The sequence below is a fragment of the Quercus robur genome, chromosome 3, assembly GCF_932294415.1.
Source record: "Quercus robur chromosome 3, dhQueRobu3.1, whole genome shotgun sequence".
In the NCBI taxonomy this organism is placed as follows: domain Eukaryota; kingdom Viridiplantae; phylum Streptophyta; class Magnoliopsida; order Fagales; family Fagaceae; genus Quercus; species Quercus robur.
In genome coordinates this window covers 5924719-5996456 of record NC_065536.1, presented here as the reverse complement: position 1 = coordinate 5996456, position 71738 = coordinate 5924719, and the positions used below count along the sequence as shown (strand labels likewise).

The window sequence follows — 71738 nt, the reverse complement described above, 5'->3', positions numbered from 1 at the left end:
ATCTATTCCAAAAAATAGTATATATCTCCATTAATTTGATAATTTCTACATTAATGACATATAAAAAAAAATATATATATATATATATATATATATCAAAATTCCTTTTAGCTATCAACCACGGTCTCTTTCTCTCTCTTTTTATAATTTTTTTTTTTGAATTTTTAAATTTTTATATGTAACGTTATGTTGAATCAACTTTTTTTTTCTATTCATATGATCTTCTTTTAATTCCAATTTTTATGGGATAAAAACAAACACATTGATTAGATATCTTTAATTTCAATTAGATTTAAATGAATTATATTTCAAATGGAACTCCACCAATATATATAACCCTATATATCCTTTTTGGAGTGAAGTTTTTTTCAATATGTGAATGCATAAATCCTATGACAATGCAGGTATGCATTCTTTCTTCTTTTATTATTATTATTTTCATTTTGTTTATTTTCTTTAGTGTTATTATTGGTTTTTTGTCTTCATGTGATTTTAATTAATGAATTCAAAACATGCATTGTCAAGTTTCAAAAGGCTCTTTCTTCATTTTTGTATTTTGTTTTTATTAAATTGATTAGGTTTTTTATATTGGTTGCCTTTTGTTTAAACTAATTTTCTTAGCTTTGATCTAATTTATATGCTTAGGGTTAGGGTCTTAGAATTAATGAATAAATATGGTTAGAATTAATAGATTAATTTTAACAATTTTCTTATTTGATTTTAATGTTACATCAAATTATCAAGACGTTCTACACGTGTATTCTTGAATTATCAACTTTAATTTTAATTTATAATATTATCAAGATTATATTAATTTTAGATTTATCAATTGTTTAGTACTTTTTAAAAATAATTATCAATTTAAAATTCAATTGGGAATTATCAATTTAATTTAGTTTTACGAAGAAATCTTACCCCTTATTTTAGTGAGATAATTATTTACACTTGATAATTTTTTCTTTTATCTTTATTGAATCTATTAAAATATATAATTATTTATACATTTATTTTATAAGTTTTTTCATAAAACCGTGCAACGCACGAGCCTATAACTAGTATATATATAAAACTGAAACCTTTGAAACTCTCACAATTTTCCACGTTAGCACAATATTTAAATAAAATTATCATTTTATTTAAATAAAATTATTTTTGTTTAGTCCAAACTTAACAAGGAGTGAAACTCTATTTCTCTAACAAGTCCAGCTTAAACTCAAACTCATCATTTTTTTTAACAAAATTATTTTTGTTTAATCCAAACCTAATAAGGAGTGAAACTCTATCTCTCTAACAAGTCTAACTTAAACTCAAACTCAAACGTTAATATTATTATTATTATTATTATTATCTCTCTACTTCACTAACGTGATATTTTATGATAGGGTGCCGACTTATAACCATAGATTATTCTTTTGAATGTAACTTAATCTATTTTTTTTCCTAATATTTTTTTATTTTTTAGTCATATATATTTTGTTTTGTTTCAATAATTTCTAAGCCGTGAATAATTTGATTCTTTAATATTTTTTGGTTTTTCAGAAGTTTTAATATCTGAATTTTTAAATTATTTTTTGCAGTATCTTTTTTTTTTTTTTTTGAAAAGGTCTTACAAATTTTTTATAAGTCATTACACATTTAAGCAATGACTTCTTCATCAAATTATAACACAAATTGAAGTCATATAAGAGCAAATCATGTAATAGTGTAGTTTCTTAATCAATTTAAGATTTTATAAAATTATTTTAGTTTACCTCATAAATAGATAGGTTCTCATGTATAACACGGGTTAACAACTAGTTATTATTATTATTAGACTTTTAATAATTTATTTATATTAGACTCTTCACTTTTTGCACAACATTAACTCACTTGTAAAAAAAATTTCAAAAACTTTATTTTTTTGAGAATAAAATTTCAAAAACTAAAATAATACACGTTAGGCAAAAGTAGACATTGGAATCTAATTTAGGTAGTTTTTTTATATTATATGCTCTTGCACAAGGTTAGCTCATTCTTTAGTCTTACCTTCGAACAAATCATTCTCATTCTTCTTTCAAAAAAAAAATCATTCGCTTCTCAAAAAAAAAAAAAAAAAAAATCATTCTAATTCTTTACACTCGTTACTCACTGCTTCGCTCTCCGATCTGCCACTCCACCACCATGATTTCTTCTTACGATTTTTGAAGTTCCGAAGCTAAGCCGAAACCAAACCCGACCCGAGTTGGTAGCTGAGACTCTGTGTCGTCATTGTGAAATGGGTAAATCAATATCCTCTCTTCTTTTTATATGCAATCGTTTGATTATTAGAGTAGTAAGCCTTCCATTTCGTGCTTTTACTTCTCATTATTGTTCTACTATTAGAGAAAATGCGAAAACCCCATATCAGAATCGGAATCAGTTGTTGAATTCTGTGAGAGATCACTGCAAATTTGGAACCTTTAAGAATCTTGATCATGCCTTAGGCCTGTTTGATACAATGCTTCACATGCACCCTTTGCCTTCCATTGTCGATTTTACTCAGTTGTTGGGTGCCATTGCAAGAATGAAGCATTACTCTGTAGTCGTTACTCTAATTCAACGAATGGAATCATTCGGAATCTCTCTTGATGTTTATACTCGCACTGTTTTGATTAATTGCTACTGTCGTTTGAACCGGGTCGATTTTGGATTCTCTGTCTTAGCAACAATTTTGAAACTTGGCTATCAGCCAAACTGTATAATTCTAACCACTCTTGTCAACGGCCTCTGTCTTAAAGGTAATATTTTTGGAGCTGTGAGGTTGGTAGAGGAAATGGTGAAGAAAGGGTATGAGCCTAATGTGATTACTTGTGGAACAATAGTAAACGGTCTGTGTAAGATTGGCCAGACTGGTGTGGCTATTAGGTTGCTCAGGAAGATGGAGAAAGGGCGTTGTGAACCCGATGTGGTACTGTATAGCACGATCATTGACAGTTTATGTAAGGATAGATTTGTAACTGAGGCTTTAAACCTTTTATCTGAAATGATGAGTAAAGGCATTCAACCAAATGTTGTCACTTACAATTGCATAATTCAAGGACTATGCAATTTTGGCCGGGGGAGGGAGGCGGCTACTTTGTTGAACGAGATGGCACAAAGGAAGATCATGCTGGATTTGCGAACCTTTAGCATATTGGTGGACACACTTTGCAAAGAAGGGATGTTGATGGAGGCAAAAGAAGCATTTGAAATGATGATTCAAAGAGGCATTGATCCTGACAAAGTCACTTACACTTCTTTGATTGATGGTTATTGTTTGCAAAACCAAATGGATGGGGCATTTAAGACGTTTAATATGATGGTTGAGAAGGGTTGTTCACCCGATGTGTTTAGCTATACCATATTGATAAATTGATATTGCAAAAATAAAAAAATTGATGAGGCAATGCGTATCTTTCATGAAATGTCCAACAAGGGAGCGATTCCTGATGTTGTGACTTACAACACTCTTATCGATGGGTTTTTCAAAGAGGAGAGATCCCAGGCTGCACTGGAGCTATTCCATAAAATGCAAGCTTGTGGCCAACACCCAAATCCCCTAACCTATGCCATCTTGTTAGATGGATTTTGTAAGAATAGACGAATTACTGAGGCAATGGCATTGTTTCGGGAGATGGAAGAAAAAAAGTTGGACCACAATATTGTGTTTTACAACATCTTGATTGATGGTTTCTGCAATGTTGGGGAACTTACAACTGCAAGAGAAATCTTTAGTGGTCTTTTTGTAAAAGGATTGCAACCTAATGTTCGGACTTATACTATAATGATCAAAGGATTTTGCAAGAATGAACTAGTTGATGAAGCGGGTGAGCTGCTTGAGGAAATGGATAGCAACGGTTGTTCACCCGACCATCGCACATATAACACATTAATCCAAGGGATATTGCAACATGGTGAGACATCAAAGGCAGTGAAATATCTCAAAATGATGGTTGACAAGGGATTTTCGGCAAACGCAACAACTGCTGCCATGTTTATTGACTTGCTGTTGTCTAATCAAGTAGATGAAAATATTCAAGAGCTGCTTCCAAAGTTTGAGTGAAGGTTATTTAGTTTCTCAAGATCAAGAACAACTTTTATATTTTAACCCATCACTAGTCATTTGCTTCCAGTAAAATTTAATACTTTTTATGAGATGGTATTTCTTTCCAATTCTGTGCACTAGATTGTTTGTGCCTTCTACTGTCCGATCTTTTGTTGCAATTTTGTTGTGCACTCATTTTGTTGCATTAAACCCTTTCTCATGGATAGGTGTTTCAATAATGCATTGTTTGTGCCTTATACATTTTAATAATGCATTGTTGGGGAACTGGCTTTGGTGTTATGCCACTGAAACTAATTCTTTATAGAGAAGTGTTGTGGCTATGAAGTATGGGTGTATATTGGGTGATTGGACTTCCTGTGTGCTTAAGGGACCATATGGTGTGTCCCTTTGGAAGTATATTAAAAAAGGGTGGGGAGGCTTGCTCGGTATGTCAAGTTTGGTTTGGGTGATGGTCTCAGAGTTTGTTTCCGGCTTATGGTGTGGAGATCCTGAAGGATGCTTTCCGATGTTGTACCATATAGCCAGAAATAAGGAGGCGTTCATGGCAGAAAATACGAATTGGAATTCTGGGGTTCTTCAATGGGGTATTTTGTTCACTAGATCTGTTAATAATTGGGAGGTTGGGATTTTGCAATCATTTCTTTGTCTTCTGTATTTCTTTAAAGTTACAAGGGCTAAGGAAGACCAGATGTTTGGGACCCCTACTAGGAGTGGTTTATTTGAGGTCAAATCCTTCTATGAAGCTTTTATTACAGGTCACTCCCCTTATTTTTTGTGTAAAACCATTTGGAAGGATAAGATTCCTTCTAAGGTAGCTTTTTTCACATGGCCTGCAGTTCGGGGACAAATTCTTACCATAAAGAATCTTCAGAAGCAGAATAGATGCCTTGTCGATTGGTGTTGAATGTGTAAGCACAGTGGGGAGACCACCGACTGTATGTTGCTGCATTGTGACATTGCGCACGATCTATGGTCTATGGTGTTTTGTTTTTTTAGTGTGAATTGAATTATGCCGAAAAGGGTGGTGGAGTTGATGGGGTGGGGAGCCATGCCTCATTGGGTTATGTTGATCATTTGGAAGGAGAGGAATCTTTGTACTTTTGATTTGATTGAGTGTTTGTCCGCGTAGCTAAAGTTGTATCTTTTACAATCCATGTTTGATTGGTCAGCTGCCTTAACTGGCCACTATTTTTCTACCTTAGATGATTTTTTAGATTTATGTAGTTTTAGTTGAAACTTTTTTGCATCCTTGGTACACTTCCGGTGTACTTGGGGATCACTTTTGTTTAACTTTCAATAATGCATTATTACTTAACATAAAAAAGAAAAAGAAAAAAGAAGAACAGTAAAACAATCTGCAACATAAGCTTTATGTGATGATTCACTTCCCATTCATAACCAGAATTATTTTACTCCACTTTTTATGTTCTAAATTGGTGCTTTCTAAGAGCAGAAAAACAACTTATTCCATAAGCTTCATAGAATAGCTATACATTATCAAGCAACTTCTCATTAGACCACAAAACTAAATGATTAGCAAGGTGACATTCAGACTGGCACATACCAATTTGAAACCTTCATGTGAAATTGAAAAGATCATTTCTTGAATGTTTATGCATTGATACTGCTGCAATGCTACAGAAATTCGTACAATTGCACAAAGAGATCGAAATTTCTGCTTTACCTGAAAATAATAGAAGAAAAAGATAGGGAGGAATGTAAACAGTTCTTTCCTGCATAGGACTAGGAAAAATGACTATAGTTAACTGAATATATAGAATGAGATACCTCGTTAGAGAATGCTATTAAAGAAGCACAATCAGATTTTGGGAATTTCTTTCTGTGATGTCTTGCGAGTAGAGCCATTAACTGCAGATGTACTAATCATTATCATTACAGAGTCTATTTATTCCTTATGGATTAAGGCTCAGCTGAGTTGAGTTTGAGTACAAAAATTGACCTATAACAATTCCAATCCAGCCTTAACCACTGGAGGCAAGGCCCAGGGGGTAGCACAAAGAACACTAAAAATATGCATCATTAAGGACGAGCAGAACTAATAGTGATAGATGGACAACATACCTGACCTCCTCAGTACTATAACCATGAAGATGACCACCATCCTATGGAAAAGATCAAAATGATCAAAGATTAATAAACAGAAGAATAATTTTATTTATGCAATACAAGATACTGAAATGTTTTAGAGATGACAAATTGTCAACTTTTAAAGATCTCAAAGCATATATGATTTCTTCAATAGCCATATAAAGCCTCTCATTTGCATGAATGCAAGACTATCATGGAACACGAAACTAAAGAACGAAAAGGTATACCATGATTATTCGATAAGTCTGCTTATGGTAACCCTTTTTTCCCATGAAAGGCCCAACACTGTGAAGCAAACAGGCAGCTTCAAGGTATTCAAGATCCCTTTCATTCAAGGAGGTAGCAACCTCTTCACATTCTCTCAAGCCTTCAAAAATCACCTGGACAAACATTTAGTTAATATCATTGGATGTCTTTAAGCAGTCCCATATAATAATGTCTATGAAAAACCGTATAAATGTTATGTATCTCATCAGGTTCAACTTCTTGAATTGTAAATCAGATCCTAATGTGCAAAAATAAGTACAAGACACATGGTAATCACCACAATCTCATTAGGTTCAATAAGTACAACAACAAAAAAAACCGAGATTTAGAGCTTTTAGTTAAAAGCTCTTACAATTTCCTGTTCATGCTTTATAAATCCATAACTTTAAAGCACTATTCACTGTAATCTGCCAAAAGCGCAAAATGCTATAGCTCTTTTCAGTTAAGCTTCTCCAACTTAAAAGCCTTACTTCCTACAGCAATACCATAGGTTGGAGATAGCAAAAGGGTTTGTTGGGGTGGAGTTAAGGCCAAGGAGGACAGGTTCTTTGTGGTGGTTGAGTGTGAGGAATTGGCCAGGTGGGTTGGCACGAACTATGAGAAGCTTGAAGGAGTTAGTGCCCATATCTATGGATGCAAAGAGAGAAGAGGGTGGTGGTGAATTTGGAAGAGTGGTGGCCATGTCTTTGTTATGAATCAAACTCATCAAAGTGACGATTGTTGAAGTTCTATAAACTTTATAAAGGAAGAGATTTGCTAGCAAAAGAGTTCAGAAAGATTGCAACTTTGTTGTGAAAATGTTCATCTTTTCTCTTACAAGTTACAACTGAAATAAGACTAAGATCGTGTGGCAAATTATGATTGGAGAAAGATCACTTAGGAGTCAAATATTTTGATCCCAAAAAAACATTTGTCTTTTTTTTTTTTTCAGAGTTGGAAACTAGTGGAATCTATTACTAATGTTTTAGATTTTTGAGGAAACACGATTTCTATCTATTTAAGGAAACATGATTCCTAGTATCAGTCAGTGATGTGATGCAAGCAGCAAAGACACAATGTAAGAAACGAGTTTATACAAACTGTACATACATACATAAAGTGTCGCTGAGGAGGTTTGGGCAGTGAGAGAAGATGGCAATGGGCATCAACCTCTGCGTTTCCTTAGATTTGCAAGCTGTGGAAATTGAATTCGATGCAAAAATTTGGTTGTTGATTCTTAACATGGCAACGCTGCGATTGTGGCGTCAACCAGGTTTTTTTTTCGTATTAATAGGAAAATTATAGAATATACTACGGACCCACTGCTATTCGGAAAATGTAAAATGGAAAATATATTCTATAATTAAGGCTTAAGTAAGGAAGTATTACTTAGTTTATATGGCTCGATCATAAAATGTAGATTTTTCTATTATCACAAGTTTTACTACTTTAAATTTAAAAATTGATATATTATCAATTAATAATTCAAATATTTATTTATGAAATAATTGAAATCCACCAATTACATCTATTGCCAATACTTTTAACAATTTTCTTCTAAAATTTGTATTCTACCCATTAATCATGTTTATTGCTACATTAGTATTTTTTTTAGCAATTTTATTCTAAAATTTGAATCTCCTCTCATGATATCACACATAAATTAACAAAAACATCATTCTATCGTCTTTTCTATGTAGAAAGATTCCATTTACGATTACAATACGAATGATGGTGGAGGAGTTAATGTTAACGGAAAATAGATAATAACGTTAAAAATGTCGGACTTTGGGTATATGGCAGTTGTCATTGACTCTATGTGCAAAGAGGAGCTTCTTTGGGATTTGAATATGATTTTTGCAACGACACAATTTTAGTGGTCTTTTTCATTCAACTATCATTTTCCAGGTTTTCTAAGTAAAAACGCACATGGTTCAAATTTTCCATCTTCATTTAACTGTTACTTTCTAGTGTTTCTAATGAATACGTACAATGTTCAAATTTTTCTTCTCCTAACTATTGAATTATTGAAAAAAAATAATAATAAAAATAAGTTAATTCCATAAAACAGAGGGAAAGTGAATTTCTTTGCGACTAAACATAATCTATATATTTATATATATATAGAGAGAGATGCTACGTCAACAATATTTTTACAACAAATCACAGTTAGTTATTTATTATTGGTTCAAATTTCAAACTAATACTAAGATTACTTTTTTGTCCCAACAATAACAACTAGTAATAACTTGCCACTTAAGATTTGTTGTAAAAATATTATAGGCATATCATTTCTCATATATATATATATATATATAACCAAAATTTTTTACTTTTTATTAACCTCTCCTGAGCTTACCACATCATTATCATTATTATTTTTTTAAAACAAAATTATTTAACTTTTTTTAATTAACAATATCAACTTCAACTCGAGGAGGACTAATCTTTGACATCAACAGGCAAAATCCAAACTTAACAAAGAGTGAAACTCTATCATTCTAACAAATCCAACTTAAACTCAAACTCTCATCTACTTCTCTCGTGTACATTATATGGCTCTATAACGTTTAAAGAATGCACTTCTAGGATTAATGTAGGAGGTGATCAGTGGTGATTATTTATTAGCGCAGCTTTTTTTAGCAGTAGAAGAGAAACAATGGTGAGAGAGGTTTTTGTTTTGTTTTTAGAGATGGAAAGGATTTAATACTTAGTGTTTTATTTATTTATTTATTTTATTATTATTTTTTTTTTTTGTAATTCGCGAGTTGTTAGGCATTACTGCATTAGTTACTTTCCCACTACTACTTTTAGACTTCAATTCAACTATTTTCTCTCCCTTTTTTTAGCAGGTCAAGCATACATCGTTTCATTAGCTTTCAATCTAGCAATTCAATATGGCAAATCAAGCATAGATCGTTTCATTAGCTTGCAACCCAGCAATTCAATATGCAAGGTATTTGATGAGGATAATTTATCTGTTTCATGGGCTGAGAAACTATGGTGGCAATTTGAGAGGTAATTTTTGTTTTTGTTTTTTTGACCCTGTAGATACACAAACATAAAGCTTTGGTTTATTTCTTCATTAGCTTTCAACCCAGCAATTCAATATGCAAGGTATTTGATGAGGATAATTTCTCTGTTTCATGGACTAAAAAACTACGGCAGCAATTTGAGAGGTAATTTTTGTTTTTTTTTTTGACGCAGAAGATACACACTGCATCAACAGTCAATGCAAACATAAAGCTTTATTTCTTTCTCGCACACAAACCTCCCTGCAGCAATGCAATAATTAAACCGCATTAGTATATGTAGGAGTTTTTTATATTAATTTTTGGAGTGCATGTCAAATTTCTGTTTCATCCCATCCCATTAAAATTTATAATTCATGTGAAATGAGTTATTGTACCTTCAAGCAAATTATATACTTTTATACTTTCATTTGAAACATATAGAAATTTAGCATGCTATTCTGACTAATGGCAGTTAGAACTTCTTGATTAAATCATGTATGCATGCACTAATTTGATTTGGATTTTCTTCATTGATAGTGTTTGCAACAATACTTTAAAACAAAAAGTTGGAGTAAATGATATTGTTCAAGTATTTATTTGAGCAAAGTAAATACATATAAATTTCTTTAAATTATCTCATACATAGTACGGGTTAACGACTAGTTTAATAGATATTTACATTATCTTAACACAATTTTATTCCCATGACTCCCCATTCCAATGTTAGTCAAAGACCACATTTGATATTTTTTAATACTAAAATTCACTTTTAATCTTTTGTATCAATATATAAAACCTGCCAATTGATAAAAATAAGAAATGTTAAAATGCTAAAGTTATCATTAATTTTATTATATATAAAATAAAAAATTAAAAAAAAAAAAAAAAAAAAAACCTTACAAATTGATATGGCACATTTTAGTGCATTTTTTTTATTTTAACTTTTATTCATTATTTTGATATGACACATTTTAGTGTCACATCAACAAGATGATAAGTGCATTTTTTTTTTTTAACTTTTATTCATTATTTTGTAAATTAGTGTATAGTAAAATATATAACGTCATTAGCATTACTTGTAAAAATATATATATATATATATATATAATGCATAAACACCCTAAAAGAAATTAGAAAAATTTTATTATCAAATATTTGAAAAGTAGCAAAAGATAAATCATAGAAAATTTAATGAGCCCAACCTCGAAATAGCAAATTACAAATTTTCAATTTTCAATTCATGAAGGATTCGCTCTATCTTTGTCTTGATTTTGGCAATGGCACCATTGCCAAGGTTTATTATCCAAAAATTAAGAACAAATCCTAGAGAAGTGATAATATATATATATATATATATATATATAAATATATATCTATCTATATAGGCTTTTAGGGTTTTCATTTAAAAGGAAAACAAATTTAAAAAGCAAAGTAGTGAGAATGAGACTATGAAAGTCATAGGGACAGGCTAAAAATTTTTACTGATGGATAAGAGATTCAAGCTTCAAAATGCCTTAGAGTTTTGTGAGTGTGAGCATTCTCTTTCATATGAGTAATAGTGTAAAATTGCATTTTAACCAGCACATTAAGTATGCCTTTTCAAGCTTTTTTCTCTCTTTCGTTTGTAGGGTTGCCAACGCCAAGAGCATTCAAATTCTATTTTACACATGGGTGTGATGTGATTTTCATTTAAGTTCTGATTGAAACAAGATCATTTTTATGTTACTTTATTACTGACATAATTTTTTGAACACTATACCATCTCAATAATAATGAAAAGATTATGAAAAACTTTACGTCTTTAAAATAAATGCAATGTAGTTTTTATTTTCTCAATAATTTAACTATAATCATAAGAAGCTAAGAATATATTACATTTAATAGGCATAAAAAATAAAAGTAGTCATATGAATAAATACAGACGGTGTTTTTCTTGTTGCAAGAGAAAGATATAGCGATATCCCGTGCAATGTATTAATACGTTATAAATTTATATAAAAATATTTTGGTATCTTTTTTAACACACACGGAGAGAGATGAAAAGGGTTTTAAAGAAACTTACAGTGATGTATAGCCAAAAGGGTCTAACTCTTGAATACACAGCATAAGTTTTAATATTCACATATATTCTCTAACTAAGTCGTGCATTGTACGAGGCATAGTACTAGTATATCATAAAAATTTATAAGAAAAAGTAATAGTCCATTTGGATTGATGTGGAGGATGGAGGACTAGAGTAGAGTATATAAGAATTGGTCCAAAATTAGTATATTTTTATCCAACTTTGCTCTACTCCCCTCCACTCCCTCCCCCCTCCCCCCTCCCTCCCCCCTTCAATCCAAATAGGCCCTAATTTAACAATTAATGAGAGTGTAGCCACTTTTCACAAAAAGAAAATAGCTACGATTTCTAAAATTCAACTTTTATATTATCATATTAGTATATGATATATATTTTATAATAAAACGTAGTAATTTTTTTTTTTTAAAGACGTCTTTTTAGACGAAGTAGTTCACCATAATAGAAAGTCTGGCTAAGTATTCTATTAATATCTCGAATTGTGCTATGTGGATGGAGGTGTTTTACCACTTTTTCATTCTGTATTTCAAGCTAATATAGCCGGTTCTTTCTAATAAAGTCTTCAGTTTTTTTTTTTCCCAAAAAGTTCACCTTAATAAAAAGTTAGAAACTAGCATGTTTGGTTGTGTTGTTTAAACAACACAACACGTATTTTCACAACATTTTTTTACACATACATATTTTCATAACATTTAAACAACGTTATTAGAACAACATTACCAAACGGACATAAGTCTATAAATACCTTTCGGATGCAGTGGATATGTTTATAGAGGCTAGAAGTTGTTGAGGCAAAAATGCGTGGCCTTTGTAAAATATTTTTGCAAAGAGCGTTATGAACTGTTATATAGAAGCGACAATACTCTGTTTTGTCGCCGTAAGAATTCTCGTAAGTAAATTTCAAGGGACATTTCGTTTTGTTATCTTTATTGTCGCCGTAAAAATATTGCTTTGAACTTTGAAGCATCAAATGACAAGTCTCAGGCTCTCAACTTATTTGGGCTCTCATTCTCACCCACTGCTAAAAGCCCAGCATCACTGTTTATTGGTAATATTGCTTTAATTTTTTTTTAAAATTATTGTCTTTTTTTATTGTCAAGGATTCAATGTTAAAAATTGTTAAAATTATTACCACAAATAACTTTAACAGTGCTCCAAAATATTTAAAATAAATAAATTAAAAGAATATCATGCCAATTCACCTTTATTAAATTTCCTCTAATTATGCGAAAATTATCTCCGGCTTCTTTTGCATACAACATACCCCTCCAAATTATTACTATCACGGTAAAATGTTTGTGTTAATTAGTATTTTTATAATAAAAAAAATATATATATATATATATATATATTTGATTAGAACCAGCTTTTTAAAGTTTTATTTGTTTGTTTAGGTAAAAGTAAAAATGTATTTTTATTCAATTTAATTTTCAAGCAAAAAAAAACCAACTTAACACACTAGAAAAGTACAATCTTCTGAATCTTTGTGTTAAATCAAACATTATAAAAGATGGGGGAAAAACAACCACTAAACATTAAACAAGAGAAGTGTTAGTAACAAACAAAATATTTTTATTTTTATTTTTTGGGTTTGATAAGCAATGACAAAAAATCATGATTTGCAATTAGTAGAACTTCTACACATAATAGGAATATATGAATCTTATCTCATGTTATATAAGGGCATTGGCAAAAGGTGTGTTAATTGCTAAATTTTTAGTATTTGACACACCAAAAATCAACCCTCGTAAGATGTGTCAAATGTTAAAAATATTTGGCATTTGCTATAGTATAGATCTATCAATGGGACGGTTCGGTCATATGCTCTATTTATTTTTTGTGTATTTTTTAATCACCTTTCTCTCTCCTCTAGTAAAATATCTTTGCTTTTCTCTCTCACAACCACTCATCCTCTCACCCTCATACTCTCTCTCTCTCTCACAGCCACTCATCATCTCACCGTCAGACTCATTCTCTCACCCCTTGAATATTGACCGAATGCCTCTAATAAAGCAAGAATAAAATATTAATTAAAAAATAAAAAATATATTTAAATAAAGTGATAAAAAAATAGAATATGTGATATATAATATACTGTAAAGTGATGTGTTAAAAAAAAAAAAAAGTAACTTATTGATGTGACAAAATAGCTTTTTTTTTTCAATACTTGATGTCAAGGGTGGAATTATGAATTTTTGTTTAGGGGCCAAGAACAAACTGTTGTATTAGTTTCTAATTCAAGAAAAACTTAAGAGTATTGCATTCGTACATACATATACACATACATATATATATATATATATATATGTATGCATATATATATCTTTGTACCTTAGTTTTTATATTTTTAAGTCATAAATTTTTAATTCCAAGGTAATATATATATATTTATATATTTATTATATACAAGATTTATATATCTACAAGATTATCTTATTTGAAAACTTTACATCTTTCTAAACTCTACATAATATACACAAATTTTATAATTTGTTATAGACACGTATTACAAATATTCAAGATTGGTTTTTCCAAATGTCAAATACAAAGACAATTTGAGTAGAAGCCAATATGAAATTCAAAATAGTGAATAAAACCTATCAATTGGGTAAAAGAAATTAAAGGAAAGAAAATAAAATCATAAACCATAAGATAAATAAATAGAAATGAAAAATGAGAGGAAGAGTTTTATACCTCTCAAAAAAATCTATGGTGACTAGCCTGTTAATTTGGCTAGAAAACACTGTTACCAATACCATTTTTATTTTGGCCTCTTTTAAAGGGTATCGGTAACCAAAGATAGATATTGAAGAGAGCTTAAGCTAATGAATAGAGATTTTTTGGGTGACTAGTAAGGAAAATGAAGTTGAAAAAAGTGGCAGTGAAGGTGATGAAGTTTATATAGGAATCTATTACTAAAAAAAATAAAACTAACCACCGACTAACTTGTTGGGACTTAGGAGGGGGATGGAGAAAGTTTTACAAAATTTAAGGGGTGTTTGGTAATGTTGTTTAAACAACAGTTTTCAGTGTTTAAACACTCTAACACATATTTCTACAACATTTAAACAACATTACTAGAAATCTCTTACCAAACGCCCACTAGTCTAATTGGGAGGAGGACAAGGACAAATCATAGGTGGAGGGCCCAGTATCATTGGTTTTGGTGGCCTAAGTCTTACAAAACTAAATTTTGTCTCAAATTTTACCTATTAAAAATCATATTTGAGTAATTTTGGGGGTGCCTTGCCCCCACTACGTTGCACTTAGTTCTGCCCCTTGCTTGATGCTAGGGCTCTAACTCTATCTGTCCACTTCTCATGATGTAGTTTTTATTTTAAAAAACGTGTTTAAAAGAAAAGAAATGTTAGCCATTTTTAACTATTGGAGTCTTGTTAAGTGAGTCTTGTACGCACCAAGCATCACACACACATTTATTTAGTTGACCGTGATTGAATTGAAGTTCTTAATCATAAACAAAAGCATTGAAAACTAATTTATTATTATTATTTTTAAATGTTAGGTGAAATTACAAGGGCTAGATAATACTAAAAACCATGGAATTGGTCGAAAGTAAGTCCTACAGTATAATATATACAAACTCATACTATATGACATTGCTCAAACTCTACTAAATCTTATCTCATTTTATATAACTCTGTCTCTATGCCCCTTCATCTTATGAAAAAATTTTTAAAAAGAGAGAGAGAGAGAGAGAGAGAGAGAGAGAGAGAGAGAAAATGTTGGCCATTTCAACTATTGGAGTCTCGTTAAGTGAATCTCACCGAGCATCACATATATACTTTTCTTTTATTTTCTTTTCTTTGAATCACACACACGCATATTTGTGAGTCATTAATTAGTTGACCATGATTAAATTGAAGTTATTAAACACCAACATAAGCATTGAAAACTATTTAAAAATTAAAAAGAAAATGTTAGGGGAAGTTTTACAAGGGCTAGATAAAACTTTCTTTTTTTAATTATCAAAAAAATAAAACAAAATAAAATTTTTTTTTTTAGAAACTTGGCTTGATAAAACTTAAAATCATGGAATTGGTCGTATCAGTTGATGTGACGACAGTCACGACACTATCTTTATTCTTTTGCAGCCCCTTAGTTAAATCGTTTGGAATATATTTTTTATTAGATTTAAGAACTATTATAATATGGAATTAGAAAAAGTTTATAAAAAAAAATAGTAATACTTTGGGTTCTGACTAGACTGTATACTTCTGTTTAGGGAGGTTTGAAAGTTTTCCAATCTCTGGGGAAAAAGTAAAAGCAAAAATAAAAATAATGGAAAAGAGAAGTTGAAGCATTTTCCAGGAAAAACTGGGTTTGTGGAAAAACTGTTCAGTGCTGGAAACTTCAGGGAAGGAACTTGTAATCCCCACCACGCCTAGTGACCATAAGATGATGAGTATTGACTAAAAACACCAAAAATTAAAGAAGCCCGAAAGTTATGACTACTCAACCGGTATGATCTTTTTGATCAGGACCTTTCACCGAAATTTAAAGCACAGCCCAATTCTTCTTTGCTTTCCCATCAAAGAAAATTCATTTCTTTATAGGTTGGAGAGACAAAGATAGTGACAAACTATAGCAACCTGCAAGATCTTGAAGTAAACCTACCATTCAATGGTTATAAACGTGCACATGTTCATTAATGGTTATGTGCACATGTATCATGCATCTACTATAAACTTTTTTTTTATTTGCTCTATATATATATATATATATATAATTTGATAGATAGAATGGGTAGGGGAGAATTGAAATTGAATGTTTTTGTTAGAAACATAAATAAATGCGAGTTGAATTACAAGACTTTTGACTTTATGTACTTTTATTTATATAAAAGACCTAATTGAGACTCGTGTTGGTGATTTCTTTTCTTAGCAACCTTAGTGAAAATAGAAAGAAAATTAACATAAAGATTTATGCTGTTTAACAGTATGCCTATATCCATAGGAATGGGCAGCTGAGAATTCCATCATGAGAGAATGATGAGTTTACAAATTTGGTACATTGAATTTCCCAATATACCCTTACCAACGCCCCATAATATATTATTATTCTGCCATAGCAAAACAAACTTAAATAAAAAAGCCCAAAAATTTTATGACCAATGACCACATAAAAAAATACAACTTTTGCTACAATTTTCCACGCGACAAACTGTGAGTAGTAAAAAAAAAAAAAAAAAAAAAAAAACAAACAAACAAACCAATAAATCCATATTAAAGTGACAGGTAGCCAACTACAATCTGTCACCATAGAATATATTTTTGTTTTTTAGAGAAGAAACTCACATAGAATATGAATGTGTTATAAGTTATGACTTTTAATATGGTATTTAAATTACTCATAAAACACATGTTAACCTATGGGTTCCACTCCTACCCATGGGGCCTCTAAACTAGAGATACATGTTACTTTCTCATTGAAAAGACACTTACCTTTGTGAACTTAAATTCCAATGACATTGCAAAGAATTTCACTTGAAGCTGCGTTTTTTTTTAAGGTTCAATCATACATGCTTTCGAAGTGTTAACTTAGTCTAGACTTTAGAGTGCCCAATTTTCTTGCCGTCAGGCCCGTCACACTCTACAAATAAACGCGTATCTATGTTTTCTTCTATCTAGAATTTATGTCACCATTTACAAGTACGCGTCAGTTCACCGTGTTTTCTTGCTCTCTGCTCTTTGTCTGAAAAATCATACATTAATCTGTAGCATCTTTTAGCATCATGGTTTATACGGTTAATGTACTTTTCAATCATGACGCGGTTGTTTTGTTTTTTTTAGTTAGAATAATACCAAAGTTAGAATAATAACGGTGTGTTTTTTTTTTATAAACAGAATAATACCAAAGTGTTAGAATCTCCAACTTTGTACCTTTTAATAATCAAATTCTTATCTGTTCAAAGCTGATGCTACTGTGTAGACTTGTAGTTTCCTAATAAGAAAATTTGAAACACAACAATTTTCACCATAGTTGAATTGGTAAGTTTTTAACGGTTTTCATCTTGACTCATCCCTAAGAAAATTGGAGGCCACATCGATAATGAGTAATGCTACTATACAAAACAATTTTCACAATAATTGAATTAACAAATTTTTAACGGTAGAGAATCTCTACCGATCACTAACATTATTGCTTTACTTACTATTAAAACAACTTGCAAGTTAAGGGTGTCAAATTTTTATCAAATTTTTTTTATTTTTATAGACTTTCTCCATGAATAATTTAATATAAACCTTTCTTGTTGCTTTAATCTTTTCATGGGATAAAATCGCCTTGACTTTTAGGATTATACCGCGTCATTTACAAAGTTTGAATTTTTTTTATTTTTTTAAATGAAACTTCCTTGTACCTTCCTATGGTTAGACTGGTGTATAAATAGAATAGCTGTTGAAGGATTTTGGGTTACTCTTGGGCTCTTAATTGTTAGGCTTTAAGAGTATGTTCAACTAGTGTTCTGAATAAATACCATAGCACTTTCAGTTTTTCTGCTACTCTTGGGTTTTTGAGTTTTATGGTTTGAGAATATGTCAATCTAGTTATGTTATAAACACCATAGTTCTTTCAGTTTTTGGGTTGCTCTCGGGTTTTTGAGTTTGTGCTTTTAGAAGTTGAGTCTTAATTGTTTGTCTTTGATGGTGGAGAAGAGGCGTCTTAACGGGAAGGGCGGTGATGACTTTGAAAGGTCCAAGCGCAGACAAGCACTTCAGGCTTGGTTGGTTTAGTTTTATTTATTTATTTTATGATGTGGATGTTTTTGCGTTTGTGTTTGTTGCTTTTCTCAATGTTTTATTGGTTTCTGAATGTGGGTTTGTGTGTTCTTTTGTGCAGTGCTTTCAAAAATATCATCACTGAGCTGCTGAATGGAAACTTCTTGGAACCTTTTCTTAGGAATCTGGTAAGTTGATTCTGTGTCATAAACTTGTATATTTGCATAAGTGTTGTTTGTCTATATTTTTCTTAGCTAACCTCTACTTTAGTACTCAAATATGAGATATCAGCTTTAGCTACCATGCCTCGTATAATTTTTTGTTTTCCTTTCCTCTCAATGTTTTGATGGTGTATGGATTCTCGGTATAACTTCTTTGGTTGCATAGCTTTATTGACTGATACAAGACTCTCTTTTTGACTGGAAGTTTGATTTCATAGGCTAGTTGGTGATTGGTCTCGATGATTAATTATCTTGACTATTTGAGAGTCATCTTTCTTTACCATACATGTCATGACTTATGATGGGTTAGCCATGTCTATACAATATCTTAAAAAGGATTAGTAACAGTTGAAACTTGCCAAAATTGTTTATGTAACTTAATCGCTTCAAAGGCACCTGGTGTGAAACTCAACACAAGCTAAAATTCATTCAATTCTCAATTGTGACAAGTACTTTTACTGTATTGCATAGATGCATCCCCAGATTGTAATTGTACATGCAAAATAAGCTATAACTGTGCTAATATCAGCAGGATTAGATAGTTTGGATATGCTTTCATTCACTAAAAATATTCTTCTGGTTGTCAATATGGTGTTGAAATTTTGGAATTGCTGATATTCATTGAGATATTATAGTGCTTTTACTTTCAAATCTCTTGAGTTCCTGATACCCTATATGTGTCAAATAGGTGCGAGAGGAGGTGCAACAAGCCTTTCTACCAGTACTTCAGCCATCTCTAAGGTCAGTTCTTTGACTTGATTGTTTTCTTGAATATTTTATGCCACACACGTGGTCTCTCTGATACCTTTAGCAGGGCAAGTATCAGGTGAAATCAAGATTGATATAAACGATCTTTCTCACTCTGACAAGATGAATATGGTTGAGTACCATCAGTATCTTAAAGGTTTGATGTTCCCTTAACATGAAGTATCAGTATGCTTCATGTTGTCACAGTTTGCGCCCCCTAACATGCAGTATAACCCAAATTTAAACTGCTTTTTCCCACCAGATGACTAGATTTTCACTATTTTTTTTTTCCACACAAACAGTCCAACATTGGGTTTTTGTGTTTTGTTGCAGACCCTCATTTCATCAGGCTGGAACATCTGGAGTGAGGAGTCTGCAGTTGCGCTTTGTCAATAAATTGTCATCAAAAATATTTACAAACAATACTATAAGAGCTGAAGACGGTACACCCATTGAAATTAAACTGTTTGATACTAGCTCCAGGACTACAGTCAAATCTGGTCAGCTTTCTTCAATAAAGATTCGTATTGTTGTACTCAATGGTGATTTCCCTTTCGATGAAGAAGAGGACTGGTCTGAGCAGGAATTCAATGCCAAAGTTTTACAGGAAAGAGAGGGTAAAAGGCCATTGTTATGTGGGGATGCGTCCGTGACCTTAAAAGAAGGTGTTGGTTCCATTGGTGACATATATTTTACTGACAATTCAAGCTGGATGAGAAGTAGAAAGTTTAGATTAGGAGCAATTGTGCAAAAGCCTCATACTGAAGTAGGAATTAGGGAAGGTCGAAGTGAACCTTTCATGGTGAAAGATCACCGTGGAGAAAGTAAGTCATAAGAGCTTAACTTCAGCTCCTTTTGATCTTAAATAGTAGAGGCATAATTATTACATTTCTTGAAGTAGTTCGTACTTATGCTATTTAATTTCTAGTGGATATTCTAGTATGCTTCTATTATGCTTGATATCGCTAACATCTTTACCATAACTAGACGTATGAGACTGATAAGCAATCTCTTTGTTCAGCAAATCAGAAACACTTCCCTCCATCTTTGAGTGATGAGATATGGCGGTTGAAGACAGTAGGAAAAGACGGTGCATTCCATCAGCGATTGGCATCTCACAAAATTACAACTGTTGGGGACTTACTGCGGAAATATGTAATCAATCCAACCGAATTACGCAGAGTAAGAGACTTCTCTGTGTTTGGATTATAGTTCCAAAGCACTTTTAGTAGTTAAAACAAATTTTTTTTTCTTAGCTAATCTAACTTTCTGCCACGGAAATTTAGATGTTTGGTAGGATCTCAGATGGGACATGGGAGGCAATCATAGAACATGCTATGACCTGTAATAAAGATGATGGAATGAAGTATATTTACCAGATAGCTGGGGAAAGTGTTTGTCTGTTATTCAATTCCATCTACCAGGTTGTAGCAGCAACATTCGATGGACAAGAATATTGTCCTCTGGATTCACTCAACTATTATCAGAAGGTATGCATTAATATTCTTTTGAGTACAGTTATCCATTAATTAGAAACTGATCACCTTCCCTGTTACTTCCTTTTTAAATGGCAGCAATTGGTGGAAACTCTGAAGCAACATGCTTATGAAAATGAGAATGATATCGTTCCCTTCAATGTAGCACCAATAGCTAGGTTTCCAATGGTCTCAGCAGGTCTGCAAGCTGAGCCATTTAGTGTTCCAGAACAAGGTTCACAACAATTTGGCTTCCCAGTCACACATCAAGGTACTAAAAACTTGTGTCATGTATCCATATCCCAAACTATTTATAAGTATCATTCTTCTCATTTCTTTTCATTGGCTAATTGTATCATATACTGCCTTTTAATCTACCAGGTTCAATTCTCTTTTTTTTTTGGTAATTATGTTTCTAGTTTTTCCTAAGTAGCTAACAGTCTATATTTCTGCAGATCAACCAGAAACATTGCTGGGTTTTAACTATTCAGAAAACCATGCAGCTGAATGTAGCTATCATTTAGAAGATTCTTTAGTACAGAATAGTCATCCACTGCTAAGGAACAGCTCAGTGATGGAGGAATATTTACCTGGACTCAGCAATGCAGGATATGGTTGGTCAACAAGTGTTTCGGAGGTGCAAGATTTTACAAATGGTCTTCTAGCAGGAAATGGCATAGCTCCTATTATAACATGGGGGCCACAAAATAGTATTTTCCTTGCTCCAGGCAATGAAGCAGATGTTGGAAATTCTCTTTTTCCCAATTCAGGTGTACATATTCTAAGCACTAGAAAGCCAAAGGCATCTTGGTGTAAGATTCGGGCTGCTGTCAAGTGGGGGTCAGTTAGGAGGGGAGTGGCAGCTAGAAGAATTGCAAACCTACTGTATTAGTACTAGTTTAGGTGGTTACTAGGCTCAAATTGTTAAGCAGGTTTCTCATTAGGAATTCTTTCCTCTAAAAAAAAGAGGCAAGCTTTTCCTATATTTCTTAAGCTTAGTTTGTAAAGTCCCTCTTTTCTAGCACTACCGTCGTTACCTTCCATATCAAGTGTAATGTAGGGTTCAAGTATTAGTGTGCTGCATTTTCCTTTTCTGTGCCATTATGTACATGGTAATAAGTGATCCTTGTAAAAATGGTTTTCCTGTCCAAAAAGTAAATGTTACAAGAAGCAATTTTTAGGACATTACTTTACATTTTGTCTTTGGAGAAGCAATCAGAGCTAAGTGGGTAAATAGTGTGCTTAAGATATAGATTATGTACTTACTTATTCAGCCATGCTGCTTTGGCTTCCATTACACTTGATGCCACCATCGTTAGAGCTCATTTTAATGTCACTTCCTCTCAAATTCCATAGACGCAGGAGCCTTGTGCAATGGGTACAACCTTTTTTTCCTCCCTCCTATATCCATTCATTGAGAGCTTTGATACATTAGATTTAAACAAGTAATGGAGTCAGTTGAATCCTAATTGAAAAGATATCATAGTTTAGTCGAGATAAGGGATGAATCCCAAGCAAAACATGCAACAGCACACAAAATTGCAGAGATAATACTGTAATGGATGACAACCAGTGAAATAAACAGCAAATTAACAAATTATCTACCCCATTAAGTATAATCACAGATGAAAAATAAAATGATAAAAATAGAGTCCAATAATCCAAAAATTTTCTACATTCAAATATGAAAATCTATGCATCAACAAAGACACAAACCAATGAATATAGCATATTATTGTATAAATGCCACTTATTGCCCAAGTGCTCTTAGCAGCCTCATTTTTTTTTGAATTGGCAATGAAAAAGACCTTAATCAGGCCAAGATTGACAAAGAGTTCCAAGAATTTTTCTATTTTATTTTGCCTTTTGCATTTTGGTGAGAACCAAAAGAATTCAAGCTAATGAGCACTGACTTGTGGCAGGCTTATTTCAGTTATCCTTAACTACCAAATCCTGCTAAACTTTCACTGCACAGTGCAGAACCCCACCACCCCAGAGCTCAATTTGATGCAAATCATACAAAAAAAAGGACTTGTGTTTCTTGGATTATCAATGTAATTTTTCTCAGTAAGATAATGTGTCATTCTTCAGTAATTACTTTGAAATAATAAAAATAAAACAACCCCCTGTCAATGTTCATAGAAAAAAATAATAATAACAATCTTCCACCTACTGAAAATTACATTTTCATATTGATCTACCTTGAATAAGCACTCATGTAACTGTTTCACACACACACAAAGTCAATGGCCACTGCAGTTACCCCTCACCTTAAAACAAACCATCTAATCACAAGTCATACAACTACAAAACCCAAAAAAACAAAAACCAAAGAGAGAGAGAGAGAGATCTACATGAACCAACCTGAGAAGACCCATCAACCATGGATTAAACAGACTTCCCTAGCTAGCAAGCAAGGTATCACACACACCCCCATGAACACTCTCTGGTTCATATGGTTGATGGCACTAAGGTTCCTTTCCAAAACTTTCTCAAAACTGTGAATGAGCTTAGTTGAACTGAACTGGAGATGAATTTTCGTGGTGGGTATTGAACACAAGTACTTTATATGTCATTGTTGGTTTTACCTGTTGCATGACTCGCTCGGGGATGCCATCGCTGGTGTTGCATTTTGTGGTGGTGGTGTAACAGGTGTTGGTCATGGTGAGTCATGTGACCGGTCTTTCTGTATGTCTATAATAGTGATCATATATATATATATATATATATATATTTTGTTAGGGTGGTATTGACTATACTGTCGTATTACAGATAGTGTTCTTTTCCTTCGTATTTATGGTTAGGTCTACTTATTAAATTTATAAGAGTTTACTGAAAATGTAAGTGGAGGAAATATAATTTTTTCGTATTCCGAAAATACTTAAAAATTTTCTGAAAAATAAAATCTAAGTATACTTTTAAAATAAAAAATAAAAATTTAGGATACATTTATTTTACCTTTATACAATTCAAAATTTTCATTTTTGATTATCCATGTTTGATTTTGTTTTCCAATTGATCATACCGTCTATTACTATAAGTAAAAAAAGTAAAGTGACATTCATTAACACATTGATTTTGCTTGTAGTTTACCCGTAAACTAACGGAAATAATCTCATTCAAATAGCTGTTCATGCCATGGACAGCAAATGATACGAATTTCAAATTATTAGAAACATAATTACAACGGTAGAGTGTAGAATAATGATAATTTAAAGTTAACCCAGTTTTCTTTTTTCTTTTTTTAATTTGAAAGAGTTGGGAGATGGTTTGTAAAAACTCAAATAACAGATTTGTAAGGCCCAAATAATATTGGGTCATGGGCAAGAAAAGGCCTAACACGTACTCTCCAGATGAAAGCCTCTACAAAGGGCATATATCTCGGGCCGTGAATTAAAAGGTATATCATTATCTGTCCGACGATAAATTACCCTTGGTAAAATACTTCTACCAAGCTAACAATGTCAGCTTAAGTTCCAAGCCTCTGAGGAATAATCTCGGAATAAATGGGACTATTCAAGGACGCTTTCTAAAACTTCCAGATAAATTTACAATAATCAATCTGACACACTTGCATTTAATTTTGGATAACTGATTAGGATAAGACAATAAGTCCCAAAAGTCTTTATTCATCCTAATGTTGAGGAAATAAGAGCCCAATACTCCAATAGGACAAAGGGTTGTCCAGTTGAATAAGGACATTTCATGCTAGAGAAGAAAAATGAGCAAATACAATAAACGATAAAGATGATCCTTTTATCCCCAAAAAAAAGGGCTAAAGATGAAGAAGAAGAGGAAGGTGAAGTATAAAAGGAAAGAAGTTTATAGAAAGAGGGAGATTTTTTCCAGATTTTGAGAGAAATGAAAAGAGAGATACACGGTGAAAAATGTAGTGAGAAAAACTTGATGAATAAAGCTTTGATCCTATATTATTCAGGAAATTGTTTGGTTTTTACTCAAATCTCCCATTGTGGATTATTACAAACCCGTAATATAAATTAATTGTGATCATAAACCTAGATTAATCAAAGTTTAATTCTGTGCTTCCACGTAAAGTTAACCCACTTTGACTGTTAATTGAGTGCCTATAGAGTTTAAAACATAGCATCAACGTACGTGTACAATCCATTATAAACCTAAAATAAAATCTGTAGTGGATTAATTGGAGCTGGACTTTAATTGGAGAGAAAGTACTTATAATAATGGATCTTGATGCATGATTGCATTCTCTAATCATTTTTTTATGAAACCTACGTCAAATTTTAATCCAACTGATTACTGTTTTTTACTGCTATTAGACCATAGTTTTCAAAGATAATATGGTACAAAATTAATCCAACGTGAGTTTAATCATTGCAATCTAGGACTACTTGAATAATTTGTGTCATCTATGGTTGGTTTGTGTCCAATGAAATTGTGAATAGAGCATTAGTTGAATGCACTACATTTGTTAAAAGATGTACTTATAGCACGCTCACATATTGTGTTGATTCCTCCCATGTCATTGAATCCAAATTGATTTCATATGAGACCAAAATGTAAGCCATCCAATATGCTAACAATGCCATCATTGTTGGAAAGGACCCTTAATTCTTTTTTTTTTTTTTTAAATAGATGGATTAGTTGAATTGATTGGAAGAAAGAGAGTCTTTTGTCCTCCCACTCAATTTTGATAAACCATATTAACAAATCGGTCTACTAATTTTTGGTCAATACCTAGATAGCAACCTTTTTAAATAATTTATAGCAAAAGGCAAGGATAAAAGCAAAATTCCAAAAAGAAAAAGTGGAGGCTGCTTTCAAAAAAAAATATTGTCATTCAAGATCTATCAAGACGCACGATTGAGTGTTTTGTGTAAAACAAATGCATATGTGTCCATACTTGATACAATAAGGAAATTATTAAATAAAAAAAAGATATTCAGAATGATTACAAATATTTTATTTTAGAAAAAAAATTATTATAGCGTGGCCTATTTTCACATTGAAATTTATTGTAATGATGCTCTTTAAATGTTTGTATAAAGAAAAGTGTTACATCCATAATATTTTTACAACAAATTTTAAATGGTAAGTTATTATTAATTTTCATTTGAAACTACTATTAAAATTACTTTTTTATCTACAATTAACAACCTGTCAATTCGTTGTGAAAATGTGGTATACATAGCATTTCCATGGTATAAAAGACATTCTCACTTGAGAAAGACTAATATACTTTCCCATTGATATTTCCTTGAAACTTGGGCTAGGCCTCTTCGCAAGCTTGGGTTGTTGGGTAGGCCCCTTTAAACGTGGTCCTTATTGTGGTATACTCTATGGTTATGGATCCCTTTATGTTTTGAGTCCTGTGTTGAGACTCTTTGGGCCAACACTTTTAACTTGGGCCCCTAAAGATTTGGGCTTATTACCAATTTAAAGTGGCCCGATGTATGAAATTATTATCAAAATTCAAAAAGGAAAACGAAAAAGAAATTATAAAATAATACATTAATATAATCTTACATTAATGAAAACAACGATTTTAATTAAGAAAGTTCTTTCTGTTCAATAGTTGCCTACTTTATCTTTACATTTGGATTAGCCAAAGTAATACGGAGTAGATTAACCCTAACTTTCAAAAGTTAGCAATGTTATTTATTTATTTGTTTATTTTAGAATCAAAAGGTTCCAACATTTCCAACGTTGATTTTTTCCCCCCAATGTTTGATCTATCTATTCAATTATGAATCTTAAATCATAGTGTTTATGAACAGTTTTTTTGTCTTAATTTTGTTTACAAATAATTTGATATTTAGTTTTTTATTATTTTAAAATTAGCTTTTAAGTTTTACACCATACATTTAATTGTAGAGCAATATTTATTACACACATTTTTATACACACGTATAAAAAAACAACTAAACTGTGACTTGAAGTCATAAAAAGGTAATTGAAACTAGAACTTGAAAATCGTGACTTCAAGTCACTATTTAATTGCTTTTTCATGTGTGTGTAACAATATATTTTATAATAGTTTTTATCTTTTATATATAAATTACTAAAAATTATATTTTTTTTAATAAATACTATGCAAATAAGGTTTTTTTTTAAGAGAGTACAAATTTAGGTTGTGCTCAGTACAAAAGACCCTACTTTTGTCACATAATCTCATCCCAAACTTAACAACGTTAAGTTTATAAAATAATAAACCAAAAACAAAAAACCTGACACTAGAGGAATCTTTTCAGGAAAAATAAAATAAAATAAACACCAAGCCAAAGTCAATAAATTTATATAATAATACTAACAAATACCACCAATATTATTTTAACAAAAATTATAAACTAATGCAATAAATATAAAAAAATAATTAAAATTTGTTTATATTTAAAAATTGCCATATTAATTTTTTTTTATAAACAAAAGTAAAATGTGTAGTACTTATCATCTTAACTATCCTAAAGAAAAAAAAAAAAAACATACACCAATGGTGTACCATCGCAATCCACGAAAGTCCAATGTTAATTTCACTTCTAGCAAATAAAATATACTAGGAGTCTAAAATGTCTTGAACATTCTGTCTAAACATAGTTTCCGATGCTCATTTTTCTCCTCTCTCACGATGATTAGAGACCAAGTTTGAGTTTATCAGTTTAAGGATCAAGTTAGTCAGTTTTGAAAAATTGTGGGCTTGACTTACATTAGCTAAAACGCCAAGGTGTTAATTGTATTTTATCCAAAAAATTAAATAAAATTTGTACTCCTTCCATCTCAATTTGTTTGTCATCTATTTGAGATGTTCCAAAATATTGTCCTATTTCTAAAAATAAAACTCATTAATTTACTAATGTTTATGTTATATCCCTACAATTTAGTTCTATAGTTGCATTTCCAATATTCTTTTTTGGTTATGTTTTCTCAGTTCTGCTTCTCCTCCTCCGTTCCTTGCTTCTCAAATTGATAACAGTGGTTGGTATTAGCAAAAACAATGGGCGCATCAGAGTTGATTGAAGTTTCTCTAGCTCTTCTTTGTTGGTTGACAAGTATGTGAATTAACCAAGGTCACAGTTGGAATCTCCACCAATAGAACATCTAAGTCTTTGTCGTCCCATCATTATGAATATAATTGGTTTAAAAGTTCTTTGCCATTGATGATTAGCTCTTAAGCAATTCCCTGTAGCGTCTCTGCCTTGTTTGGAGAGGTAGATTTTGACATATACATATGGAGAAAGCTGTGTTTGAAGGTAATGTTGAGGGTGGGTTGTAGTATGAACTGTGTATTCTTAAAAGCAAAAGGCTTTTTGTACTTGTAAATGAGTTTTGAAATGTGAAATTTTCATTTTTTTTAAGTCAGTATCCCCGTTGTGTTCTGTACTAGCAAATTTATAGAAAATAAAATTTTATATTCCATGCCTCACATTTTTAAAATATTGATGGTAAAAATTTAGGTGTTTCACATATAAAATGATTTACATATTATTGGTTGTATTATAAACAGTTTCTATATTTGAAATTATATTGTTATTCAATGCAATGACAAGGTATTGGGGTAAGGGTAAGGCGATTTAACATAATCTCTTCAAAACTTTGTAACATAATTCCTCTAAAATCTTGTAAAAAATGAAATTTTGTGTATTAAACATGAATATAATAACTATAAATTATTATTTAATATAATCGCAAGCACGTGACTTGCATGTTGCATGTGCTTCCCCACTAGTAGTGCTCATAAATTAATAATACCACCAATATTATTTTAACAAAAATTATAAACTAATGCAATAAATAAAATAAAAAAGTTAATTAAAATTTGTTTATATTTAAAAATTGACATATTAATTTTTTTAATAAACAAAAGTAAAATGTGTAGTAGTTATTCAGCAAAAAAAATAAAAAGTGTAGTAGTTATCATCTTAACTCCTCCAAAGAAAAAAAAAATCATACACCAATGGCGCACCATCATAATCCACAAAAGTCTAATGCTAATTCCACTCATTGCAAAGAAAAAATCCCAAGAGTCTAAAATGTCTTGAATATTCTGTCTAAATATAGTTTCTGTTACTCATTTTTCTCCTCTCTCATGATGATTAGAGATCAAGTTTGAGTGTATCAATTTAAGAATTCAGTTGGTTAGTTTTGAAAAATTGTGAACTTGACTTATATTAGCTCAAATCTCAGGTGTTAATTGTATTTTACCAAAAAAATAATTAATTAAAATTTGTATTATATTAATTTTTTGACATATTAAATTTTTTGTTCATAAACATAAGTAAAAAAATCATACACCAATGACAAGCCATAGTAAAATTCACAAAAGTCCAATACTAATTCCCCTAGCAAAGAAAATATCCTAGAAATCTAAAAGTCTTCTCTCTCATGCAAATCAAAAGACCAAGTTTGGTTTTCTCACTTTAATGATCAAGTTGATCAATTTAAAAAAAAAAAAAAAAATCTCAAACCTAACTAACATTAACCCAAACCTCAAAATGTTTATTGTATTTTATTAAAAAATTTAATTAAATTTTGTATTATATTTAAAATAGTCATATTGTAAAATGTGTGGCAGTAGTTATCAATAATCATCAAAAAAAAAAAATAAAAAATAAAAAATGTTAAGCCAATGGCGTGCCGTCGTAAATTCACAGAAGTCGAGTGCTAATTCTGCTCCTTCACAAAAGAAAATATCTAAAATTTCTCGAAGTTTCTTTCTTGACATATTTTTACTCTTCTCTCCCTTACAACACAGATTCCTCGTCTCTTCCTAGATATTTTATTCTCTCTCCAAAGCCATCTCTCTCTTAAAAACTCACCACCTTTGCTTTCTTTTCTTTCTCGTTCTCCTCTCTCTCTATGGTTTAGGTAACCATACACACACCACACCAAAATTTTTTTTTTTTTTTTTTTGGTTTTTCTCTTAGGGATCTGTTAATTCAGTTACTTTTTCGGTTGTAAAAGTTATTCGGTTATTCGTGGATCCGGGTCAATGGATCGGGAAGGAGGAGGATCCAACGGTGGATCTTCCTTCTCGTACTACTCCGTCCTCGGAATTCGCAAAGACGCTTCCTTCTCCGATGTCCGCTCCGCCTATCGTAAACTCGCTCTGGTCAGTCACCCCCTTAAAACGCCACCGTTTTCTTTCCCTCCCCAAAACGCCGTCGTTTCCGTTTTGTTTTTTTAATTTTGTTTTTTGTGTTTTTTTTTAGAAGTGGCACCCGGACAGGTGGGCACGGAACTCCGGCGCGGCGACGGCGGAGGCCAAGCGGCGATTTCAGCAAATCCAAGAGGCTTACTCCGGTAACTTTATCATACCCTCAAAAAAAGAAAAAAAAAGAAACGGTGTCGTTTAAATTCCCGTTATAATGTGCTGACGTGGAGATATAACGGACGTTAAATTGTAACAGTATTATCCGACGAGGCAAAGAGGTCAATGTACGACGTGGGACTCTACAATCCTCTGGAGGACGAAGACGAAGTACGTATCTTTTGGTTTTTGGGGTTTTTTTTTTTTTTTTTTTGTGTGGGTAAAACGATGTCGTTTGGTCTTGTACGCGGTAAAATACTAAAATGATTGCCTTGGAAATATAATTAAACTTTATTTTGTTTTACCTTTTAGCCCATGATGAATTTTTTTTTTTTTTTTTTTAATGCAGGATTTTTGTGATTTTATGCAAGAGATGTTGTCCATGATGAACAACGTGAAGGACGAGGTAGCATTTATTTATTTATTTACATTTTATAAAAATTAAATGTGTGTGGTTGTTTTTTTTTTTTAATAATAAAATATTGTGAGGGTATGATGGTAATTTCCTGGTTTTAATAATAGGGGGATAGTTTTGAGGACCTGCAGAGGATGTTTAAGGAGATGGTCGGTGGAGATGGGATGACGACGATGATGGGGTTTGAGGATCCGACGGTTACGAAGAAGGCACGTGTCAGTCAATCGAAGGGTAACGCGGCAAAGCGCAGCAATTCTCGCTGTTAGTGCAATGTACCGGATCATAAGGATCCTAATTCTAAATTCGAAATTCCAAATTCATCCCCCTTTCAATTATGTACTAATTTAGCGTTAAGATCTCATTTGTGTTTGGGGAATATTTTAGGGGGTTTAGTTTAGGAGTGTAATTCAATTTACTTTGGTTGTTTTAGGAATTTTAATTTTAAAAAAATCAAAGTGAAGTTGGGATGGAACATGTGGGTGTTTTTTTAAAATAAATGAAACTTTGCCTTCCATTTTATTATGAATCTTGAGATGGGATTTGTTTTTTTGTTTATTTTAGTCTCTTTCTTGTTGATGTATCCAAAATTGGCGAAAAAGCAAGCATTTTTTATTATTTGGGGTTGTGATGGAATTGTCAAAAATGGCATATATTGACATGTAAAACGTGACAAGTGATAAATAATGCCCACTCGGTGAATTATGTGGCATGTTATTTCGTACGTGTAGGGACATGTACACACTTGTGGGATGTGCCCCATGCAAAACTAACGTCACACACAATAATGGGCCAACTATTATTTGGTGGGGCATGTTATGTGTGTATGATAATTGATAAGTAGTTGGCGACAAAGTTGAAGGGTGTGCAATTTCACGTATTTTTAAGTCTAGGGCTCTAGGCTAGAATTTTGTCTGGTTTAGTTTAGAGTTATTTTTCAATGTTAAGAAGTAAGGGAATCAGTCTTGATTTACTTAATTGTGTGATCATACCAATCTCAAATTATGCATATGCAATTCTTCAACATGTTAGTGCTCTGAGTGTCTTTGATGTCTAAATCTTGAAAGGACCTTACATGTTATTCAAGATTGCCCTTGGACAAAGTAATTGAGGGTAGAATGGTTACATTAAAATTTGACTAATATATCTTTCAGTTCTTTTAAAATGATGCCTTAAAATATTTTATTTGCTTATGGAAGTTGGTAACTTTGGCTTTCTAAAAATAATAGGATATTCACAATTGTATACTCTTGGTACGATTTTCATTTCACAAGTATAAGTTCTTGTGGGATGTGGGGGGTAAGGACCGAGGTTCAAGTTTCCAGAATGGAGTTTTACACACATATACACTTAGATTAGATTACAATAGAATTCTATTTTATATATATATAAAAAAAAAATTAAAAAAAAAAAGGATATTCAGTCTAAACACTTAATCAGCTTATGTATCAAACTTTATATTTAGTTGCAAAATTTTATCACCTTGCATATCATTCAAAAACAAAAGGTACAAAAATCACTAAAATAATATATTGGCATCCTCCACAACCCCCTTTTGTTACTTTAAATACAGATGATAGTTCTAAATATAATCCTAGTAAAGTAGGAGGTGGTAGTGTATTAAGAGATAGGAAGGGAAGATGGATAAAAGGTTTTTCAATTCACATTGGCATTGCCTCAAATAATATTGCAAAAATATGGGCGGTTAGATATGGTTTAAAAATGACCTAGGAATTAGGGTATAAACATATAAATCTTGAAGTTAATTCTCAAATTCTCCTTAATTGGCTAACATATGGTGTTCTGGCCCTAGAACCTCCTGTTTTGATTTTGGATTGTAGGATGCTGCTCGATCAAGAATCGACTGTCCTTTCATCTCATGTCTTTTGTAAAGCAAATGATATGGCAGATGAACTAGTAAAAAGGGACAGAAGCACCAATGTAGTGTTAGAGAATATAATAAATGTCCAAATTTTGTTTATATAAAATATGTTTGTGATATTTTGTAACTAGGCATTCCTCGTGATTAACTAATGGACAATACTTGTAACAGTGATTCTTACTTAATAAATAAATCATTTGTTTTATTAAAAAAAAAATTATGATAGAGGACTCATTTGTTTCTGTTGAAACAACAGTTTTCAGTGTTTAAATAATATTACACGTATTTTCACATATTTTTTCTCCCACACATATTTTCAAAAAATACAAATAACGTTATTAGAAATCTCTTAACAAATGGGCCAAAATTTTCAAAGTATATTATAATTTATGTAAAATAATGTCACTTCAATAAAATTGTGTCGGCTGCATAATTCCTAATGGATTTCATTAAAGCTTCGTTTGGATTCTCCTGTGTTTGTTGTGTTTTTTCTCCTGCGTTTGTGTTTTTTTTTTTTTTTAAACCATAACCTCTTGCACTATTCATGTCCCATGAATAGTGCATTTAGGCCAATGAACAATAACCTGCGTCTCTATAGTAACTTTTTTATTATTTTCAGTTTTTAGTTTTCAACAAAATAAGTGGTATCCAAACGTATACTAAGTTTTTATTTGAATCACAATTTTCAAAGCTAAAATTAAAAAATAAATAGATAAATTCGTGAATAGTGCATTTAGGCCAATGAACAATAACCCGCGCCTCTATAGTAACTTTTTTATTATTTTCAGTTTTCAGCAAAATAAACAGTATCCAAACGCACACTAAGTTTTTATTTGCCTCACAATTTCCAAAGGTAAAATTAAAAAATAAATACATAAATTCCTTCACGATTTGGTCTCTTAGACTCCTAAGCACTTTGTACATGAGAAGATACCAATTCAACTATAAGACCTTTGACACACCTATATACACTTAAAATAAGCTAATATAAAATTTCAATCTTGAATTATAAAAAAAAAAATAATAATAAAATTTTAAAAAAAAAAATTGGTTAAGCAATAAGCATCAACTACATAAAATAGAATCAGTTCTGTTGGATAATTGTTACACTTACGTGCCCCCACAGCTTTTCTCGGTATCTTATTTTTTCATTATTTTCAATCAAATCATGGTTTGTAGCCTTGTAGGCTACTAGAAAAATATCATAGTTTTGTGGACCAGGAAAAATGTTAGAATATTAAAGATTTGAAGTATGCTTTCGGCAAGATGTTAGTTGGACAGAAAAGCTTATAGAGGGCCCCAAAGATTTTTGACCTTGGATGAAGATGAAGGCTTTTGTTTGTGACAGAGTTGTGTCAGAATCAGAGGCTTCTAGACCATGCTTAGATAGATATTTTTTGTCTAGGCTCTGTGAGTCTATGTGTGTGTTAGGTGTGCTGTGGGCTTGAACGATGTTTGTGACAAATCAAAAGGAATTTTTAGTGTTGTGGGGCTGCCATTTGCTCAACTTTGCAAGTTGCAAAAGCAGCATTTGTATTTTTTGTTGGGGGGTGCTTGGAAGTGATGACATTTCAAACTTTCTTCTAGCTCTCTTTGCTTAAGTTTACCTAAGTTAGCTTTCTTGGGCCTGGGCTTAACCAGAAACTGCTTATTCTTGTCCTTTTTATCTCTTAACTGGATCATTTATAATTTGCTCTTTTTTTGTTGCTAATGTTTGTTTTTAGGATTTTTCGAACATCTAACTATTCCTCATTTATGTGTAGTGCTCACATTTCACGCACATCTAATAATTATAAAGAACAATTTCTTGGAGTGACTAAAGGTTTTGTTTAGAAAATTTGAACTTAAGATCTCGTAGATTACATAAAACTTAATAACCACTAGACTAACCCTTAAAAGTTTTAATTTATTCAATAGTAAGAGGTATCCATGTGGAACCATGCATGGTTGTATCTAATTTAAGCAAGATAGAGTTTTTCTTATTTTTGGGTGAACTTTCAGTTTAGTTCGATCTCAAATCGAGAATTGCAATCATATGATTGGTGAACCCCCTCCCCCTAAAATGATTTGATTCATAAAATTTTGTTCTAGTGTTTTAGTCAAATTCATATCTTAAAAGACTTTGCTTTGAGGTCTCATAATGAAAAAACTTGGCAATCTTACTCGTTACTTTGTTAGTTCCTTTTTAACCAGGAAGGCAAGAATTTCTTTTTAATTGAGAACGTGAAAAACAAATAATTTAAAATACTGTGGTACTATAATCAATTTTATTTTATTAACTATAAATTATAAAATAGATTCTCTTTGTTTCAAAATAGATAGAGAAAATCATTATGCTTCTAAAAAAAAAAAAAAAAATAGACGACTGTTTGGACTCGGATAAATTGTAAAAGGTATATGTTTACACTCCAAATCACTTGTATTTTAATGGGCTGGGCTTAGTTGGCAGAGAAAGTAATTTAGACCTATAACTTTTCCCCTTGTTGGCAAATGGAGTGGGTTTGGGTAAGGCCTAGCTGGTTGGGTTAGTTCTTAGTTGTGATTTGAGAAAGTTATGGTCTTCGTATATTATGCAACCCCGCTAGTTTCCACCAGTTACTATTTGGGCCCAGATTTATAAAGATGGAAAGAACTATGACAAGACAACAATCATAAAATTATGCCCAAACAATAAAAATTACAAAGAAAGAACAATAAATCTATATACAAAGTAAATTTCACAATTTTTATCATGTTTATATTTAAGTTTCAACAAATACAAAAACTTGGTCCTTTGTCCAAATCTCTTGAACAAAAATTTCTCATTTTCCCTTAATTGTTATGTTTTGCTTCAAACTTGCTTTAATGATTGCTCTAATCCTTTTTTTTGGTAAAAAAACGCACATTTGTTTATAGATTTCTTAATGTATCATCTAAAAAAGATCAAAATGCGCAAAAAAAATAAAATAAAATGACAAGCGAATGTGAGATTCTATACGGATAGATTTGAGAGTGCACAAAAGTAAGAATAACAAAGAGAGAAGGTAGCAGAATATCATAAAGGAAAAAAATAAAATAAAATGATATGAAAAAACCCCTAAAAATGATTTGGTATTATGAGTTCCAATTATTGAATGTGATGGTGGATTATTTCATGCATGACTTGATCATGTCACCGAATGTTGGAGATTCATATATGAATTGCTGTGCTGTGTTGTGTGTAGTTTCTAAATACCTTTGTAATTAAAGCTTCTTTAAATCTATTTCTTTTAAAGAGATACAATATATTTTTATTATTAAGGGTCGGAGACTTTAATAACGGTTTAGAACCGTCCCAATAGTTCAAAAGTTAAGAGAAAAACTTGTAATAACGAGTGTAGATTCATTTGTCAAAGATAAAAGGGTAAAAAAGGCTGGCTGATTACATGGTTACTGTGGGTGGGCTGAGAGGGGTAAGCCCATTCCCCAAACAATCTGTGCCCCTCTTTCGGGGTGGCTCTGGCCCAAAGCAGGCCCATGTTAGCCAAGGTTGTAAGGAAGCATCCCAGGAAAGGAACCTCACCTCAATGAGATCCCTATGAGAACTTGTATGGGCCAAGAGCTTAAGGTATTGCCTTGGGAGAATTCACCCTTCAAACATAAGATTCAATGTCGGTTGCAATTTACTAGAGGGTCACCTTGACAGCAAAAAGTGAGCCCTATTCTTGACGCTTGATTAGACATGCTCGAATATTAACCCAGACTCATGACGCCATTTAGACCCTAAAAGTAGAGGGACCCATGGACATGCAAAATATTCCCTTTTCATGGCAAACCCACTAAAGCAAGCCTATAAAGAGGAACCGAAGGGAGTGAAAAGGGGTTGAAACACAAATTGGGGAGAGATACATGAGAAAAAAGTGAAAACATAGTTTGGGGGAGATAGATAGAAAGTAAGAACATAGTTTGGGGTTTAGAAGTCTTGCTTGGATCTCAAACGGGTAACTCGGCGGTCAGGGAATCTTCTTGGCTAGGCCTGATTCAAAGCAATCTAACTACAACTACGACAGGGTATGATTTGCTATTGAAAAAACCACTTCCATGGGTCTCTCATTGTAGGTTATTTCCAATCCATAATACAAATAAATTTGGAGACCCAAATCCTAGAGCCCAAGGGTTTTCTTTGGAGTAAGAGTTGCCACAATTACACAAGAACATAATTTTTCTATTTTGTGGTTGTGCTGTCTTTGTAACCTTAAAACAATATTTTTTTGAGGGGAATATGAAGATGAACTTGCATGATTTATGAAGGAGAAGATGCCCCTTGAACCATGAAGGAGGAGATTCACCTTTCTAGAGTATGTTCAATGCTAACTTGGATCAACGGAATTAAAGCACATGGAATTTAATTTGACACTTTTTTTTTTTTTTTTTATCTTTAAAATAATAAATCAATTTACGGATTATCTAGTACACATTAGTGATTGCTTACACTAGGAAAGAGGGTGGAATATATTATTTTCTAAAGGTTTGAAAGGTTTCTTGGTGGTAGAATGACTTAACCGTGCATTTTAAAATATCTTATAAAATTGTATATTGTCATTAACTTGTTATTAATTTCCTCTAATATTTCAATAATTGTCATTGTAAAAATTTTAATATTTCGTGTTATATTTTATTGACAAAATAAAAATACAATAAGAATGGTGTAGTGATTTGATCATACTATAGATGTTTACAAATTTAAAACTGCATGAAATATTAATCGATATAGATAGACATTTTCATATATGTTCGATAATGCAAATATCGTTTTGATAAAATAAAAATAAAAATATTATTTAATTATTTGTTTACATTGATTGTGGGTTATTAATTTTTTTCACCAGGCTTTTGTTTCAATTGCTACAAAACAATGGAATTTGAACAACAATACCATATTCAAAATCAATTGTTTCTCACATTAATTTTTTTTTTTAAATTACATCAAATTTTAATTATACTTAAATTATTAATGCATCACTTAAGATAATTAATATAACAAATGAATTTATTTATCATATTATTAATCTTTTTAATTGCAACTTGGGTTTGAGCTTTACTACTGACGTGCAAAATGAATAAATATAAACAAGTTTTTTTTGAGTTGAGTTTGAGTTTTTTTGTAAACAACTTGGTCCATTTACAACATTAGAGTATTAGCATCCGGGAATTAAAAAAAAAAAAAAAAAAACCTATTTTGCATCCTCAAACACTACTTTACCTATTTTACCAACCCATTTTACAACTCATTCTACATCTCAGTTTTTATTTTTACATACAACCCAATAAAATAATATAAACTACCTAATAAAATAATAAAAATTATTATTCTCTCTCTTTTTTCCCATTCACTTTTTCTCTTCACACACAACCATATATTAAAATAATTTTTTTTACGACCTATGAATAGTAAGGTTGCAAATTTTTTTAAGTTTACAAACACGGATGGAGTGGATTTTGGGTAGCTTAGATTGTAAAATAGCAATTAGGGGGTGTTTACACCCCCCAATGCTAGTGCTTTTAGAGAATTATTATAAATCCATTATTGAATCACATTTTCTTCTTATACTATTCATGTTTGCAAAATTTCAAAACGATCTCAGATCAATAATTGTCTCATACTCTCATCTATTAAAATATTAAATTTCATGTTTTTTAATTTTAAAATTATGCAAAAAGAAAAAAGAAAAAAGAAAAGGTTTTTGGATCTAATAGTAAATAACATCAATTAACATGCAATTTGTTATATATGTCAATAACATAAAGAACATGTAATCTAACAGGCTGTCAAATAAATCAATTATTATTTTTTTAAAAATTTATTGTGGGGTATTTTTATCTCGTAAGCTTATTGTCCTCTTTGGGGAGCCAAACCCGCAAGGTTTTGTTTCTCGGCCCTGAGTATGGAAGTCCAGGATTTTCACCTTAGGTTAAGGGCTTTGTCTTGTAGCCATTTTGGCTTGACACCTTTGTCCCATCTCGGTTGGAGATGCGCCCCACTCATAGCTTATAAGCCCTTAGAGCAACCATAAGTGTACCACTACTACACATGCGGAGTAGTGGTACACTCATGGTTGCTCCAAGGGCTTATAAACCATGAGTGGGGCGCATCTCCAACCGAGGTGGGACAAAGGTGTCAAGCCAAAATGACTACAAGGCAAAACCCTTGGCCTATGGTGAAAATCTTGGACTTCCATACTCGGGGTCGAGAAACAAAACTTTGCTGATTTGGCTCCCCAAAGAGGACAATAAGCTTGCGAAGCGTGGAACAAAATCCTCCCCCACATTTATCATAAAAGGTTTCTTAAAATAATTTCTAAATATTCATTAACTTTTTCCTTTTTTCATTTTAATCACATGATTAGATTTCCAATATGAGGGTAATGTGAGTATAGGACTAACTTGAAAAAATGAGTATAAAATTAAATCAAATGGTATTCACTCATTCATTTTCTTTGATCCCGCGCTCATTGATGAGAAGATGGGAAAAACAAAAAGAGTAATGTTAAATTCACAATAATTTTATAACAAATTTTAGGTGATAGCTTATTGACATTACTTTTTTTTTTTATCCATTAATAACAGTTTACAAACAACAATTTGTTATGAAATTATTTCGAAAATATATTCTTGATGTAATAATTTGCAAAAAATTGAAAAAAAAAAAAAGGAAAAGCAAAATCCAGAAATGATGAAACGACGTCGTGTAAACATCTAATAGCCAACTAAGTCCAACCGGTCCATCCTTTTTTGTCCATCCAAAGAAGGAAAAAAAAGTCACTTTTCTTTCAATTCTTTTCCTTTCCTTCTAAATTCAAAACCCGTCACTGAGTGGCATCCTCCGTAAATACCCGCCGATCCAAGCCCCAATATCTATCTATATATATACATGATACTCCCGAACTTTCATTTCTCTCTCACACTCTCAAACTTCTCTCTCTCTCTCTCATCAAAACCCAATTTTATAAAATTTTAGTTTAAATTTTTTTGACTCTCTCTCTATCTCTCAAAACAAAAAACGATGTCGTTGAGGCCGAGTGCTCGAACGGAGGTGCGGCGGAACAGGTACAAGGTGGCGGTGGACGCGGAGGAGGGGCGGCGGAGGAGGGAAGACAACATGGTGGAGATCCGCAAGTCGCGAAGAGAAGAGAGTCTTTTGAAGAAGCGTCGCGAAGGTCTCCAACAGCTCTCCTCCGGTGCGGCGCAAAACCAGCTGCAGCAACCGCTGCTCGGCTCTTCTTTTCAATCCTCCGCCACCGGTCTCGAAAAGAAAGTACGGTCCCTATATCTCTCTCTAGCTTTGCGTCGTTTTATTCTGTTCGGTTTTAGTTTTGATCGTCGTTTTGGAATTTGATATACATATTGAAATGAAAGAGAGGTTCGCGATCATTATTATTATTATTATTTTTTGCTTTAATTTAGGGTTTATTGAAGTTCGATTGGATTGTTTATTGTTCATCTGTTATGGTTGTAAATTGTAATGAGTTTGATAGGGAATTAGGGTTTTCAGCTGGATGATAATTTGTTGAGGTCGTGTTTTTGATGTCATTTTGGTTTTTTTATGTATATGAAATGGAAATGAGGTTAAATGGAAATTTTGCCTTAATTTAGGCTTTAATTTTGGTTGTGATCGTCCTTTTGGAATTTTTGATTGTATGTTGAAATGAAAAAGAGTTTTGCTATTGATTTTTATTTTTTCTTCTTTAATTTAGGGTTTGATTGGAGCTGAGGGGTTTTTTGAAGTTCGGTTGGATTGTTTATTGTTCACTTGTTGTGATTGTAATGAGTTTTCAAAAGGGGAGTTAGGGTTTTTAGCTGGATTATGTTTTGTTGAGATTGTGTAGTAGATGTCATTTTGGTTTTTTATATATAATCAAGCAGCGCAACCCGGTTCTACTTGACTAAGCCCCATGCCCCTTCAGGGGGGGAGTTTGAAAAGGAAAAGAGGTTAAATGGAATTTTTGCTTTAATTTGCGGTTTGATTGGAGCTGGGGGGTTTATTGAAGTTCAATTGGGATTGTTTATTGCTCATTTGTTATGGTTGTAATGAGTTTTCGATAGGGGAATTAGGGATTTTAGCTGGATGATGTTTTGTTGAGATTGTGTTATTGATGTCACTTTGGTTTTTTATATAAATGAAAAGGAAAAGAGTTTATATGGAGTTTTTGCTTTAATTTAAGGTTTGATTGGAGCTGGAGGGTTTGTTGAAGTTCGATTGGATTGTTTATTGTTCAGTTGTTGTGATTGTAATGAGTTTTCGATTGGGGAATTAGTGTTTTTTAGCTGGATGATGTTTTGTTGAGATCGTGTTATTGATGTCATTTTGGTTTTTTATATATATGAAAAGGAAAAGGGGTTAAAAGGATTTTTTTCTTTAATTTAGGGTTTTATTGGAGCTGGAGGGTTTATTGAAGTTTGATTGGATTGTTTATTGTTCATTTGTTATGATTGTGATGAGTTTTCAATAGGGTAATTAGGGTTTTTAGCTGGGTGATGTTTTGGTTGAGATCGTGTTGCTGATGTCCTTTTTAGTTATTGATGGAGTTTTTGCTCTAATTTAGGGTTTGATTGGGGGTTAGGGTGGTGTTTTAAGCTTAATTTGCTTTCAGTTTTGGTTGTGCAATTAGGGTTTGATTGGAGCTGAAAGGTTTATTGAAGTTCGATTGGATTGCTTATTGTTCAGTTGTTAAGGTTGTAAAGAGTTTTTGATAGGGGAATTAGGGTTTTAGCTGGATGCTGTTTTGGTTGGGATTTGTTGTTTTTGGTATCAATGAATTTTGTTGGGGAATCAGGGTTTGATTGAAGCTAAAGTGAGTTTGATTGGATGGGTTTTAGTTCAAATCTTATGGTTTTTGACTGGTTTTGGATGGGGGAATGAGGAGTTTTAGAATAATTTAATTTGGTTTTCATGAGTTTTTTGTTAGGGAATAAATCGTTGGGTTGTCTGTTGGTATTTTTATATTTGTTTTATCACTGTTAATTTTTCCTTTGATTAAAGGTTTTGATGGGATTTGCTTTTAATTTGGGGTTCAATTGGAATTTCAATTGGTTTTGAAGTGCTTGAGCTTATATTTGGGTGGGAGAATAGGGATTGGTTGGATCTTATATTGGTGAACAAGCTGGATAATGTTCTGGTTATGTAAAATCTGATGAGATTTTGTTTAATATATGTAATTTTTGATGAATGACTTTGCTCAGGGAACTATGGTTTGTTTGGAACCTCCAACAGTGTTATAGCTGTATATTGTTTTTGTAACATCAATACTTTTCTATTGTTTTAGTTCATTTACTTTTGTTTTGATAGGTTTTGGGTGGATTGTCTATTGTTGTTCTAGCAGGATGTTGTTTGGGGCATTGTAGAGGTTTTGATGGAATTTAGTTTAATTAGATTGGTTTTTTAGTGTTTTATCTCAGCTTCTATGATTTTGAAGGATTTGGTTAGGTTTATCGGTTTTTTAGCTGGAAATTTTTTTCAGTCTTTGTAGAGGTTTCTATGGAATTTTCTTTAAATATGGTCCAGTTGTATCGGTTTTAGTTCATCTGCTATGGCTTCAATGGATTTTGATTTGGAGTTCAGGTTTGGTTGGATCATCTATTCATGGTTTTATTTTATTTTTCAAAATTGTTTTAGTTACATTGAAGGTTTCAGCGGAATTTACTTGAATTTAGAGTTTGATCAGATTGTTTACTGGTGATTTAGTTGGATTGGTTATATTGAATGCATAGGTTTGCTCTTATTACGCTTGTCCTTAAAAAAAGATCAGATCAAAACAACTTGCTTTTACTGAAGTTCTCTAATCATGGATTTGCTATGCAAATTGTTTAACATTTTACTGATTTGGAATTGCTCTGGTGTTAGTTCTTGGTATTATTGGTGATTATCATGCTAATTATGGTTGAATTGTTCAAGTGCAGTTAGAACATCTACCATCCATGGTTGCGGGAGTGTGGAGTGATGATAGTAATCTGCAGCTTGAGGCAACTACTCAGTTCAGGAAATTGCTTTCAATTGGTAAGAAATTTGATCTCTCTAGTCTAATGCATCTGTTGTACACGAATATTTGTTTCAATTATTCACCTCTTTTTCTTTACCAGAGCGTAGCCCTCCAATTGAGGAAGTGATACAGTCGGGTGTTGTTCCTCGCTTTGTTGAGTTTCTCATGAGGGAGGACTACCCACAGCTTCAGGTCTATTGCATGCTGTCTATTATCTGATGGTTTTTTTTTAGATGTATGTGACCATGAATTTAACATTTTATTGCTTGAAACTTCTTATAGTTTGAGGCAGCCTGGGCTCTCACTAACATTGCTTCTGGGACATCTGAGAACACTAAAGTGGTAATTGATCATGGGGCTGTCCCAATATTTGTCAAACTTCTTGGTTCTCCTAGTGATGATGTTCGTGAGCAGGTATGAATGTGATTTAGGTGCTTAAACTAGCTCTTTAGTACTTTTTGCACTATTTTATGAAGTTAATCAAGTTGGCATTTTTAAGTAAAATGATGACCCCCACCTATATCTTTTGGATGTCCAGGCTGTGTGGGCATTGGGAAATGTTGCTGGTGATTCCCCTAGATGTCGTGACCTTGTCCTAGGCAATGGGGCTTTGCTTCCATTGCTGGCACAGTTGAATGAGCATGCCAAGCTTTCTATGCTGAGAAATGCTACCTGGACACTGTCAAATTTTTGCCGAGGCAAGCCACAGCCTCCTTTTGATCAGGTTAGTTATCTTGGATGCTCTTTGAAACTTAACAAATTATGAAACTGTGGGTGATGCTGTTTAGGCTATTAATTAGTCTAAAATCTAAAATAATATTGTGGGGTTACAGTTGTTGAAAACTTGCCTTCATCAACCATTGTGATGTTATGCATTCTGCTGTATTGTTTACTGCACAGGTTAAGCCTGCACTCCCAGCTCTTGCACGCCTTATTCATTCAAATGATGAAGAAGTCTTAACTGATGCTTGCTGGGCACTCTCGTATCTTTCTGATGGTACAAATGACAAAATTCAAGCTGTTATTGAAGCGGGTGTTTGTCCTCGGCTTGTTGAGCTATTATTGTGAGTTCTTAGATCTTCAACCATATTGAGTTGTACTTATTTTGTGGTGGGAGGTGTAAACCTCTATATTATGCACTCAATTATAAAATTTCTTGCCATTTTTCAGCCACCCATCTCCTTCTGTGCTCATTCCTGCTCTTCGTACAGTTGGAAATATTGTTACTGGAGATGATATGCAGACTCAGGTATTGGGAACTTGTGCAGCTTGGAATTTATAAAATATGGGCTATATTGTTTTTTTTTTTCCAAGTATATGTAGTCATTAAGATTGAGGTACACAATCTTCCCTAATTTTTTATTATGTTACATGCTTGTAAATGGAGTGATGCATTCATGTATGCACTCAGGATTTGTCTGCGGGCAACTATTCTTTGTTTTTTTTTTTTGGGTGTGGCCAGCTTTTGTAACGCATTAGATCAGACAATGGTTTTGTCCTCTTCTGAATTTTTGTGATGTACTTATGAGGCCTGTACAAAGAAATAAACTTGGGCAGTAGGGCTAGACATCATCCCTTTTTTTTTCTTTTTTTTTTCTTTAAAATATATATTGTCTCGTTCCACAGTCATAGACATGCATGCAAATTGTGCTTTTCGAAGGTTGTGGTTGGATTTGAGGATTTCAAATAAAGGGATTTGAAGAACAATTACTTGTATAAATTTAACAGCACATGATGATAAGAACTTTGAGGATTTTCTCAAATAATCACTTGTGATATTATGGATTTGAATTGACACCTATAAAAAAATTTGATGGATTTGAAATGACATCTTACGCGTGGTCACCTGAAATCCACTTATTAATAAAGCTCAAATCCTTCCATCAATAGAAAAAAATTTGTCATTTCATACCCTATTTGTTGGGTAATCCCTTTCAACTAATGAGGTGTTGTTGCTGTTCAGGTTATCATCAACCACAATGCTCTTCCTTGCCTATTAAACCTATTGAACAATAATTATAAAAAGAGCATTAAGAAGGAAGCTTGTTGGACCATTTCAAATATCACTGCTGGCAATAAGGAGCAGATTCAGGTAACCTATAGATTTAAGCTATTCCAACATGATTTAATCTGTTTTTCTCTCTATCTGTTATTATGCTTGTCTTAGTTTCATGAAATTTGGATCTAAATACCCAATTTCTCTTCAACTGTGACCATAAAATGGGGTCTTTATTGCTTGTTGCAGGCTGTTATTGCGGCTGATATAATTGCCCCCCTTGTTAATTTGCTTCAAAATGCTGAGTTTGATATTAGGAAAGAGGCTGCGTGGGCAATCTCAAATGCCACATCTGGTGGTTCTCCTGAACAAATCAAGTATGAAAAATCTTGTTTCGTTGTCCTAGTTTGCCTTTGGATAAGTGTTTGGTCTGCAGATATAATATCTCTTTGTTGGTCACAGGTACCTGGTAAATCAAGGGTGTATCAAGCCCTTGTGTGATCTTCTCATCTGCCCCGATCCAAGGATTGTCACAGTTTGTTTGGAAGGGCTTGAAAACATATTGAAGGTAGGGGAAGCTGATAAGAACTCGGGCAGTTCTGGAGATGTAAATCTCTATGCTCAAATGATTGATGATGCGGAGGGGCTAGAGAAAATTGAGAATCTCCAGAGTCATGACAATACTGAGATTTATGAGAAGGCTGTGAAGATTCTTGAGACATATTGGTTGGAGGAAGATGATGAGACAATGCCAGGTGATGCTGCCCAGTCTACGTTCAACTTTGGAGGGAGCGAAGTTCCTTCTGTTCCTTCAGGTGGATTCAAATTCGACTGAAGGTATCTTTATACTATTTCTGTCATGTCTTGTGTTTTATTTTTATTGAATTAGCTTTTGTTCTGGTTAGTGTGCAATTAAATTTCTGGAGTTAACTATCCAAACTTTGCTTGCATGGCTGCTCTATGTTTTGTTATTGATGCTCTTGACATATTTTCTTTTAAAATATCGCAGTATTTGGTGGCGAGAGATTAGTTGGGGTCAGGTCAGGTGTCTTGTCGTGTTTGGGTCCTCTTTGGTCCAGTCTGGTGCATGATTTATGGGGGTGCTGGACTGGCACAAGTGTCGGTAATGGCTGGATTAAGATGTTGAGGGATACTTGGATTGGTTATATGACAGAACTAGAATTTGTTGCTGCAACAAAGTTGAGGAGCCAGAGTTCTCTTTTTGGGGAATGGTTATTCCAGGTGATTGGGCTCTCCCATGAAGTCGATGTCGAGTCTCATAAGTTGTTTCATTTGTTCTATTTGCCATAGAACAGAGTCGGAGTCTGTCAGTTGCGGGGTGATTTTTGTACTACCAAATTCACTCTATAGACACTTGTAGTTATGAGGGATACTGGATTTTTATGTTCATTGTATGTTGTGATGATTTTTCCCCCCCTTTGAGTCGAAAATGTATTTGCCTAGGGTATACCGTTTACTGGTTTGATATGAAAAGTTGTCTAAAACTCATTGAAGGAAAAGAGTCTCTTAATATTTATTGATATCAGAGTTCTAGTCTGCCTCCTTTTTTCGTTTGTATTGCACTTGACTTTGCTATAAAGGCTATATGTTAATAAATTTTGTATGAACTGTGATTTTTTCCTTTTTCTTCCCTGAAGGCATTAGATTAATATATGTTAACCTCTGTTGTTGACACAAGATTTACTAAATGAAGCTAAATTACCTACGTATATTCTTCAAAATTTTGCTGGAGCATATAGTTCCCAAGTTGCTGTAGTGTAGGAACAAGCTTTAGAGGGTGTTAGGTTTGATTAAAAAGTTATTTCAGTTTGATTTTGAATTAATTCTGGTTTTTTTTTTGGTCAAGAAAAGATTTCATTAAAACTAAACCATCAACTCGGTCTCAAGGCAAAGCCTGTTTGCATACACCCCATTGAGATCATCCTCATAAACAGCAAGTACATCCAAAGGTGGAATATCAAATATAGCAAAATCTAAATTATGACTCGATCCCATTCTGGCCAGTTTATCTGCACATCGATTTGCTTCGCGGTAGCAGTGCCTAATCTGAACCTGTGAGAAGTTTGATATCAATTGTCTGCAATCATCCAAGATGGGAGACACTATATTGTTTACATAATTAGAATTGAGCAGCACATCAATTATAGACTTAGCATCTAATTCAATCTCAACACAACTAGCATTGCAGCTACAGCACATGAGCATCTAATTCAGTTTGATGGCTGAAGGACCTTGCTATTTTATAAAGTTTGAAAAACATTAAAAAAAAATTCAAAATTAATTTTATTGTTTACAATGGGCCTAGTTTAGTTTTGTGGTATTTACTATTACCCAAGCACGGTATTCATCATATTCTTCAAGAATCCAACAAAAAGAAAATGTCATCATGTTGTACGGTATTCCAAAATTGCAACTATTTGCTCATTGCATGGTGTGTACTAAAACTAATCTATAATTGATCCTCTATGTTCCACAAGTAGAGTTATTTTTCCTCTCACTTTATAAAATTTATTTATTTTTGGAACGGATTCCTTTCTTACTTTTTGAACTTTTATGATTACTGGTAATCGTGCTTGTTTTTATGAGGACCTGGTAAGGCTGGAGGAGGTTGTTTAATCTAATAATGCATGGAAAGTGGATTAAGGGGATTCTTCATATTTTCATAGGTATCTAATACAATCAATGCTGTCTCATAACTCATAACTCTAGGCTTAGTTGGACACTGTTTTGTTCAATTATTAACTTTTTGTTTCTTAAAGATATTATCAATTATTACAAATAGCTCCAGAAATTTCTCGACAATGTGCTCTGTTTTAGGGGGGTGAATTGTTATGTTTTCTATAGTAGACTAGTAGGTAAAGAGAGGACATCAATATTTTACTTCTGTAATCCATGACAATCCTCTCGAACATATGGGGTGGTCAAGGGATACAAAACAAATAACTATTTCTTGCCCCCTTGGGGTGTGGTGCATTGGTAGGAGTCTTGGACTTGGTCACACCTACGAGTTTAGAATTTACCAGGTTCGAGTCATGTGCTTCGCAAAAATGCTGTGCCACAATGCGAATAGCCCTAATGTGCCTAGGGGTGTCCCACGCCATCAATAGCAGGTTTAAGTGGGTCGGGTCAACGATTACACGCGTGAGACCTTTTTTTTTCTTTAAAAAAAAAAAAAAAAAAAAAAAAAAACTATTTCTCACTCCTCCGAAATATCAAAAGCAAACAGTATTAAACATAGTTGCAGGGAGTGTTCGAATAAAATAAAATAAACTAATAAAGTCCTTAATAATTGTGTTCTCTCCAAAACAATCATGGCATCCATCTTAAAAAGTTTACCAGTTACATGCGGATTCTTTGTTAGAAAAATAGTACCTGAGCAACCAGTACAATCATGCGTGTGTTACTTTGCTATCTAGTCCAGTCTTAACCAATGACTGTGCCATGGGAGATAAAATATGCTGTTAGGAAATGAAATAGATGTGTATTGAAGTCTACAATGTTCGAGTCATTCCTCAAGTTACCCCATAAGCAGATTGGACTTGGAGCTAAGAATTTTTCTCTATAGCTACTCCTATAACTTGTTTGAGTGATGTCATTAGGCTTTGAAATTATTATTATTTATAAGCCAAGCATGGACTCATAAAAAATTATTGAAGAAAATCATATTTTCAGTTATTAATAAATCTGTACACAAAAATGTTAATAATTTTTAATAGACTCAGGAACACTTTTGACAATTAAAGATTGAATTTATTTATTTTTGGATCATTTTTGTGGGGATAAGAGATTCAGATAGGGGTATTGGGCTGTGGGCTATGCCTGAGGATGCCAAAGAGCTCGAAGACAATCGAGTATTAATAAGGGCAAGTGGGTTATTGGGCTGAGGACGAGGGCTTATAACAGCAAGTAGGTGATGTTGTTCGAGGAGCCAAACTTCCTTGGAAAAACAGAATGGAAGTTTGATGTCCGGCAACCCAGCAAGTACTGGGTAGTAGGCAACCATGCTTGGGAGGATAAGTTTCAGAGAGATGAGTCAACAAAGAGTTGAGAAATATTTGGAAAGAAAGCTGTAACTACCACCACATTGAATGCTTTGCATCTAACCAACTGGTCGCATTAATGTGGAGGTGATACCTGAACGGTAACTTCTAGCCTTACAGCTACACATAAGGACTTCAAGAAGGCTGTGATGGGACAAGTATTAAGAAGATTGTGATGGGGACAAGTATCAAGAAGACTAGTTGTTTGATCAACAAGTGGAAGGCTGAGATGGGAGAAGGTGAAGGAGTATAAAGGGAAAGAGTTCCATTACAAGAATGGGGGGATCAGAAAAAAGGAGGGGAGGAACTTTGTAACCAAGAACTTGAACACTTGTATAAGTCTAAGATATATATATATATATGTATGTATGTATATATATATATAAGAACATACCATCCTCGGATTTGACAAAGGAGCACTTTTCTTTTCAACTTGTTCTTCTCCGTCATTCCTATACTAAACTAACCCATTGTGATTCACATTTGATTTTGTTAAACGTTCAATATTAATCCACTCTCTAATAAATTTATTGTTGTGGGCTTGCTTGTTGGGCCATTGTCCAGATCTTTTGGGTCGTGGGTCAATCTGTGCCCTTACAATTTTCATTTCAAAATTTTAATTTGGCTCTTCATTTTTATTTTGTTTTCACATTGGTCATGATGCCTTGGGTTGGGCCGTGGTTCAGATTAATAGTTTTTTAGCCCATTTGACGAACCCGGTCTTATATATATGCTTCTTTTATTACCCATATTTTGATTTTTAAGTTTGATTTAATTTGGTATTTTGAAAAGTTATTTTGATGATTTTTTAGTATAATTTAAGCATATTATGTGAATTGCATTAATTAATTTTAAAAATGTTTAAATTGTAGAAAGCCCAAAGCATAAAATATGTAAGTACAACCAATCGACCCAACCCAAACTAGGTGGATTGGGTTGGGTTGGAATTTACACAATGAGTTGTATTAGGTTGGAAATTTCTCAATCTAACCTTTCTAGGTTGAGTTGAAAGAATAACCCTCCAAACTTTAAACCATTAGTAATTTGGTGACACTTGTATTTTATGTATGACATGTTTGTGGACACTATTTATCTGACACTTAATAGTTATATTATCAATAGTATTGGATGACCTAACCAATACGAAAATAGAGTCAAATATAAAGGTATAAAATGAAAATTGTGAAAAATAAAATGCTACAATAAAAATAATGCAAAATTTTAAAGGTTAAAAAGTGTAATTTATTTTTTTAAAACATAATTATTGAAATGAGATAATTTAATTAGCATCAATAAATTTAATGTAAATAAATAGTTCATATAAAAATGATATAAAGCTAAACTTCTATTAGCTTTTTTTTTTTTTTTTTTTTTTTTTTTTTAATTTTAATTGTGGGATCAGAATTAGTCCTTACTCCTTAGCCGTTTCTTAAAAAAAAAAAAAGCATTAGTCCTTCGTTTTTTCTTTTTAATCACAAAAATAGGAACCAATCATATATATGTAGGCATAAATTATTTTGTCCACACTCCACATCCTTGGTACGTGGGAAGCGAACAGAGTTATAATTTCACAAGTGTTATAATTTCACAAGTAGTTCTAGAATTACATATTATTTTACAGTTTTTTTTATCACAACTCTAATGTAATAAATTGTAAGGGATTAATTATCACTTACACATGAATCTATTATTTTTTTTTTATCAATTACACTTTACCATGTCATAACTGTAACAAAAAAATTATGAAAAATTACGTGTTCTTAGGCTTTTCCTAATTTCATGCATGATTTCATGCTATCGAGGAAAGTCACAGCTTTTCTCCTCCAAGCACATTCACACACTGTCTAGTGTCCACTTCCAGCCAGAGTGAGAGAGAGATTTCAAGGCACTACTTTTGATGGGCACTGGGACTTAATTGGTCTGTATTATGGGGAAGTGAAAAGCAGCCTATTGACCAACCTGATTTGCTTCGTTGGAGATTGAGCCTCATACCAGACCAAAATCTCTTTTTCAGGCCTAAATTTATAGCTTTGCAACTCATTGTGGTGTTCTATTTTGAGCATGATGTAATTAACACATGATTAATATGCATACACAATCTTTTTTACACTTAAACTTATTTAAATCGACCCAACACTATCAATCACTCATAGTCCACTATTTTCAACAGAAAAATATTGTTCCCAAGCATTACAGTTAAAATATTGGGAAGCCAAAAGAGTTTTGGTTTATTGTTGTCCTCTTTTCGAACGGTTGAGGTCCTTTAACTCTTGTCAACCAATGCAAAAAGAAAGCTGTTTTTGGTGCTTTCTTTCTTTTTCATTCTGTTACCTCTACTCTATCAGCTTCTCACGTTTTGTCCCTTATTGTTTTTGTATAGGAAATATGGTTTCACAATTTAGGCATAAGTGTATTGATTTGAATAGACCATCGACCCACTTAGCACAATACAAATTTTGTTTACCATTTTTTTATGTTCACTTTATATTATACAAATTACAATTTGTTATGAGCCCCATTTTTTTTTTTTTAAACATTAATTATTTTATAAAGAAAAGTAAAAAGAATATAGAAAAAAAAAATTTTGACTTCAAATTAGTTTGGAGCTATCTTATTCCAACCTATGATATGGTGAAGAAAGAGATTGTGTGCCACATGATTTTCTTAATGAATCATGTAATTTGTTTAAATAATACACATAAATAGTATTATAAATCACTACGTAATGGATTGGAAAATCGGTTTGGAGCCAAACTTCGTCCAAAACATACATAACAAGTTGTGATTTGTTTAGAAAAAAATGGAACACAAAAAGTGACTGATGATTTATATTCCCTTTAGCATTAGTCAAATTGTGGGTTTGAATCTATCCAAATCATGTTATTTTACTAAAGATAGCAAAGAAAGAAAGAAAAGTTCAAATATAAAAAAAGATCCTATTTGAAGTGTATTTGTTAAGATTAATTTTTTTTTATTACAATCTATTAACATTTTATAGTTAGTCAAATTATATTTAATTAAAAAGTATTTTTTTTATTTGCTTTTGTTACTTCTAATATAGAGGGACTCGCTTATTTCCTCCTTAACGAGTTCAACTGAGTACTTATTAACATATTCTTATATAAAAGAAATAACCTATCATTTTGTGTAAGAATGACACTATATCTTTACATCAACATACATCCCTTTTTTTATTGTCAAATCAGAAATATCACACTACATTTTGTTGTCAAAATTATATAAGAATCTCAAAATTTTTGCACAATGCTTAAGTGCTGCACTTTAAGAGTTTGATCAACGCAACCATATTTGAGTTATTGAAAAAATTGAGGTGCTGTTTTTAATTATGTGTTTGAATTTAATTATACAAATTTTAATTTGAGATCGTGAGATGAGGGTATATCAGTATATGCTCATAAACCATATAAACAACTAGCTCGAATGGTATTCGAAAAAAAAAAAAAAAAAAACCAAAAGCAAAACAAAAAACCCCTATGACAAATGACATTATTTTAGAAGACAATTACCTAAAAATGGCAGTTGCCCATTTATTATTGAATAAGATATATAGGCATGGAATCCACCTTGGGTATTTGCATTATATGCATAGGGGAGAGAGCTCAAGAGTCAAGACCATAACACAATCTCTTTTTCAGGGCCTTTTGCCAATAACTATATAGTGTATGTTATCCACCAAAAACAAATACAGCACTAAAAAAGAGTATGGCTGGAGTGAGTTTTGGTGGTCCATAAATGTTTGGGGCCTTTTTGTTTGATCACAAAGACAAAGCAAGATGGTGTGTATTGGTGTACTAGAGTCTAGAGCTTTGTCTTCCATTGTGTAACCCTGATAATCTGGCCATATTTTTTTCTGCATCATTCCCTTTTTTTGTCCCTACTTTATCCACTACCTCACCCAAAAAAAGGTTCTTGGGATATAGCTGGTCACACGGTTTTCTTTTAGTTCTTGCACATCCTATCATTGCATTGCAACCCTTATTTTTCTTTTCCTATATGCTAATTTTGCAACCATTGTAGGTTCTGTGAAATTTTGAGACTAAAGAAGAATCACACAGTGTATTTATCCATGGAAAACCCTTTTCTATTAAACCATTTAGAGTGTTGTAAATTTATCAAATATATTATATAACTAACCCTATTGTTCAGTGGTCTCACCAAGACTTGTCAAGTTGGGATAAAGAGTAAGACAGTATTTAAACAAATCGAGCTTATTCTTTATTCAAGGCAATATACAGACGGTTCTTATAAAGTATCCTCATATTATAGATGTTATTTTCAAATGTAAAAATTTATGGTTTAAAAATGTGGAACCATTAACATTTCCCTCTTTTTTCTTGCCCAAAGACCCATAAATTAACGCTAAGCTAGGAATGAAATCCCAAATCAAACGCAAACTAGAGTTGGATATATCATTGAGCTACAAAACCTTTTTTTTTTATTATAAAATCAATTTTTAATGTACATGTTTTCTTATAAAGTTTCCCCCAAAATTGTAAAATTCATGGTTTTGAAGTGTGGAGCTATTAACATCTCCTTCCTTATAGATTATTTTGGGGCCAAAAGGGTTGTGAAATGTGTTTTTAATACCATGTTTATTTCTCAATTTCACTCCCAAAAATGTTTGTTACTCTCTGCAAAAAAAAAAAAAAAAAAACTCCAAACTTGTCAGTAGCAACAAGAAACCATATTGTTATATAAAACATTTCACTGTTTGGGGTTTTCCAACACAATCATATATCCATCCATAGCTTAAAAAACCAAAACAATAAACATTAAATTTAATTCTTATTAGAATCAAATTTCATAAAAAGCAATACAATACAATAACCATGAGCCCCATATTACATTATGTGTACGGTTCTGCAGTGCAGCCATTGCTGATACTGATAGTGACACAATATATTATTAACCACCATACACTCGTGCATGCTGACATGTGGTCCCCACTGGCCCACGCCTCACAGAAAATTTGGCGGTGTGCCCTGTGCTGCCACCAAAATTATTTGCCAAACCAAGGCCATTTTAGTCATTTCCTCAACCCCACAAAAAATAAGCCCTAGGGTTTTTGAGCATATCCACTGAACCCTCTCTCTCTCTAAAACCCATTTTGTCTCTCATTTGCATGTAGGTCCTATTTAGTCTCTCTCTCTCTCTTCTGGTTTGTGGGTATAATTCCTTTTTGGGTTTTGGGCTTTCTTTTTTTGGTTTTATGAGTTCCTCTGTTTCTCTCTGTTTTTTCAAGAAATGATTTGGGTTTTCTAACAGTTGTTATAGAGCTTGTATCACTGTAACCTTCAAAACCCACTACTCTCTCTGTCTCTGGTGTGCATGATGGATCTTAGTGAAAAGGTGAGTTTTTGATTTTAGAGTGACTAGAAAGCTTGTTTCTTTGCTTTTTCTGCATTTGAAAAAAAGAAGAAAGAAAAAGAAGACAACTGTAATTTTTTTTTTTGCTTTCTATATATGTTTGTTTGGCATTAAATGTGATAACAGCTGCTAATGTTGGTGTTATTATTATTCAGGAATCATTGTCTGTGGATGTGATTGAGAACAAGAAGTGCTGTACTGTTTGCAAGACCACAAAGACACCCTTGTGGAGAGGTGGGCCAGCTGGGCCCAAGGTGATTTTCCCCACTTCCATAACCTTTTTGCCTGATTGAGTTTTTTGATTTTGTGTTGTGGGGTTTTCTAGTTTTTGATCTTTTCAGTCACTATTTCTGTGCGTCACTCATTTCTCCATTTGGGTTTTTTTTGATTTTGACTCATATGGGTCTTTAGTCTTTTTGGTCACTTCAATTACTATCACGCTGGTTATTGTACACTCTTTTTTTTTTTTTTTTGCTTGAAATATGTTTGACTTGGTTTTGTGATTTGGATCAATGGGTCCGTCTACTGTTTCTCACTTAAAAAATAAAAAAATTATACATGTTATTTTAATATTTTCAAAGTAAATCACTATTCTCATATAATTTTACTCTGATTATTCTGGGTTTATGCTTGTGATTTAAAGGGTTTCTAATTTTATTTCTAGTTTCCTCGGTGATCGTTTGGGACTTCACCTTCAATTTGTGTTGGGTTTGTGACCATGATATTCGGGTCGCTCTTTTCTTAGTGACTAATTTATAATTATACTCTTTCTTAAGCCAATCCCCAGGACCCTTTGGCCATTTCAGTATGCCTTTTTTTTTTTACAGTTTGTTTGTTTTTTATTTATTTTTTATAATAATCTGAGATTAGTTTTCTTTGTTTGTCATTTTGTGATGCGTGTTTGTGATTTTGAGTAATGGGTTTGTTTGTTTTTTATTTATTTTTTATAATAATCTGAGATTAGTTTTCTTTGTTTGTCATTTTGTGATGCGTGTTTGTGATTTTGAGTAATGGGTCTTTTTGTTTGTTGTTTTTTCAGTCACTGTGTAATGCCTGTGGGATCAGGGACAGAAAGAGGAGGAATTCTATGATGGGTTTGAGTCATGTATCATATAGGAAAAAATATAGATCAAATGCTCGTGCTACTACCACTGCCACCAAATCCAATTCCAATGTCACAACCTCAACCACATCCACTGCTAAAGCTGTTGGCAATGGTGGCAGAAATCTGAGAGAGTCTTTGAAGACAAAATTAATGGCTTTGGGAAATGATTTCTTGCTGCAAAGGTTACCATCAGTGATGAAGAAACAGAGGTGCCAGAGGAGGAGGAAGTTGAAGGAGGAGGAACAAGCTGCAGTGTGTTTGATGGCACTGTCCTGTGGTTCTGTTTTTGCCTAACGGTGGAAACACACAACAAAATGTTGATAAGATAAAGAAGACCCTAACCACTTACCAGTAACCCCAACCAACAAGTATACCTTTTAATACTTGTCCTTCTAGCTTACTTTTTTTTTACTTTTTCTTTGATTAAATGAAATGAAATGAAAGGAAATGGAAATACCCTTGTGTATGTAATTTGGGTTTTCCAAAGATAGAAAAGAAAGAAGGGAATCGTCAAGGAATTGAGAGATAAATGATAGAATGACATTCCTGTTTTTGGTGACATATCTTAGTAATATTGTACATATACTTGGAAGCAATGATATATCATCTTTTTTTTTTTTGATTGTATCAAGTATGTACCATTTGTTCTGGTTCATGATTATGATGTTTGTAGATATTGTTGGATGACTTTATAATGGGAAGCTGTCTGCCAGAATTGTCGTAGTATGATCCATCATAAGCAATTGAGGTGTCCAAAAAAATGCGCTCGAAGATCTGGTTAAAGGATGTTTGACCAGAACTTTTAATTCTTAACATGCTCTCAAAGAGAGTAATGCTACAGCCACAAGTCACTTTAATTTGTGTTTATTATTTATGTTATTTTTATTATGTACTATTAATTACACTCAAAAATGTTGAGTTCCTATATTTATCGAGCCCAAAAATAGAATAATATGATGACCGAAATGTTGTAGCAGCAAGGTGGTTTTAAGTCAATGCTACAGGGCATGAGGTCCAGGGGCAATTATATGGGTCAATCTTTATAGGCCTCAATCTTATGAACTAAGATGAAGGCGAATACCTGGATCTCTCTCAGTTTTAAAAGAATCAAATCTAGCTGTTTTTCTTGGTTCTCAAGACCCACTTCTGAAATTGCAAATGATTTTATTTCAGGTGCACAGATGTGAAGTTAGTTTTGTTTGATAAAAAAAAAAAAAAAAAAAAAAAAAAAGAAGGAAATCAAACCTCTTGAATCAAATAAAATTGGAACCAATCTATTTTATTTCAGGTGCACAGATGTGAAGTTAGTTTTGTTTGATAAAAAAAAAAAAAAAAAAAAAAAAAAAGAAATCAAACCTCTTGAATCAAATAAAATTGGAACCAATCTATTTTATTTCAGGTGCACAGATGTGAAGTTAGTTTTGTTTGATAAAAAAAAAAAAGAAAAAAAAAAGGAAATCAAACCTCTTGAATCAAATAAAATTGGAACCAATCTATTTTAGAGAACTTTATTTATTTACATCCAAAGTCTAGACAATCTATGGAGATGCACTATAACAGCAAATTCCTTTTTTTTTTTTTTTTTTTTTTTTTTTTTTTTAAAATTTTTTTTTATAGTAATTTATGCTCATCGCTAAAGGAGTTACTTTTGTCTCTTGAGTTTTATTTAACCCATTTGATTTAGCTACTAAGGTGAAGGGAATATGAGATAAATGTCACTCTTCCAAAGTATTTTGGATTAGAGGTAGAGTGAATGACAAAAGGACTTGAAAGTTAATGGGCCTACTGCAAAGTTTTCCACATTTTCTTTAGAGGAGTCTAAAAGAGTTTTAACTTACAAGGTGTAGCCCATTCCAAGCCAAAAATTCTGAGCCCAAGCTTCTGGATATTGGACTTTCAGGACTAGTTCAGGCTTGGCTGGGAGGGGCACTCAACCACACACTGAGCATATCACTATATGAAGGATGATAGGAGTTTGGGCCTGTGGACATTTGTGTTAAGATATTAAAAATTAAAAGGTGGCCACTCTAATACATGGGCCAACTCACCGAGTTTTTAGTCCACTTTACTCCTTCTATATCTCTTATTTTTTGGGCTAAACGGTCATAACCATGGCACAAATAAGACTCAATAGCTATGCAAGCACATATATTTTCTCTTTTAAACCAACTTCAAAATTCCATACATTGAGATACGTGTCAATGGTTCTATGGAGTATAGAGGTTTTATCACACTGTTGATCATCTTTTGGCATTGCTTCTACAAGGGACTAAAAACTTATAGCACTAAGGTTCCCATCCCTTGCAACTAGTATAAGATTGTTGTGAAATTTTAAAGTACTCGCAAGTGCACAAACCGTACTGAAGTATAATTAGACAAGAACGAGGTTGAACCCATAGGAACTTGTATCAATGTAGGAAAATTAATTAAACCTTAACCAAATTAATCCTAATCTAGTTTAATAAAAGTTGATTGTTTTCAAATTAAATAAACTAAGCAAAAATATAATATAAAGCAATAAAGTGATTAAACAATCAAGAGAAAGGAATCAAGGTTTTGGAATCTGTCTTGTTAATTCATATCAGCATATATTCATGATCATTAATTTTTCCCAACCATTACATAATAATCTAGAAATCAATCTTGCTATCATGAAAAATATTATCATTAAAACTTATGTTTAAAAATCTAAAATATGCTCTTCTTCGCTTCTTAGACATAAAATCAAATCATCAATTGTATCCGTTGACAAACAAATCATAAGAGATATCCAATTCTAAAAATCAAATCATTAATTGTATTCATTGACAAACAAATCACAAGAGATATCCAACTTTAAAATCAAACAATCATAATCCAAGTATTCAATTAATTAAGATAAATCCTAAATCATGAGAAAAAAATTATTGAACTCATATCTAGAATCCTATCTTAGTTAATTGATGTGAAGCAAGAATAATTTAAATCATTAAAGAACAACTATTGTGTGAAAAATCAAATCACATTAATAATGCTGATAATCCTTAATAAGGTTTCATTTTCAACCTTAATTATAAATTTAGCTACTTATAGTAATTGAAAGAAAGCATAGAAATAAAATAGTAAACATTAAATTAAATAAACAAAACTGTCATGGAGAAAAGCCACAGAGGCAACCGCCATCGGCAGCTCCTCAGCCTCTCTACGTTCAGCCCAAGCAGTCCACCCCTTGGTTTTCTGTTTGCTCTTTATTTATAACAATAGACACCGCCTGGCACAAAACCTTTCTTTTCACGGAGTGGCCCAATTGTCTCCCTCATTTGTGTTTCAGTGGAGTAAAGAAGAAAGCCCAACATCATATATGCAATTATGACCACAAGCCCACCTGTACATCTCTTGTCCACGAAAAGCACTCCTATTTTATTATTTTATGAGAAATACTACGTTCACAATATTTTTACAACAAATTACAGGTGATTAGTTGTTATTGATTCAAATTTGAACCTAACACAAAGATTACTTTTTTACCTCCAACAATAACAACTAGTAACAACCTACCATTTAGGATTTGTTGTGAAAATATTGTGAAAATGTTGTGGACATATCATTTCTCTTATTTTATATTCCCTTTTCTTTTGCTTTCTACTTCACGCCTGGATCTCTTCTTCCTTTTCTTATTTTCTTAAATTCTTTTCCTTTTACTTCATGCCTTCCAGGTTTCTTCAAGTTAGCTTAGCAATTGACATTAGTCCCACTTTGCATGTAAAACCCTTATTACTTGCAACACAAAGATAGTATATAATCGGTCATAAAATATCATAAAAGTAAGGCTTTGTATATAATCGGTCACAAATTATTATAAAAGGAAGGCTAAATATGCAAATATGAGAGTAATTTATTATCTATATTTCATGCACATCAAAGATAATTATCTATAAATCTTCCAATAGCAAGTATTTTTTGTGCAGGTTTGCTTGAAAGAAAATAAACGTAAGATTCAACCACCCTTATAACAATGCCCACAACATAACCACTTTCATTGTCTCCATAATTCTTAACCAAGAGATCTGGAAGATGACGCCGCTCCAACATGGAATCAATTCTTTCTAGCATATGTGTAGAGAAAATTGCAAAAAACTAAAATTTTTGCCACATGGAGTACATTAAACAAGCATTTAGTTGTAACTCTTTGTAATTGTGGGTTTAGATGTTTGGAGCCAAATTGTGAAGCCCAAAAGTGATTCAGGAAAGCCATTTGCACCAACAAGCTCTTCATGATCCTACAAACTGTGATCTCATCCCTTTACTTTTAATAGTTTGAATGACTTCATTAAATTGATCTATTCAAAGAAATGAAACATCTTCAAACCACCAATTATCAAGTTTGTCTTCAAGTTTTGAGTTCACAGCATTATTTGCTAAAAAATTCGAGTCTTGTACATAATCATCACCAAAACTAAGTTCTTTTGGATTTATGTAGGTCTTCTAGGCAATTGCTTTTGAGCATCCTTCCATGCGTTGTAACTCTATAGAAATTAAGAAGTTAAGCTTTGGACATTATATTTACTTGTTCAAGATCGTCACTCATTTCCGAGGAATGAGCACCACAATATAATGGAGCAGCATTGGTTTTAAATCAACTTGGAAGATTGTCTAGTTAAATAATGGGGATAGTCACTAGTGTCTCTTTCACCAGCTTGGGGTAACGAGGCAGCTAGTGAGGTTTTGTTGAATGTCTTAATTATTAGTTGATAAGAATTCATAGCCAATCCAAATTTAATTGGGATTAAGGCTTAGTTGAGTTTATTCAAATATTAAGTAAAAGCAATTAAGATGTAGTAGTTAAGGTTTTAAAATTTTTAGTTTGGGATACAAACAATATAACATGGTTTTCAATGCGACACCAAAGGAGAATGAATTCATTCATCTGCCATTTTGGTTTTTCTTTGACCGAATATAAGACACCATATGGAAGCAAACTATCTACATGAGTCAATATTTGTGATAAAGATTCTAAGGGCTTAAAGTCAATTATAAATTTGTCACACAAAGAAAGATTGATTCTTCATTTTTTTATTAAGAATAGAGTAATTGAGTGCACTTTATGCAAATATGAATAAATGGGACTCTTTGCCATAAAAAGATCATTTGTGTGTAACTATAATCACAAGTACACCATTGACATTCCATATTAATGTATGCATAGAGAGTAGGATATCTTGAAAGAGAGAGGTGGGGAGGGGTTTTTTTTTTACCGGTCCTGGTTTCATCTTGCTGGAAAAATGACATATCTGTTATGCTTCCCACCAGATATTGACCCACAAATGAAATTTACTCTATCAAGACTTTTCCTTCCCACTGTAAGCATATCTTTTCCTAGGATGTCAAACTAATATGTCATTCTTAGTCTGAAGCTTCACCTCTTGTATGTTTCTTGTTGCTCACACAAACCTGCACATACATATATAAACAGATTGATAGGATTTGTTCTTTATATATAAAATCAGGCATGTGATAGACTTAGGCACCGTGCTGGCCTCCTGACTGAGATTGTGTATTGTGTAATATTTGGTTTGAAGTGGTTATGTCATTAAGAAGGTCCGCTTCCTTTTTCCATCTCCTGGCATTTAAAATATAGGTGAAAAGTGTGGATAGAATTAAGCCAACACCTTGATATTATATATGTTCTACAATCTCATCCACTTATAGAGAGACACTAAATCATCTTTCTCCAAGTGTTAACTCTTATATTGCATTAGAGCAAATCACTCAACCAATGAAACAAAAAAAATCTGTCATTAAAAAAAAAAGTTGTACCAGTCATTAGATAGTTTCTTCTTATGTGAATAAATAATAAGAACCAATCATCATGGGGTTATGATGATGATGCAGGTAATAGAGTTGGTTAACTAGGCTTTAGTCTAAAAAGGAAGTGAGAGATGCTTAGAGAAGTGTATAGGTGGACAACACCTCTACACAACTCATCTCTAAATATTAGCAATCAAGGCTAAAGGAAATTCTTATTTATCAACAAAACTGATTTACAATTGGAATTACAACTATTTATACTACTAGCCACACAAGCAGCCAAACCTTGCTAAGTGGTTACTGCTGTAGTTAACTTCTGTAACAGAATTAGTTACAGCTGTAACTAGCACATTCTTAGTTTTTTCCTAAGTAACTAACAGATCACCTAATACATGCATGTGCACTAATTACTACAATCAACTAAACTACAATGAATACACTGATATGGCACTAAAAACATCACCCAATTCAGCTGCAACTTTAATCAGCTGCTGCCTTGAAGAATATCCAATGCCACAGTTGCATTTTCTGCCCTGCTGCTGCATACATGAAATTACTGCTGGCCGATGATTTTGATTGCAATTCAAACTTCATGATGCAGATGCCCTTTAAAAATTGCATATAATCTACTGTACCAAGTTTTAAAAACCAAGAGAGCTTAGAATACGTTCTGGTCCAACAAAGCGTTGACCTTGGTTTAATCTTATTACTCACAACAAACATTAAAGACACTTGACTGGTAAAAGAAAGACAATTGTCAAGCAAGAATTTGTATGAATAATTCATCAATTCTTAACTTTGATAGGAGAAAGGATTGTTAACATATTTAGAACAGTCCCAGAAAAATCCCACGTTGCACCCTTCAAAAGAATAGATGTTCTAACCAATACACCAAGATACAACTCTATTAATCATTAGCAAATAAGAACTTCTTTCAGCAAGAGACAGTCCAAATTCCAGCTGATCAAATAACCACCACTTTATATGAATGAAAGAGTACAGTTCCCCATGAAAATGCTCACTAACTTTGTGAGACCCCCTTAGAGAACCCAAGAATCATATCTCACATTCTCAAATGTCATATCTCAATTTCCATAGCCAATGACATAAAAACATCTCATGGTGTCAATCTCAACATAAATTAGCATGCGCCATCTTCTAATATTAGTAGAAAAAGCAACATCCATATGATGTCAACCTAATTCATTTATTAGTGTAGATAAAGGTTACCAACCAAATACTTCCATCAAACCGTCTTTTATTTTACTTTGACATGCTGACAAAAAAAGCTACCACCCACCACCAAAGTGCCCAAAGGAGGACACCTTGTGTCCCCAAGTCCAATAGGTCACCGTGGTTCAAAACTAAAAATGCAAGACCATATTGGATATCACGCCTTAAGAATTAAATGGTCACGTAATAATCCACATACTATTTCACAAAAGGGAGGAAAAAGGGTCCCAATATAAAAAAGAATACCATCTTATAGCATGTATGTGATTATGACATGATCTAAATACCAAGTCATTATAGAATGAGCTAAAATGAGAAGCTCTTCAACTCACCTCAATTTCAAACTTTGAGTAACACAGGAAAAAATATTAGTTTATAAATTCAAGGAAATGCGACCTTTGTTTTAATTTGAAATGAAGGAATAAAGGTTGGGTGTGAAAAACAAGTGTATAGCAAAGTGTGCAACTACAAATAGTATTCTTTTCCTGACATTAGCGAATAGCATAAAATTTCAAGTGTCATATGTGTCAAACAACAATGGTATTACTTTTGAAAGTTCTAACTAACAATGTAAATATATACGCACTTCATTCAATTTGACAGTTCTACTAAATACCAAGCCAATCAATGCTAGTAGGCTCATTAATTCATTATGCTACACAAACCACTTAAGCAAACATACCTCTAATCAAGTTCACCAACATCATCTTCAAAATGATTCTTCATTTTCTGGCCTTCTTTGTTAGTATTTACAAAGTTGAGTTGAGCCTCCATTCTTAAGCTCTCTCAATTATTTTTGGTCTCATGCCAAGTCTTCCTTTTTGGGCTGTCGTTATTTACAATGCTCTTGGTTTCTACTGGCATTCAGGGACCATACCATTTAGTTTATTCTCTACCATTATGAAATTCTGACCCTATAAGATTGATTTTGACATTGTGGGAATTCCATAAAACGATGACCAAGCCAACTGTAAGATCCTACTAACAACACAATCTTTGGAATGCGTAGGCAAATGATAACAAATCAAGATGTCATGGCAGATTTTCTAAATGAAGAAGAGGCTTGGAACTCGTTTGTGCAGAATGCAGGAGATATAGTTTGAGCCAGAATATGTTACTATTGTTACAAGAGAAATTACTAGGAAATTTGTGGTCTGTAAATGGCGATTAAGTCCATGAGGAATCAAATGATAAGCGAGCTGTGGAAGAACGTACACAGCCCACTACAGGGTCTTGTACCTCATTATGGGAGCATCAAGAAGAACACCTACCTGCTAGGCTGCCACTAAAATTTACCTATAACTCATTAGCAAGTTAGAATTTTTTAACATTGTTTTTTCTTGTATTGTTATCTAACTCCTTTATCTTTAAGGTTTCTATCAAACCAAAAACCATCTTCACCACTCTCTCCCACAAAGCTGGCCTTGAAGTATCCAAGCTATTATAGCATCCAAACTTAAAGGAATCTGCCAAGTAGAAATACTTAAGACAAGAATAGCTCTTGTTCTCCGTTATATTTATTCTGATCAACCCCATTACTCAGATCCAGTATAACCTTTTTTCTGTTATCTCTTCAAAGCATTCTACTTCAAGTGATAATGATCATATTGTTTCCCCTGCTTCTTCCATTGTTCACCTAACTCCTCCATCTAAGACTTTTCAATCAAAGACAAACCCACCTTAAAAGTGCCAAAATTCGTAACCAGATAATGGACGGCGTATGACTATGACCCATCATTGTTATCCACAAACATCAAACTTGAAAAACTAAAAAACTCTAATTATAGTCTAGATTGTTGCAACATAACGTGAACTACACTACCATATCAATTTCAATGTTGGCACCTTAGGAGCTCACTAGTCAAATATATATAATGGAAAACTAAAAGATTACACAATAGCATGCTATTATCATTTGCAAAAATTAAAGCAATGCTAAATTACAAAATGTTTTTCAACTAGTGGGCTTTTCATCATGAGTAAACACAAAGTAAAATCTCAGATGAATTCTATTTGTTATGTCTAGTTATAAAAACACTACATAGACACAATGAATGGATGAAATAGTACATCATATCACCATACATAACTTTACATTTCACATGTTTTTGAAACTTATCTTCTTCATTTCAGGAGTTATTTTGATGAAAACAACTGCACCTCCATTTAAGAGAATTTCTCCATACGTAAGGATGCAATAAGTTGCTATTTTTGGTAATTTGGGTATTATTTAAGAAAAATAGTAGATGACTTTTAGAAGAAAAGTCCAGCCTCACATTTTTACTAGCAATTACTTCTAAAAATTTTTTATATACCTTCAGAGAATTTGTAAGTTAGGTATAACCGTATAACTAATAATTTTTATTGCAACAAAATAATAGGTAAATTTATCAAAAAAATATAAAGAAGTAATTTTTAAAGTTATCGGCCTTACTTGGTTGTATATTATTGATGCAACTTGAGACTTGAGGTCCATAAGACCTTTTGTCAAATTGGTAGGATCATAGTTTTAAAAACCAGACCGGACCGGACCGGCCGGTTCGATCGGTTCAACCGGGAACCGGACAGTAATCCGGTCCGGTTATGTTTAAAAACCGAAAATGTAAGAAAAACCGGATTTAACCGGTAACCGTTGGTTCAACCGGAAAAGCCGGAAACCGAAATGGTTGAACCGGTTTTGCAGAATTGATGAAAGAGATCTGAAATGGTCCAAATGGAGCTTTATTTTGCATAAAAATTCTTATTTTTTCTCAGATCTGCCGGTCTAAGTGGGTAAGGACAGATTTTTTGCTAAAAAAATCTTCTTTTTTCTTAGATCTACTAGGCTTGAGAGAGGGAGAAAATTACTGAATGCTCATGCTTGGTGTTGAAACCACAGCTCTTCGGTGAGGCAGTGAATGAGAGGATCTGATGGAGATCTAACTTCCACAGAGAGAGAGAGAGAGAGAGAGGGATGGATGGAGGTACTGGAGGACAAAATACAAAACACTGAGAACTGAAAAAATAAAACTTTTTGATAGTAAACCGTGTGGGGTGCTCGATTGACAACAGAGAGAGGTTGGTGGGGTGCTAGAGTTGGGTTTACTGCTTCTGTATGTCTCTGTGATATTCTCTCTCTCTCTCTCTCTGTATGAATGTGGGAAAGAGAAAGTTACAGAAAGAAAGAAAGAAACGGAAGTGTGCTTAAGTGCACAGCCATATAAATCCACTTCCACCTTCCCAAACAAGAGCTACATTTCTCCGAAATTACCTCTCTCTGCCATTCTCCTTCTTTTTTTTTTTTTTTTTTTCATTAAAGAAGGGTATACGTATACGTGTGTGGTGGGGAGTGAAATGGTGGGAAAGTAGATTGGTCATACTAATTGGTATGTCATTGTGTCAGTGAGTTGTCTAATCACTTGACTTTGAGGGATTTTTTTTTTTTTAAATTTTTTTTGAATAGATAAATAATTAAAGTTAGACTATTATTTATAAAAATAAATATATGAAACCTTAATAATAGATTTTTTTTTTGTCAACAATTACTTACTAGAAAAAAAAGTAGTATGCAACAAAAGAAAAAGAAAAATTCTATATTTTATATTTTCTTAAAATAAGTTATTAAATTCAAAATTCATATAAATATTTAAATAATATTAATTATGACATCATCGGTTCGACCATCGGTCGGACCCCGGTCGGACCATAAAACCGATAATCAGTCTCTTTTCCGATTCTTTGTCCGTTCCGGTTTTTAAAACCATGGGTAGGATACCCTCAAATTGAAACTCCAGAAGCAACTCCACAATGGTCACATCATCAGCAGTAGGCAAATGTTCCAACTCCCAATCACTCATTCACCCATAATCCACTCAAATGTTGTTCAAAACACCTAAACGAACCCACCTAAAGCAGATCAGCCACAAACCATCACAATTCCACCAAAAAAACAAAAAACATAACAAAGGAAATCAGGAAAAAAAAATAGAGGAAGAGAGAGAGAAAGAGTGAAACTTATCTCCAGTTGCTAAATTTGAAGGTTGTTTATTAATTTCACTAATGAGGTCAGCGACTTGGCTTCCATTAGTGAGCAACACCAGTGAACAGCCCTAATACCACATTAGGTTTAACAATAAAAAACTAAAGTTCAGCTCAATAGGAAAATATAAAAATTAAAATTAAAACCACATTTGTTCTTTCTATAGTAAGCTAAAGGGAAAGCATTGGTAATACTACTTAAAATTAGATATATGCTTAAGACGGTATTCAAATGCAACTTATGTCTACAATGAATTTTATAGAATCGGATTCATCCTTTCATGATTAATGTTTATAGAAGTGAATATGCATGTGGATTTGTGCAACTGTGCATGGCAACTACTGGCACACTACATACATCAAAATGGTCACAAATGAGGGATGGTACCTAGCAAGTAGATATGCTTCTGAACTCATTGGATCATTAGTGCATAAAAATTGAAGGTCCTTTGAGATAAATTTATAAAACTAAAGGTAACCACACCAGTTCTAACATGGATCAAACTCAACTTGTACAACTTTCCTAACTCAAATAGAGAAACAATCCTCAAACATCACAGGATTTCTAAAAGGATTGATTTGAAATGTAATGGCTGAAATGTCAGTTAATTAAGAGCTATAGTGTGTAACATTGCCTAGCATCTCATTAACAAGACCCCAATATCAGTACCAAATTTGGCCTATACATGCTGAGGATTACCAAACAAAACATACTAGATTCTAGAAAACTCCTGTGTAACATGGCAACACGTCACAATACATATATCTTGAGGAGAAATGCTAGTGCCACTAATAAATAGTTCTTGATCTTGATCTATTGCCAATACAACAGAACGGTTCAATTTACAAGTACAGCTCCTAAAACGAAGTAATATATCTCTTCTATGTTGCAACAACAAATTGTTTCAAATCAAACAATCACTTGGAACAGTACTTAGTCTAACTATGAACTCTATTAATAAAACATGAGAAAGAAACATCATAGGAAAAGCTTCAGGATATATATAGTATTTTAAAAGAAAAAATATAGGAGTAGATAAGGAAACATAAAATTACATAGGATCAAATCTAATTGGGAAATTTAAAATGCATGAACGAACTACTGTTTGTTAAATTTAGATTTTTTACTCCTAGAGTTGCAGATTTTGAATATAGGATGATTGCAAAAATATATAAAACTAAACTAATGATGTAAGTAATGTCAAGAATAAAATGGAAAGATGACTTGTTTGGAAAAGAAACAGAAATTCACACTAACAATCTCAACATAATGTTATAAAAGGTGAAGAAGACCCATATTTGACAGTCGTAATAATACATTCAATTCAGCAATAAAGAACTAATGCTCAACTGAAAAGGAAAATATTAAAATTAGAATTAAAAACAGATTTTTCCTTTCTATAAACAATAATTGAGGATATAGAAATTACATGGGACACATTGATAGATCGACTTTTTGCAAGGAAGACTACACTTGAGGGGTGTCAGTGACAATCAAATGTTTAAGTGCCTCCTTACTTCCAATTTGGATATTTCCCAAGAATACATTTGGGATGTGCAGGATAAGTGCAATCTCCACAGTAGTAGAACCAATAGTTTGGGTTTCGTTCTTCTTCACAAATATCACAATAATATTCACCAGAGTCATCTTCAGCTGCATAACTGAGAGTGAAGGGATGCTCATGTTGTTTGTATCTTATGGTTTGTGGTAGTGTCGCACATTTAAAGTCAAGTGCAAATTCACAACTAGTACAACGGAATACTAGTTTTCTTCTATCACCACAACTACTGCAACTCTGTTCAAAGCTTGTGTAGGAGAGGATGAGTCGGTGCTTATGACCTTCATGGGTAAGGATTTCTGGGACCAAACTACATTGAACATCAAGATCAAAGTTGCATGACTTACAAGTGTAGGAGAAACCATTACATTCCTGGTAACAAGCATCACACAAGGTGAACATCTTTTGGAGGGTGAGTGGGTGTTGATGAAGTGGGTTTCGCTTTTTCATTGGTAAATTAGCACAAGATTTATGAAGAAAGAAGCTACATCTGACACATCTATAAAAAGGAGGGAAAATGGCTCTTACACATCCATTGCATTTTTCGTTATTGTGAACCTCCTCATCAGTGAGCTTTAAGTCATGCTCATGACTGAAGTGTTTAATTTTTGTGGGTATTTCAGTTCCGTCCTCCTCCACTTTGATATTTTTGACTTCGTAAGCTGTTGCTGACTCAACAAATTGATCGAGCTCTGCATCTTCGTTCTCCTCATCTTTAAGTTCCAGCAAATTTATGTCCTCCTTGTTTCTCCGATCTATAGCACAATTGAGGTGGACAACAAAATCGCATTTGGAGCAATAGTAAAGCCCGTAGTGTGTGTCCACCTTTTGAACACAGAGTTGACAAAATCGGGAGTCGGATTCACGGAGTTCAAGAGAAGAATGGGTAAGGTGTAGTGGGTGTCTGTGACGTACAACTTTGACTCTGTGTGGGAAAGAAGCGCATCTTCTATGAATACAAAAACCGCATGGGAGACACACAATGGGAGCATACTTGCCTTCTTTGCCACAAATGTCACAAGTGAACGTAATCCACCTCCAAAAGGGAGTCAATGGGTGATCGTGGAATTTAGCTTCATGTTGTAAAACAGCACATTTGATGTGAAGGTTGAAGTCGCAACGGTAACAGCGATAAGTGTATTCCCTGCGAGATTCTTTACAGACTTGGCATTTGCTCTTTTCTTTCTCTTCAGGATAAACAGTTTTTTCATCAAAAAGAATAAGAGGATGTAATGGGTGCAAGGGATGGTGCAACCCAAGGGGTACTTCCGCACATGATGTATGATGACGGTACCAACTACTGCATTCTGAATTTGGACAATAGTAGATAGGACCATGAACTGATTCTTGGCACCCATGACAAGTATCTCCACCACTGTAGTCTAGACTGTAGACCAAGGGATGCTTTGAATCGCAAAAATGTAGAAGCTGTTGTTGCTCCATCTTCTTGTATCACATGCACAGAGTCACAAACAAAATAACGTGAGTCAATACAACAGGGCTAGTAAGCTGAATCCAAATCTATATAGATGAAAAGAAACAAAGAAGGAGAAATAGGCGTGTGAAACACCGATTTTTTTAATTTAAGAAAAGATTGAAGGCTTCTTGTTTTGGGATCAAACGTTTATGAAGGAGGAGTGTGTATAGAATTTGGGCGTGAGTGAGAGCAGCATTTGCACATGAGGTGTTTGATTTTGTGTCTAATAAAAGAAAGTAAAGAAGTTTGGATTTGAATTAAAATTGGATTTGGGCCTGATTGTTTAAGAGGCCTAGGTGGGGATGAAATATTTTTATGGTTGCGGCAAAAAACTGTTATGATGGATGATTTCTTCATCTCTTGTATACAATCTGTAACTTCCTCTAGTTAAATATTTTTTTTTTTTTTGGGCATTCTCAATAGTGGAAGGCAATGTTAAACTTAAAAGAATTGAGATAGATATGATTTAAATTTAAATATGATTTTTTATTCAAAGGAAATGCATCTAAAATGTTAAGAATAAATAATAAGAATACTTTAACAAAAAAAAGTTCCAACCATGTCTTTAAATTCCACCAATTCTTGAGACTTAATTTTTTTTTTTTTTTACTTTGTTTTGTTTATGTCAATTCTTACCATTCATCAAAAAGTAATTAACCCAAATCCAAGTTTTTTTTTTATTGTTCCATATAACAAGTTGGAAGTGCAGCTAAGTTTGCTTTCATATTTGATATGGTTAGTTCTCTATTATGCAACTTTTTACTTAAGTCAGGTCAATCACTATAACTCAAAACAACAATGCCATTCAAACAAAACTTCCAACAAAAAATTTAGCAGTGACTATAGTTTGAGGATACAAAAAAGAAAGAGCAAAACCTTTTAAAATAATAACTTTCAATTTACGTGCCTATAGTTTGAGGATACAAAAATATAGTATTAATCCAAGTGCAATAGAAATTTACTACATTTAATATCTATATGACAAATTTTAAGCAAGCATAGCAACTTACCATTTATGAATAATAATAGAAAAACATGCGTATATATGAACAAATTTACAAAAGCAACTATTAATACTTACAACAAGAAGAATTCAATTTTGGCTTTAAAACACACCTAGCCTCCAAGTTACCCTCAATTTCAATATTGTTAGAACCAAGGTCATGAAGAACTCATTAATGACTTCTACTATATATAGTGTATCCTATGGTATCAAAAAATAAATTCGTTCACCAACTCAAGAGAAAAGGAAACAAGAAAGAACAAAAACACAAGCAGGCAAGAAATATATTCTTGCTTGCCAACAACTTAAAGTTATATACTTTTCTTTTTCTTTTATCTAATCTTTTATATTTTTTAATTTGACTTATCCATGTCATGACTTCTTACTACCATTTCCTTTTTTTTTTTTTTTTTTTTTTCTAAAAATGTCCATGCTAAAATGTTAGTTTCTCATTTATTAATGAGATTTTGTTTTGTATCTCTTACTAGGTTATACACACATAAAGTTCTATCTCTTGCGTATGATGAATTTTGAGGTAGAAATTTCTCAAAATTGTACTTTGGAAATTTCATGTGGGCCTACTTCTAAATTTTCCTCATCTTGCTTAAGGAGATTAAAAGTGTTTTTTATTTTTTATTTTTTATTTTTTATTTTTTATTTTTTAACTTATAAGAGTTGTAGGTGATTCCTAGCCAAAAATCATGCTTGTCTCTTGATATTGAACTTTCAAGCATATTAAGCACCCACCTATAGAAAGGGTGGTAAAAGTTTGGGCCCGTGGACATTTGTAATAAGGTGTTTCAAATTAATGATGGCTCATGTATAGTTTTTCAACCCACTTTACTCCTCCCATATAGTTTCTCACTCTCTGGCTAAACAGTGATGGCCAATGTAAAACTCAATTTCTATATACGCACTTAACTTCCTTTCTAACTACTTATTTTAAAAGGGTTTGGCATATGATAAATCAAAATATCAAAACAAATTTTACAATATTTAAAAAAAAAAAATTATTGATGTTGTTTGTTGTGATTATTGTATCATAAAAATGATGTTAACAGTGAGTTAATAAGAAAATGATATTGTTCCAACATTAACTTACCATCTTAACAAGTTTTGGGAAAAGGTAACTATTCCCCTAAAAAAATTGTGACTATAGAAATTTTCAATTTCAAATGTGCATTGGAATTAATTGGGAGAAAATGATACAATTGATAACAATCAGGGTTTTTAGCAAAGAATAAAAAGAGCCCAACAAATCCAACCCTATAACTCAATGTGCAGGATGAACATCAATAAAACTTTAATAATCATTGAAACTTTAATAATCATTGAGAAGATTTAAATAATAAAAAAAGGAGAATAAATATAAGATTTATGCTTTGTGGCTTGAAAAAGAGAAAGGGACAAAAGCATCTTGCAATATTACTTCATTAGGAGTAATGCTAATGCAACATATATATCTCAAGCAAGGCATAATCAGTAATCACACGTGATGCTTCCTTTCCTTTGTAGAGTATGTGCAATACTTCACGTTACAGCTATGCTAAGACTATTGACTTTATCAAATTTATAAATATTGGTGCCAGAGGCAAAGATATCTACGTAATTAAAAAAGAAGTAATTCTTATGGTGGCCTAATAAACAAGTAATCATCATCATTTTCATTGCCTTGAAATCATTCTTATTATAATAGTAATTCTTTTTCTTTTGAAGCCAACTTCCTTCAAATTTTTAAACTAAGGGTCCTATTGGATACAGCTGAAAACTGAAAATACTGTAACAAAATAATTTTTAAATGTATGAATAGTACCATGAGACCCAATTTTAATGAAAAAGTTGTTGAAAA

The 71738-nt window shown here is 32.7% G+C and overlaps 6 protein-coding genes, 1 long non-coding RNA gene and 1 pseudogene across 8 annotated transcripts; 5 read left to right on the top strand and 3 right to left on the bottom strand.

Moving 5' to 3' along the window:
• Positions 1–2013: 2013 nt before the first annotated feature.
• LOC126716839 (pentatricopeptide repeat-containing protein At1g63080, mitochondrial-like) lies at positions 2014–4182 on the top strand. Of its 2 annotated transcripts, none has more exons than XM_050417838.1 (2): positions 2014–2258; positions 2757–4182. In XM_050417838.1, exons 1-2 carry the CDS (start codon positions 2255–2257, stop codon positions 3371–3373), a joined length of 621 nt encoding a protein of 206 aa, XP_050273795.1. In that variant the 5' UTR covers positions 2014–2254; the 3' UTR covers positions 3374–4182. The 2 variants fall into 2 exon arrangements, with proteins under 2 accessions (XP_050273795.1, XP_050273794.1); XM_050417837.1 differs by having other exon boundaries at positions 2017–2258.
• Positions 4183–6144: 1962 nt separating this feature from the next.
• LOC126716840 (uncharacterized) lies at positions 6145–7695 on the bottom strand. Its single transcript, XR_007652300.1, has 3 exons — positions 7529–7695; positions 6400–6552; positions 6145–6186 (listed from the first exon to the last, which is right to left on the bottom strand). It is a non-coding gene; the product is annotated as an uncharacterized LOC126716840 (long non-coding RNA).
• A 10235-nt stretch (positions 7696–17930) lies between these two features.
• LOC126716837 (calmodulin-binding protein 60 B-like) lies at positions 17931–21884 on the top strand. Its single transcript, XM_050417835.1, has 8 exons — positions 17931–18253; positions 18370–18436; positions 19158–19210; positions 19550–20040; positions 20238–20398; positions 20503–20706; positions 20791–20962; positions 21147–21884. The coding sequence occupies exons 1-8, from the start codon at positions 18174–18176 to the stop codon at positions 21581–21583; spliced, it is 1665 nt and encodes a 554-aa protein (XP_050273792.1). The 5' UTR covers positions 17931–18173; the 3' UTR covers positions 21584–21884.
• Positions 21885–29426: 7542 nt separating this feature from the next.
• LOC126716836 (uncharacterized) lies at positions 29427–30908 on the top strand. Its single transcript, XM_050417834.1, has 5 exons — positions 29427–29776; positions 29877–29967; positions 30075–30145; positions 30324–30380; positions 30497–30908. The coding sequence occupies exons 1-5, from the start codon at positions 29657–29659 to the stop codon at positions 30653–30655; spliced, it is 498 nt and encodes a 165-aa protein (XP_050273791.1). The 5' UTR covers positions 29427–29656; the 3' UTR covers positions 30656–30908.
• Positions 30909–39175: 8267 nt separating this feature from the next.
• Positions 39176–45900, top strand: LOC126716835 (importin subunit alpha-1a-like). The gene is made up of 11 exons (XM_050417833.1): positions 39176–39541; positions 42184–42280; positions 42364–42455; positions 42546–42677; positions 42802–42987; positions 43164–43327; positions 43434–43512; positions 44227–44355; positions 44509–44636; positions 44722–45096; positions 45269–45900. The coding sequence occupies exons 1-10, from the start codon at positions 39290–39292 to the stop codon at positions 45092–45094; spliced, it is 1632 nt and encodes a 543-aa protein (XP_050273790.1). The 5' UTR covers positions 39176–39289; the 3' UTR covers positions 45095–45096; positions 45269–45900.
• A 7552-nt stretch (positions 45901–53452) lies between these two features.
• Positions 53453–55432, top strand: LOC126716834 (GATA transcription factor 16-like). Its single transcript, XM_050417832.1, has 3 exons — positions 53453–53690; positions 53864–53962; positions 54748–55432. Exons 1-3 carry the CDS (start codon positions 53670–53672, stop codon positions 55105–55107), a joined length of 480 nt encoding a protein of 159 aa, XP_050273789.1. The 5' UTR covers positions 53453–53669; the 3' UTR covers positions 55108–55432.
• Positions 55433–56947: 1515 nt separating this feature from the next.
• On the bottom strand, positions 56948–59422 carry LOC126719143 (BTB/POZ domain-containing protein At3g44820-like; annotated as a pseudogene).
• A 7854-nt stretch (positions 59423–67276) lies between these two features.
• LOC126719142 (uncharacterized) lies at positions 67277–68852 on the bottom strand. Its single transcript, XM_050421728.1, has one exon. The coding sequence runs from the start codon at positions 68850–68852 to the stop codon at positions 67365–67367; it is 1488 nt and encodes a 495-aa protein (XP_050277685.1). The 3' UTR covers positions 67277–67364.
• Positions 68853–71738: the final 2886 nt, after the last annotated feature.

Coding starts and splice junctions, on each gene's coding strand:
- LOC126716839 (XM_050417837.1), top strand. CDS start 3,404: ATGCGTATCTTTCATGAAATGTCCAACAAGGGAGCGATTCCTGATGTT.
- LOC126716837 (XM_050417835.1), top strand. CDS start 18,174: ATGGTGGAGAAGAGGCGTCTTAACGGGAAGGGCGGTGATGACTTTGAA. Junction 20,399..20,502: donor ATCCAACCGAATTACGCAGA/GTAAGAGACTTC, acceptor ACGGAAATTTAG/ATGTTTGGTAGGATCTCAGA. Junction 20,963..21,146: donor CTTCCCAGTCACACATCAAG/GTACTAAAAACT, acceptor ATATTTCTGCAG/ATCAACCAGAAACATTGCTG.
- LOC126716836 (XM_050417834.1), top strand. CDS start 29,657: ATGGATCGGGAAGGAGGAGGATCCAACGGTGGATCTTCCTTCTCGTAC. Junction 29,968..30,074: donor AATCCAAGAGGCTTACTCCG/GTAACTTTATCA, acceptor AAATTGTAACAG/TATTATCCGACGAGGCAAAG. Junction 30,381..30,496: donor TGAACAACGTGAAGGACGAG/GTAGCATTTATT, acceptor TTTTAATAATAG/GGGGATAGTTTTGAGGACCT.
- LOC126716835 (XM_050417833.1), top strand. CDS start 39,290: ATGTCGTTGAGGCCGAGTGCTCGAACGGAGGTGCGGCGGAACAGGTAC. Junction 39,542..42,183: donor CCACCGGTCTCGAAAAGAAA/GTACGGTCCCTA, acceptor GTTCAAGTGCAG/TTAGAACATCTACCATCCAT. Junction 44,637..44,721: donor GGTTCTCCTGAACAAATCAA/GTATGAAAAATC, acceptor TGTTGGTCACAG/GTACCTGGTAAATCAAGGGT.
- LOC126716834 (XM_050417832.1), top strand. CDS start 53,670: ATGATGGATCTTAGTGAAAAG. Junction 53,691..53,863: donor TGATGGATCTTAGTGAAAAG/GTGAGTTTTTGA, acceptor ATTATTATTCAG/GAATCATTGTCTGTGGATGT. Junction 53,963..54,747: donor GTGGGCCAGCTGGGCCCAAG/GTGATTTTCCCC, acceptor TTGTTTTTTCAG/TCACTGTGTAATGCCTGTGG.
- LOC126719142 (XM_050421728.1), bottom strand. CDS start 68,852: ATGGAGCAACAACAGCTTCTACATTTTTGCGATTCAAAGCATCCCTTG.